The 71376-nt window shown below is 46.4% G+C and overlaps 1 protein-coding gene and 2 long non-coding RNA genes across 9 annotated transcripts in view; 2 read left to right on the top strand and 1 right to left on the bottom strand.

Annotated features, from left to right (window-relative positions):
• Positions 1-26780: 26780 nt before the first annotated feature.
• On the top strand, positions 26781-38030 carry LOC307202800. Its single transcript, XR_013833008.1, has 3 exons — positions 26781-29980; positions 37690-37827; positions 37944-38030. It is a non-coding gene; the product is annotated as an uncharacterized lncRNA (long non-coding RNA).
• A 17999-nt stretch (positions 38031-56029) lies between these two features.
• The window catches only part of KIF23 (kinesin family member 23), a 23765-nt gene continuing 8418 nt past the window's right edge, over positions 56030-71376 (bottom strand). For 4 of the 7 annotated variants that reach the window (XM_079953007.1, XM_079953006.1, XM_079953009.1 and 1 more), the window contains 15 exons: positions 70509-70630; positions 70160-70262; positions 68908-68987; positions 68684-68803; positions 68189-68348; positions 67481-67645; positions 65523-65680; positions 64674-64847; positions 63521-63700; positions 62516-62845; positions 60649-60879; positions 59858-59940; positions 59138-59219; positions 57535-57605; positions 56030-56658 (listed from right to left, as the gene is read on the bottom strand). In XM_079953007.1, coding sequence (XP_079809133.1) covers positions 56643-56658; positions 57535-57605; positions 59138-59219; positions 59858-59940; positions 60649-60879; positions 62516-62845; positions 63521-63700; positions 64674-64847; positions 65523-65680; positions 67481-67645; positions 68189-68348; positions 68684-68803; positions 68908-68987; positions 70160-70262; positions 70509-70630 — 2075 coding nt within the window. In that variant the 3' untranslated portion in view covers positions 56030-56642. Of the gene's footprint in view, positions 56659-57211; positions 57314-57534; positions 57606-59137; positions 59220-59857; positions 59941-60648; positions 60880-62515; positions 62846-63520; positions 63701-64673; positions 64848-65522; positions 65681-67480; positions 67646-68188; positions 68349-68683; positions 68804-68907; positions 68988-70159; positions 70263-70508; positions 70631-71376 lie in introns of all 7 variants that reach the window. The other 3 variants (XM_079953011.1, XM_079953010.1, XR_013832993.1) reach the window with 2 other exon arrangements.
• LOC307202795 lies at positions 61627-65816 on the top strand. Its single transcript, XR_013833002.1, has 4 exons — positions 61627-61881; positions 63657-63813; positions 64785-64850; positions 65556-65816. It is a non-coding gene; the product is annotated as an uncharacterized lncRNA (long non-coding RNA).

Genomic DNA, 71376 nt, shown 5'->3' with positions numbered 1-71376 from the left:
CAAGAAGCTTTCCTTCCACCAAGCATCATATTCACCCAAGCTGGGGGGGGGGTATTAACAAGGTCTATGAAGGTAGCATCCTCATCCTTGAGGTGACTCCCAAAGTTATGCTTCCCAAAGGCTAAAAACACTTTGATGGCATCCCTTTGAGGTCAATCCACAGGAGTCGGCCCACCGTGCTAGCAGTTTCGTTGCAGGGGTGCTGCAGTGGAACCCAAGCCAACCTTCATCCTTTTCAGAAATCATGTTCAGTATTGTACATTGCATAAGAATTTGGGGGTCTGGCTCAAGCATAGAATGTCTGTGCCATACCAGTTGTACTCAGCTGTGCTTTAGAATGTACTCTGTAGACAAACACTGGCTCCCTTGGCCTGAAGCGAGATGAATGCTGCATCCCATAGTCACCTTTGACAGGACTTAATCGTCCAGGGGTCCTTTACCTTTACCTTACCCATCAAGGAATGCCCTTCCTCAACCTCCAGATGTTGTGCACTATAACTCCCATTAACCCCAGCATAGGTGTAGCCAGGATTTTTGTTGGGAGGGGCAGACCTTTTGTTGGGGGGGGGCAGAACCTCAGTTTGCTATGTATTTTTATTGATTTTTACTGATTTAGGGGGCAGCTGCCCCCCCTGCCCCCCCCTTGGCTATGCCAATGAACTCTAGGCAGCACAGCTGGAGGGCACTAAGTTGGGGGAGGGGTGACCTAAAACAATGCTAATGTTTCTTGTAATCCTTTCATAGGTAGCCATGGAGATACCCTTCAGAAAGGCCCCTTGCCAGCAGATCTGACCGTCAGTGCACAGCTGGGCTCATCATAAGAGAACAACTGGAATATCAACATTCAAAATGATCAGAAAAGTTTAACATATCATTCCCAAGGAATCCCTGAAATTCTCACTGGGGGCCTTTATCTGCCAGGAGACGAAGGGTGGAGGTGGGGAAATTGCAGTCAAATTCCCCCCACCCACTAGCTTAGGGCTAGTTAATGCACTAGCTTGGGGCTAGTTAAGGGGTTAGGACCACAGATCTGTATTCCTGGACTCAGGCAGGTCTTGCCCCCTCACTTCCAGGGAAGAAGCAAGTGAAGCTTCTTACTTCGTTCCCTTCCACCATGTGATGCTGACCAGGCAACATGTCTGGGCGCTGACTCCTTCAAGCCCAGACCACGCGCTCAGAAATATTTTTCTGTATTTTGTAAACCCAAGATTTCTACCTGTGTTCTTGCTGCTGCATGGAATAATGCACAAATCTGACCTTTGGAGTCTGTAAGTAAAGCATTTAAACTTGCTAATGGTGTGGTCTGTTCATTGTGAGAAAGGTGGCGAGGGGAAGCTCTGTAAGCAGACAAAATGGGGTGTTTAAAAGGTCTAACAGCCTGTATTCCTTTTTGCATCACTGTGCTGCATGATTCTAGGATTTCAATACTCAGCTGGGGGCTCTGTCTTGCTGGAGAGTGTGGTTAGCCCTGTGCTTAGGATCTAGGGATCCAGCCAAGTCTTTTATTAATTCCCCCACACGGGTGAACTATGTTTATTTTTCCCGCCCCACAGGGGGAACATTGTCAGCCATGGGGCTATGCTCCCCCTGTCAGGAGCTGTGTGCGAGGGTTGACAGGGCCACATGCAAAAGTAGGTGGAGGAACAGACTTGACTTTTCCTTTTGTACAGGTTGAGCAAGACTGCTCTCTCTCTCTCTCTCTCTCTCTCTCTCTCTCTCTCTCTCTCTCTCACCCGCCCACAGAGTCTTAATCTGACAAGCCTGTTAGCTCTGTTAGGAAAACGATACCATATTATGAGGCTGGAAGACACAAAGCTACCCCATTGTCTTCAGACAACTTCTGTCTAGCCCTCTGTTATCACACCTACTTCATCCTTTTCAGGTACAACCAGTAATTTAACTCTGGGGGAAGAAACAATCCCAAGGCAAGGAGAGGCGGACAAGAGGGGAGCAAGACATCACCTCCGGCAAACGGAGCCGCTTTGAAAGATGTGCAAAAGCAGGAGAGAGATGACACTTGAACGCCAGCATGGCATCATTAGCGAGATCTTTCCCCCACCTCCCCCCAGGGTTCATCTTCCTACCTGCCTGCCTGTTCCCCAGCTCCACAGCTCTCCCCTCAGAGCTCCTCTCCTGCAACGAACCATAAATTACAGGCTGACAGCTTTAATTTGAGCAAAGTATGCCTGCCTGCTTCTGGCACCAGCAGCCGGCTGCTATAATAAGGTCAATATATATTCATTGTCGCATTGCATGATGTGCCAGGGAACACGGCGAGGGGTGGGGGTGGCGCTGTGGAGAGAAGGGAGCAACAAATGTTGTTTCTTTGGGGTGGCAGACGATGGGGGGCGAGCGGGTGGGATCCTTCCCAGCCAGCAGTTGGCCTCTAACACCTGTGGCAGGATTTGCCAAAACTATAAGAGCGGCTGCTGGATCATCAGCTGGATCATCAGCGGCTGCTGGATCAGGCCAGTCGCCCATCTCCTCCAGCACCCTGTTCCTCACACTGACTGAACTGGTGCCTCTGGCAAAACTGCAAGCAGGATTCAAGCACTAGAGCCCTCTCCCCTCCTGGGTTTCCAGCAACTAGTATTCAGAAGCATTGCTGCCTCCAACTGTAGAGGTAGAGAATAGTGCGATAAGAATTTTAAGGTCTTAGATATGTAATAAATGTTCATAAATGTACCAAGCAAACACGTACATAAATATATAAACCACATGTCTGAAAACCCCACAGAAAAAAAGTCCTGAACAAATTGACCTCAATTATTTCTCTGCAAGGTCAAAGTGGGAAACCTCCCCATTGTCTTTTTCCTTCCCAAATCCTGTCTTAAGGGCACATCTAAGATATGAATTTCTGCCAACCTAGAAGTTCGAAAGCACATCAAAAGTGCAAGTAGATAAATAGGTACTGCTCTGGCGGGAAGGTAAACGGCGTTTCTGTGCACTGCTCTGGTTTGCCAGAAGCGGTTTAGTCATGCTGGCCACATGACCCAGAAGCTGTACGCCGGCTCCCTCGGCCAATAAAGCGAGATGAGCACCGCAACCCCAGAGTTGGCCACGACTGGACCTAATGGTCAGGGGTCCCTTTACCCTAAGATATGAATAGGGTGTGAGCCTGTGACCAGGCTCAGGAACTAAGTATTTATCATTACAAAAGACTGGCCAGGCTCCCCAGGCAATCCAATCAAGTGACCATTAAACAGGTAACCTGTCAGACTAGATAAACAAGTCACTCAGATTTCTGCTATAAACTGCCTTTTCTGTGATGTAGGTATGATGTATCTGGGGGGTGGTCTTAGGTTACACCCCTTCTGTGATGTATGTATGATGTATGGAGGGGTGGTCTTGAGCTCCAGGGCAGGGAATTTAAAATGCATATATAAGGCCTTGTGTGCCATTGTTCTGGGTTCCTCCTCCCTCCTGAGTATGGTGAGTGAGGACCCTGTTGCAACAGATCAATAAAGATCAGGCTTACTAGCTGCTTTGCTTCTCAATATTCTCTGGTTGGCCTCTGTTATTTTCTCTTACCAATAAGGAACCTACGTAAGGACTCTATATGGGCTCTTGGATACCCCATAAGGGAAAAGGGGCAGATTTTTTGTTTACAACAATAGCCATCATGGCTAGCAGCCGTCAAAAGTCCCTTTCTCCATAAATTGGTCAATCTCTTTGAAAGCCACCTAACTTGGTGGTCATCACTGCCTCCTGTGGCAGAGTTCCATAGTTTAACTATGCACATTTGCTATCCATGCCATCAAGGGGCGCTTAGGGCTGCTGTCATTTTGAGAAGCATTTTTCCAGAGTTGATTTCTTCCTCCACCCAAGCCAAGAGAGAGAGAGAGAGAGAGAAACCAACCCCACAAAACAACAACACCTTTTTGCTGTTGTTATTCTTTAAAAAGGAAAAGCCTAATGCATTTTCTTCCAAGCTCAATGCCTCTGATGGATGATGACACCTCCAAACTTTCGCTTGTGGGAGATCCTTGTTTACTGATTGCAGGAAATAAACTGATGGAGAGAACACTGCAGTGGGAGGAATTTCTCATGTTTCTTATTGCAGCCCAGAGGAACACACTTTAGCACCAGCCGAAGGCACTTTGGGGTATCAGGTGAGAAATCCAGGTGCTCCTCTCTCCAGCCCATTTGCCCCCAGATTAATCTAAGCCCTCGCTTCCCCAAACTGGAGCCCACCAGAGTCCCAAAATCAGCGGAAGGGAGGGAGGGGCTCTGAAGATAAGGGAGACTTCTTGATGTTCTGGAGTTCCATGGGACTGTTAGAACGTGGCAGGACAGCTGACAAATACATATTTTACCTCAACGTATGTATTTCTAAATTTATTTTATCCTGAAACACACACTTTGGGTTCATTTTTGAGTCAAAAAGTATATTGCAAATTTCAGTGAAGATTGAAATCTGATGGATGGTTGTGCTTTTTCCCAACAAGGTGGGAATTAGCTCAGTTTGACCTAAGAAAATTATCAATTTCTAGATAGAAGTCTGTTATATACCCTCACTTTTGTACTTTGGAAGGCCCCAACCTCCTGAACACCTAGATGTGCAGACCCTGGGACAGGAAGTGATGAGAGAAAAGCACCCTGCACATGTTCAATAGATATTTCTTCCCACAAGTCTTTTGCACCAGGGTAGGAAACTTTGGGACGCGGGTGGCGCTGTGGGTTAAACCACAGAGCCTAGGGCTTGCCAATCGGAAGGTTGGCGGTTCAAATCCCTGCGACAGGGTGAGCTCCCGTTGCTCGGTCCCTGCTCCTGCCAACCTAGCAGTTTGAAAGCACGTCAAAGTGCAAGTAGATAAATAGGTACCGCTCTGGCGGGAAGGTAAACGGCGTATCCATGCACTGCTCTGGTTCGCCAGAAGCGGCTTAGTCATGCTGGCCACATGACCCGGAAGCTGTACGCCAGCTCCCTCGGCCAATAAAGCGAGATGAGCGCCGCAACCCCAGAGTCAGCCACGACTGGACCTAATGGTCAGGGGTCCCCTTTACCTTTACCCTAGGAAACTTTAGGCCTGGGAGACAAATGTCTGTCCAGACCTCAATCTGGCCCTCAGGATTCTCCCTAGGCCATGAACCCTTCCATGGCCACACCCCTCACCAGCACTGCTCCATCCCATCATCAAGGCCTTTTGTCTTTGCTTGAATAAGTCCCTGGACTTGCTTCTTTGCATTGGAGAACGTTTGAGAATCCGATATTGTGCAGTAAAAGTTTTGGAGAAATTCATATCTTGCTCCACCCACTTGAGGCTCTGGCTCCACCCACTGCTGGCACATGGCTGGCTGAGATGGCTCAGTTGGCAAAACATGAGATTCTTAATCTCAAGGTCATGGGTTCAAGCCCCTGTTGGGCAATAAATTCCTGCATTACAGGGGGTTGGACTAGATGACCCTCAGGGTCCCTTCCATCTCTATGATTCTATGGCTGCCAGAAGCTTGGCCACAAGGCAGTGTGGCCGCTGACCTGAAAAAAATACCATGAACGTTTCGAGTGCAAGTTTTGGCACTCTAAGCACATCACACCTCCCTCCCAACAGAACAACAGAAAACTATTTCAGCAGCAAGAATGGAGTTTGGATTAAATTCTGACACCGGACAGTTTCAAGGTTTCAGTGGAATAAATTGTATAAAGCAAATATTTGCATTTAAACACGCATTGAAAACCTCTGCTGCTGCTACCCCACTCTCACTCTTGCGGACATTTTCATAAGATGCATATTAAAGAGGCAAGATTAGATAGAATTTCTCTGCAATCACCAGTGTTTAAAAAGCAATAACCATTTTTCTCCATAAAGCGCTTGGCGATGATAAATGATCTGTAATTTCATGGGCGGCATTTCAATCTCCAAAAGTATTAGCGCCGTTCCCACAGCGCCTCTTCTGAGATAGATTCCTCTTGGCAGCCCTCCGTAGCAGCTTTGCCTCACTCTCGGTCTCTGAATTTGTTTGGAGAAAATCAGGCATAAATTTATGGGCTTGGCATGAGCTCTGCAGGAGCAGAAGTCGCCAGCCTGGTGCCCTCCAAGTGTTTTTGGAGAACAGGGGCTGATGGGTACTGTAGTCAAAAACGAAGGTTGCCATAGACCCGGATTTTCCCGGACATACCCAGTATACTGCTATCGGAAACCATGTCCGGGTGGAAATCGGCCTCCCAAAAAATATGTCCAGGAAAACCTGGACACATGGCAACCCATGTCGGCAGTGCCATTTTTGGTGATTTAATAATATTCATTCATTCCCCACCCATCTGGCTGGGTTTGCCCAGCCGCTCTGGGCGGTTACCAACAGAATATTAAAAACAGGATAAAACATCAAACATTAAGAACTTCCCTAAACAGGGCTGCCTTCAGATGTCTTCTAAAAGTCAGATACCGTATTTTTCGCACCAGACCATAAGACGCTCCTAGTTTTCGGAGGAGGAAAACAAGAAAAAAAATATTCTGAATCCCAGAAGCCAGAACAGCAAGAGGGATCGTTGCACAGCGAAAGCAACAATCCCTCTTGCTGTTCTGGCTTCTGGGATAGCTGCGCAGCCTGCATTTGCTCCATAAGATATACACACATTTCCTTTTACTTTTTAGGAGGGAAAAAGTGTGTCTTATAGAGCGAAAAATACCGTAGTTGTTTATTGTCTTGACATCTAATGGGAGGGCGTTCCACAGGGCGGGTGCCAGTACCGAGAAGGCCCTCTGCCTGGTTCCCTGTAACCTCACTTCTTGCAGTGAGGGAACCACTAGAAGGCCCTCGGAGCTGGACCTCAGTGTCTGGGCTGAACAATGGGGGTGGAGACGCTCCTTAAGGTATACTGGGCCGAGGCCGTTTAGGGCTCTAAAGGTCAGCACCAGCACTTTTAATTGAACTCATAAAGCCCCAAAACTTCAATTTCTTGCGATTTTGCCCAAAAAAGTTCAACAACTTTTGGCAAAACCCTACAAAGTCATCTCGAGGGTACCAAGCTGGCAAAGGGTGTCCAAAAGAGCTTGGAGTGTCTACACTCTACAGCAGCAGATCCCAGTCAGATAGGTCCAGTTTGAACTGGATTTCAGCAGTGACTTTGCATTTCGCCACTTTGAGGAGCAGGGGCTCTCTGGAACCTCCTTGACAGGTCCCATAAATTCTGATAACCTCCCAGGCCACGCTAGACCTTTTCAGAGAGAGACCCATAACACACAAATTATCTGTGCTTCATGTTCCAGAGGGCTGTGCCTGAAGCCTAAACATTAGGAAGAACTTTCTGGTGTCAGAGCTGTTCAGCTGTGGAAAGGGCGACTTAGGAAGGACTCTCCTTCACTGAAGGTTGGATGGGCAAGGATTGTTTAGTTTTGATTTCTACCATGCAGGAGGTTGGACTAGATGTCCCCAAAGGTCTCTTCCAACTCTACAGTTATAATAATAATAATAATTTATTATTTGTACCCCGCCCATCTGGCTGGGTTTCCCCAGCCACTCTGGGCGGCTTCCATAGAAACCAAAAATACACTAAAATATCACACATTAAAAACTTCCCTGAACAAGGCTGCCTTAAGATGTCTTCTGAATGTCAGGTAGTTGTGTATCGCTTTGACATCTGATGGGAGGGCGTTCCACAGGGCGGGCGCCACTACCGAGAAGGCCCACTGCCTGGTTCCCTGTAGCTTTGCTTCTCGCAATGAGGGAACCACCAGAAGGCCCTCGGCGCTGGACCTCAGCATCCAGGCAGAATGATGGGGGTGGAGATGCTCCTTCAGGTATGCTCCTTCAGTTCCATAACATAGGAGCAGACACAGAAAAGGCCCTCTTTCATGTCACCACCAACCATGCCTCTGATAGTGATGGGACCAAGAGAAGGTGCTCACCTGGGGCTCTTAACACCTGGGCAGGTTCGTATAGGGAGATATGAAATTTCAGGGAGCCTGGGTGCAAGCCATATAGGACTTTATAGGTAATATAGGTCAAAGTTGGTGCACAGGGCAGGGGCAGATAAAGAACTGGCCCCCAGAGCCAAAAGGTCCCCCACCCCTTTATTAAGGGGGCAAAACCATCAGAAAGTCCTCTTGCACAAGTGTCTCTGAAATGAATCAGAGGAGCATTATTTTGGAGAACACTATTCGACTCTGTTCCAGGAGACTCAATTCCAGCCGCTCCCCTAGAAATTAAGCACTGTCTGTCTCTATAATGATGTATTATTGAAAATACATTAAGAGGCCATCCCGTCGGCAGCAGAGGAAGATAATACGCCAAGACGCTTCCATAATATATCAAAGTGCCTTTGTTCTGATGATGCTTTAATGCAATGCATCAAACTGCCATTGTCCCAATAATGCATCATCGCAATACATCAAAGCTTTGTTGAGTTTGTTTGCAGAGGTGCTATTACAGGACTTCAAACCTGTGGCGTCCTTATGATGCACTGCCGGTGTGCCATAACCCCCTCCAGGGAGTCAGACATCAACCCAGAGGAAGGGGTAAAATCATATCGCCCACACAGAGAGAGATACCAATTGCACAAAGTACCTTCTAGCGGATTCCATTCCCCGATACATACCTGTGCAATCACCAAGATAATCCTAGTAGGCTCTGCTGACCTTGCTATGGCATGCAGGCTGTTCCCTGCAGGCAATATGGAAGCAGGGCTTTCTCTGTGGTGGCCCCTATCTCTGGAATGTTCTCTGCTCTGGCATTCAGGAGGTTCTACCTCCAGCATGTTTCAGAAAGTTACTAAACACATCTCCTTCTTGGCCCAGGCATTTCCCAACTGATGATCATTGGACCAAACTGATGATTACTTTTTGAGTATTTGATAGTCTTAAATAATATCCAGTATGATTACAGCTTATGTGCGACTTAATTTGTGTGATTTCAACCATATGTGGTTGAAAGCGGGCTGGTTGAAATTGAGTAAGTTAAATCCAAGCAAGGTGGAGACAAAAGCTCTTCTTGTGCCAGGTCTGCTTGGGGTTACCCTGCATGTAAAGAGCTTTTATGCGACCCCCAAGCCAAGGAGATAAGGAACCACACAAACTTTAGAATAAATCTGAAGGCAGTCCTGTATAGGGAATTTTTAAAATGTTTAATGTTTTGTTATGTTTTATATATGTTGGAAGCTGCCCAGAGTGGCTGGGGCAACCTAGACAGATGGGTGCGGTATAAATAATAAAATTTATTATGATGATTATTATGATTATTATTAAGCAGGATGTCCCTATTTTCATCAGATAAATGTTGGAGGGTATGAGACATTTTCAAATTCTCTGAGAATGAGGAGAAAAAGCAGAAGCTTCTTTCTCAGGGGAGCAAAAATATCGAGAAATGAGAGGTCCTGTTTCAGCACAGCCCCGCTTGAAGGCATTTCCCCCCCAAATGGACCTTTCACTTCACACACAGAAGCCAAACTTTTTGCCAACATTCCGAGCACAGCTCCTTCCTCCATCAAACAATATTCCTTGGCATCACAAGCGGTTTGGTCAACAGCAGGAGATGGCTCATTGGAGGCAGTAGCTGGTTTTTAGGTGATTCCATTTGGAAACATTTGCAGAAAGCCTGCATGATTTGACATTTCACACGGCTGTGAAAGAGAGCAGATACCAGCCAGCTCTGGAGAAACTCGTCCTGTTTACTTGACTGTATCTTTGGGGAAACAGCCATCGGGCAAACCCTTTTTTTTCTGAGAGATGCGCAATCAGTTTTGTGTTTACTCGCAGAGCTGCTGTGCAAACACCCAGCAATGGATGAATTAAACAAACACGCAGCCTCCAAAGTCGACATAATCAGCTTAAATTCAGAGGGTAATTATAGGAGTCAAAAAAAGCTGCGCCACAGCAGAAAGACAGGTCATTGAGGAGCAACTCCAGTGTCGATAGAAATATAAGTCAGCTCTGAAAGATGACCTCGGGAGCTGCAATTAATGCCCCCCAACGGTTAACAGTTACCGAAACCCATAGTGCAAAGCGCTCCCGAGGAAAACAAACAGAAAAGTTGGCACCCGTCGAGGAATTTAAGCTTAAACCTACAAATTAAAAGCACCTCGAGAGCCAGGGCGGGACCCGAGAACATAATGTATTCCAGTCACTGGAAAGTCATTGACACAAAATTCAAAAGCGAAAAGCAAAAGCCATCTGTCAACAGCAGAGGTGATGCGAGAATCCTCAGGGGCAGCTGGGGAAACCAAGCCCTTCTTGTGTCAGCTACAGGGTTGTTGTTCTTTCTCTTTTCTGTTTACTTTTTCCTCGGCTGCGACCTGACAGGAAAGAGCCCGAAGGGGAGAAAAAGGAAGATTTAGAGAGAAGTGAAGAGACAAGTGAACTCCGACAAAGTTGCCAAGGGCAACCGAGGTCTATTACAACCAAACACACACACACACTATTAATTCTCACAAGGAAGAAAAAATAATCCTGGTTAAGATGGAGGAAAGATTAGGGTGTCAAGAGGCTTGGGTGGTCTGGTTAGAGTCATAATTTATTTACTTTCATTTCATTTTATTTTATTGCATTTATTTCTCACCTATGGTATCTTCCAAGAAGCTCAAGGTGGCAGACATAGTCCTCTCCTGCCTCCTTTATCAGACCCTCCCAGTGTCCCTATTTTCCAGGGATGTCCCTGGAAGCTGCCCAGAGTGGCTGTGCTATATGTGTGGGGTATAAATAGTAAAATTATCATGATGGAAGGGGACGTCCCTAGTTTCATCAGAGAAATGTTGGAGGGTATGCTTTATTTTATCTCCACAACAGCTCTGCAAGGTAGGTTAGGCTGCAAGGGGCAGTGACTGGCCCAAAGTCACACAACGAGTTTCCTGGCCAAGTGGGGATTTGAACCCTGGTCTTTTCTAGGCCCTAGTTCAACACTTTAACTCCTACACCGCACCAACTCTGTTTTATTGTTTATGTTACTTTTTTTTTACTCTGAATTTTGTTCTAATCCCATCCCTTACTTTCCATGAGCATCTCGACTGAAGTGGAAAAGGCAGCGTTGAAATTTTAAAACAAACATCTGAGAGACTCTTGGAGCCAGCCAGGCCTGAGGCTCTCTTCTTCAACGTGTGAAGAGCTGCGGGAGGCCCCCAGCCAGTCGAGATGATCCATTTGAACTTTTCCCCAGCAAGCCCATGATCTCAAACCCTCCCCAAACTCAAATCAGTTTTGTTTGCAAGTGCATGGATAAGAAGAGGAGAGGAAACCTGGCTGCAGGATCTAAACGGAACCCCCTTTTAGTCAAGCATCCTAGTCTCACAGTGGCCCCATTCGCACGATACATTTAAAGGACTATGGTACCACTTTGAACAGTCATGGCTTTCCCCCAAAGGATTCTGGGAACTGTCAGGGCTAGTGTGGTGCATACTCCTCAACCATCCTGATTTCCCTGGCACACCCAGGAATTGCAGAAGCCATTCTGGCTTCTGATTGGAGCCCAGAATGTCCCATTCCACCCCCCCCCTCCAGCACCACCTTCACTGCCAAACTTGGGGAAGAGGAGCAGCTGGCACTGGAGTTTGCTGTGGTGCCATGCTCTCACACGAGTCAACGGCCTCCTGTAAGAGTGTGGCACCGAAAGAAGTGCCTCCTGACTTTCAGACTAGGACCTGGGACAGTCGAGGGTTCAAACCCCACTCAAGCATGGAGCTCCCCTTGGGCCAGTCATTTACTCTCAGCCTAGCCTACCTCACAGGGTTGTTGAGGGGATTAAATGAGGGAAAGATTCATGAACATCACCTTGAGCTCCTTGGGGTGTTTGGGGGGGGAGAGAAGTGGGGTGTTAAATAAATAAATAAATAAATAACAAATAAGAGTGCTGAGAGTTGTCAGGAAACCCAATTCCACAGAGTGGTTCAACATTTGATTCCTCTTCACTGGGAACTCTGGGAATTGTAGCACTGGGAGGAAGAATAGGGGGCCTCCTGACAATTTAACAAACTGCAGTTCCCAGAATTCCTTGGTTGGAAGCCATGACTGTTCAAAGTGATGCTTTAAATATGGTGTGAATGTAGCCACAGTGGCCAGCCAGATGCCCACAGGAAGTCTCCACATAATTTTAGACATCTTTATCATGTCCCCTCCTTACTTGACTGGAAGCTGCCTAGACAGGCTGGGGCAACCCAGTCAGATGGCCAGCATATAAATTATTATTAATGTTGTTGTTGTTGCTGCTGCTGCTGCTGCTGCTGCTGTTGACTTCCCCTGCCCAAGCTACAAAGGCCCAAAGGTTGTGGTCTTTCCTCATAGGGGACTTGCTTCAGCCCTTTGACCATTCTGGTGTGAAGAAGAAGGCTTCTTTCCCCACCTTATTTACCGTATTTTTTGCTCTATAAGACTCACTTTTTCCCTCCTAAAAAGTCAAGGGAAATGTGTGTGCGTCTTATGGAGCGAATGCAGGCTGCGCAGCTATGCCAGAAGCCAGAACAGTAAAAGGGATTGCTGCTTTCGCTGTGCAGCGATCCCTCTTGCTGTTCTGGCTTCTGAGATTCAGAATATTTTTTTTCTTGTTTTCCTCCTCCAAAAACTAGGTGCGTCTTGTGGTCTGGTGCGTCTTATAGAGCGAAAAATACGGTATGTATTCATATCCCACCTTTTCCTCCAAGGAGCTCAAGGTAGCACACCTGATTCTCCTCCTCCTCAGTTAATGTTCACAATGGCCCTGTGAAGTAAGTTAGGCTGAGAGAGGAAGGGTCTGGACCAAAGTCACCCAGTGAGCTTCATGTCCAAGTGGGGATTTGAACCTGGCTCTCTCACTTACGACACCAAGACTCTAACCACTACACCACACTGCCTTTCCGTCCTACCCTCATATACCTTTGCAACCCTTTTACCCAAATGAGCCTCAGCTTCCTCACCACCACATCCAATTCTGGCAACCCCTGATTTCAGCCATATTGCCAGAAATCCAACATAGGCAGAAAGGAGCGATCTGTATCTTACTGCAATGCAAGCATGATTAACATGATTGCAGTTTGTTCCGATGGCACTGATATGATAGCGATACACATCTGAAACCGGTTCGTATTTGCAGAGCAGACGTGCCCTGGATCACAGTGTTCTGTTCCACCAAAGGCAACCACTACTGACAATATATAGCGCCCGGAGCAGCGATGGGTATGTTTGTGTGATCCCACACAGGTTACACAACAAAAACTTCAGAGAGAAACACAATTCCCTGGGGAAGAAAACCCCAACAAATGTGAACACCCTTTCAAGCGTAAGCGGTGAGGCCAGCAAACCTAGTATTTCCTCTCAGATATAAATCACGGCAGCCAAATTAAGTAATGGCTCTTTGCAATGAGAGTTCAAAGGGAAGGAAGCAACCTAATTATAAAGCAGCTGAGATTTACTGTTGGTTAATAAGAGTGTGTTCACGGATGCTCTGAGATCAATAGCTTTCACATGTTCTGCCTATCTTCCCCTCCCAAACTTTTCCCACCATGGAGTGTGAGTTGTTTGTCTTGCAAGCCAGGCTGTGACGTCAGAGAGGGCATTTCATAAGCAAAAGCCAGCTTTCATAGAATCATAGATTTCGAAGGGACCCCAATCTAGTCCAACCCCCCCAACAACACAGGAATCACATCTAAAGAATCCCTGACAGATGGGCACCCAACCTCTGTTGGAAAACCTTCAAGGTGACAAAGCCCACCACCTTCTGATGTAGTCCATTCAGCTGTCGAACGGCTCTTGCCTCCAGAAAGTTCCTCCTAAGATTTTGCCGGGATCTCCTTACTTGTCATTTGAGAGAGACAACGGGATGCTTCCTGGCAGCCTCTGCCACTGCTGTCATCGTCGCTTGGGACAAGCGCTGGCTCATCCTCCTCCCTGAGCTCAGCACTTATGGCGCTGGCAGAGGAAACAGGGACATCCCAGGATCAAATCAGAAGTTGGAATGGCTTTCGTAATTCCGGTATTGTCCCTGGAAAATTGGGACACTTGGAGGGTATGCTACCCCTGCCCCCAATACCAATAATCATAATTCTTTCAGGAATTGTGACCAAAACAACCCAAATCTGCATTTTCTCTTTCTTTCTTTCTTTATTTCTTTCTTTCTTTTTTCATGTATGTCATTGAAGCACATTCCCTTTCTAAAATAAATAAATAAATAAATATTTATTTAAAATTTAAATTCATATTCATACTTATATTTAAATTCATTCCATGCCAATCTCAGAAGCCCCACCCTGCTTCCTGTGGATGGGGCCCACATGCAGCCAGACTGCAGATGCAGATTGACAGCTGAGGTGCCTGGATGGCTGATGGCAACTTGGGCTGAGCCATAAGGAAGCTGCCAGCCTTTCACACTCCTCCCTCCCCTTCTGTTTCTCTTTCTCTCTCCGCCCCCCCCCCCCCCCCGCCTCCCGGCACCCTCACTCCTTGAATGATGCTTGTCTCTCATCATCTCCTTCTATAAATAGCTCCAGGAAAGATTGCACATTTGCCGACTTGGGGCTTCTTCACTTTCTCAGGCAGGGAGGCTAAACATACCCGAGAGACGCCACGCAGAAGGCCTCTCGCCCGCTGCCAAGTTTCTCTCTCAGCAGGCTCTCGTGCTGCTCCTGCCCATCAAGTCCCAACTTGGCAGCTGTGGGGTTGGCATCATTGCCAAGCCAGTTCTGCGAGGCGAGATGATGCCAGGGTGAGCTGCGCTTGCAGCCACCATGCCTGGAGTTCAGGTGCTGGAAGATGCGTAGAGATGCACAACTTCCTTCTTAAAATTCTTCTCTTCCTGGTTTCTGATTTTCCAAGTCAGTTTCGCCATTTCGGCATAGTCCATCATCTTCATCAGCCATTCCTCTCTGGGTGGAACTTTGTCTTCTTTTTCAAAAGATTCCTGCATTGCATGAGACAGGACAAGATGACCCTAGTGGACCCTAGTGATTTTATGATTCTACCCTATGGGACTTCTCTGAGTAGAACTTGGTTGGTTGTCTACAAGCCCAAACCAGAGAACCTCCAAAATCATTCCTTAACCTCCTGAGATCACGCTGACATGAAAACAATGGCAAGGCCAGCCATCTTGTGAGCCTGGAGAATCAATATTTGTCTTTCCCTCTGCCAGACCAGGCAGATTAAGAGTTTGTTGACATGTAAGCTGAGTGCAAACATCTTCACAAAAGGCTGACACTTCTTGATGGGGGAGAGAGCGCCCTTTGTCGATTTTTTACCCCATTTCCTTCTTCAGAAAGCAAACAGATGCTGGGCAGATGGCACCTCCTAATTGGCCTAAGAGAAGGGAGGCCACAGAGGGATGTCTGGAAGTTGCAAAACCTTTGTTTGCAAGCAACAGAAGTTCCTTGCTGGTGGTTGTTGTTTTTTTAAAAAAGCATCTTCAGGAAAAGTGAAACTTCATATGCATGATTTGTTTATTAAATAACAATGATAACTTTAACCTCAAAGCAGTTTAAAAACCTCAAGGCTGATTTTATCTTGTTTTTAATTTCTAACTTTTATCTATAGGTTTCGGGTGTATTTTATGTCAACTGCTCAGAGGTTTTTACAATTAAGCAGCATGCAAATTCTGTTAGATAAAATGAATGAATAAATGTGAAAGAAGCATTTCTTTTTATGACGATGAATGTGGTGAAGGAAATCCCCACCACCCCATGATGTTATTTCAGGCTTCTAGTGCATTCCCATGTTGTTGGACTCTAATTCCCATCAGCCTCAGCCAGCATGGCCAGTCTCCATGGATGATGGGAGTTGTAGTCCAGCAACACCTGGATGGGGGAGAAATTCACAAGTTTGCTTGTGAAGAGGAAACTATCTAATTTGCATGTATGCAATATTAAAATGGAAACACAGCTATCCTTTAACAGCCCCAGTGCTCTGTGTTTTGCAATGCATTTCTCTAGTCAAGTAATGCGTGCGAAAATGCATACTCATACTTAAAGTGTGCATAAAAATACATATAATTGTGAAGATAATATACAAAAATGCATTATTTTAGGAGAAATTGGGAGATATTCAACTAAGCTTTACTTAGCATAGACTCAATTAAGGTCTTAAATAAGTTAGGTCCATTAATTTCAACGAGTCTGCTCTGAGTAAAACTGAGTTGAATTTCACCCAATATGCTTTGCAAAATAAAAATAAAAAATGTATCTATTAGGCAGAATAGCATGTACATTCAGATAAATATTGCAGGGGTTGGTCTAGATGACCCCTGAGGTCCCTTCCAACTCTACAACTTTATGATTTTATGAAATTTGCACTAAAACACTGGTTTTTAATGGGGATCTTTTTTTAAAAAAAAAAAAATTAACTATTTGATAATGTGAGGACCTGAATTTGAAGTCAGAAAAATGAGAAATGGAGAAAACTCAAATTGGACAGATTCAGGCATCCCTAATCCATAGGGATTAGACATTTGAAGGCAGCCCTGTATCGGGAAGTTTTTAATGTTTGATGTTTTAGTATGTAACATCTATATATTCTGTGAGCCGCCCAGAGTGGCGGGGAAACCCAGCCAGATGGGCGGTGTAAATAATAATAATAATAATAATAATAATAATAGAAGCGTGTCAATTGAATGCAGGGCAGTGCTTTAGCTGCCCAGAGCCATCAGCCCCTCCTTCTGCTTAGGGAACCCAGAAATGGCCAGTCACTCACTGGAAGCACAGTGGGAATTCACTGGGCTTGTCAGAGCAGTGTGCCAGGCCTGCTATTTGCCTTCTTCAACTGAATGAGAGGAATTAAACAGTTACATGTTTTGATTAGACCACACCTGCCTGGAAAAAAGAAAAGAATCGTCATCTTCCTGGCTTGTTTTCAGGGCGTTGACGGGCGCCCTTTCTATCCGAAAAGGAAGCTACAGCCATCTTATGCATCTGAAGGTGGCAAAAGCGCCAACATTGACTCAGGCTGTTTGTTGAATGGGTAAGAGGAGGAGAGAGCCCAAGGAGCCTTGTTTGTTTTATAGCTGCATCAAAGAAGGTTTTGGCACCCAAAGGAAGATTTTGACTTCCTTAGAAGCACAGCCACTGTTTGCAGGAGCAGCTCCAGATATAGAGAGCATCAGTCAAATGAGCACATGCTCCTTTGGAATGCTAACTGGAGAGGCGAGTGTGAATTCAGACGCAGCAACTGGTGCTGTCCTTCCCCAAGTCAAGTTGTATCGGGTCCTTGAATAGGCATGGGACTGGCTTTGGAAAATGGGAGTTTCAGTTCCAGAAATGGGAGCAGAAATTGTCAATATTCGCTTATTCGTCCCCCATCCAGAAAAGAAATCAGCCCAGTAAAGACTGGATGGTTGTTGCTTCTAATCCACAAATAGTGGCCTGATTTTGCTACAACGAATAATGAGATAAATGGCCAGTCACTCTCAGCCTAGCCTCAGCCTAGCCTACCTCGCAAGGTTGTTGTGATGATAAAATGGGGCAAGGGAGAACCATGCAACCACCTTGAGCTACTTGAAGGAAAGGTGGGATATTAATACAGTGGTACCTCGGGTTACAGACGAGACACCTCAGGTTACAGACTCCGCTAACCCAGAAATAGCACCTCGGGTTAAGAACTTTGCTTCAGGATGAGAGCACAAATCGTGCTCTGGCGGCGCGGCAGCAGCAGGAGGCCCCATTAGCTAAAGTGGTGCTTCAGGTTAAGAACAGTTTCAGGTTAAGAACGGACCTCCAGAACGAATTAAGTTCTTAACCCGAGGTATCACTGTATAGCAAATGAAATAAATGAAATGAAAAAAAAAATGCCTGCAACTGCTCTCGATCTGGCACCCCATGGTTCTGGCCCAATGTAGGGTATGCACCTAGGTATTCCTCTTTATCCCAATAGGTCACAGCAAACTAGGTGATACCCCTTGACCCCTATCCAACAGCTCCCATGCAAGGAAATGAGCTACCCCTGAACAAGTAGAAGGTGTGCACTTCCTAGCCGTAGACTCTGCCTCACCTCGCCCTGATCCTGCATCCTCCATCCCCGACGTTTGGATGGAAAGCGGAAGCTCACCGCAGCTCTGCAAGCATCTCCTGACTGCCTGTCACCCCACCAGGCAGCATTATCATCATCCTTAAATTTATTACTCACCCTTCACCAGCAGGTCCCAGGACAGGTTAAAATTTAAAATTCGGAATGAAAAGCCGTAGAAACATAGGTTACACAAACCATTTCCATCCCAGCTGCTTCTAAGAAGAACTGTAACTTTTAAGAACCAGTGCCTAAGCTTGCATTTTCCCCCTTCTCCCTCCCCATCCCTTTTTCCTTATGTGTCGTGCCTGTTTGGGGCACTGTGGGTTAAACCATGGAGCCTAGGACTTGCCAATCAGAAGGTCGACGGTTCGAATCCCCATGACGGGGTGAGCTCCCATTCCTCGGTCCCTGCTCCTGCCAACCTAGCAGTTTGAAAGCACAAAGTGCAAGTAGATAAATAGGTACCGCTCCAGCAGGAAGGTAAATGGCGTTTCCGTGCGCTGCTCTGGTTCGCCAGAAGCGGCTTAGTCATGCTGGCCACATGACCCGGAAGCTGTACGCTGGCTCCCTCTGCCAATAAACCCCAGAGTAGGCCACAACTGGACCTAATGGTCAGGGGTCCCTTTACCTTTAACTACACACAGCCGCCCTGTACCTGCCATCCTGCTGGGCCCAGGAGCAAGCCCAATTTCACAGCACATTTGTCTGTCCCTCTCCTGGAAACTGACCCCAATGTGCTCGCAGCCTCTCTTTCCTCTTTCCCACCCCACGACTCATTTCTGCCTCTCGAAATGGTGTTCAGAAATTCATACGGTAATTTACAATGAAGACATTGGCACGGTGACATTTACAGCAGACCTTGCACTCATTAAGACAACCTCATTGCCTCATTAATTCCATTTTTCAGAAATTATGTTCCTATTTATGCACCGCGGCTGTGCCTCCTGCATTTCATATCGCGCTCCTCTCTGCCGGGGAAAGCAGCGCCTCTGAGATCCCTCCCGATAAGCAATCCCAGTGACCTAGAAGCAAAACAATTATTTTTCTGCCTCTGCCACTCGTTCCCACTCACCCACTCGAGATAAATAAAATTAATGCAACGGCGTCTGCCACGGGGGCTTCGTTATTCCAAACAGCCTCCGACTCCTGCCATAATTGCACCGTAAATGAGCTTCCTTGGTGACAAGGCCACCGCGCTGGAATTCTGAAGCTGAAATGTGCACATTTGTAGAGCTGCTGATTCACACACATGTGTGTAAGACTGAATATCGGGAAGCTTGACAGCCCTTCTGCCACCCATATGGGGACCCAGGGAACAATGTGTCAGATGGGCATAGAATCATAGACATGTGGAGTTGGAAGGGACTCCCAAAGGACATCTAGTCTAACCCCCTGCAATGCAGGAATCACAGCTCAAGAATCCCCATCTACAGTAAACTCTGTTTAAAAACTTCCAACGAAGAGGTGACTCCACTGTCAAACAGCTCTTCCTAATGCTTAGTCGGAATCTCCTTTCTTGTCATTTGTTTCTGTTGGTACTGGCCATGACGCCCAGGCTCTTCCTCCACAGTTGGAATCATGCAATCATAGATTTTTCGAGTTGGAAGGGACCATGAAGGTCATCTAGTCCAACCCCCTGAAATGCAGGAATCTTTTGCCCGATGTGGGGCTCGAACCCACAACCCTGAGATTCAGAGTCTCATGTTCTACCAAGCAAGTGATGCTCCTGATTAACAGTTGCTGGAAACCGCAACAGGGGAGAGGGTTCTTGTGTTCGAATCCTGGTTTCGGGTTTCCCACAGGCATCTGGTTGACCACTGTGAGAACAGGATGCTGGACAAGATGCCCGTTGGCCTGATCCTGCAGGCTCTTATGAAAGCATGGGAACCAGTCTTGATCTTAAATATACTTGCTTAGCAAGAACAAAAAACACAGCCTGTTTTTAACCCTGACAGAGAGCATTTGCTGAGCAAGAGAATTCTGAGCTTCCCTTTTCACGAAATTTCCAAGTGGCCTGTCTGGTGACAAAAGCACACAGCTCCTCATAGCTACGCAAATAGCAACTCTTTGTTTGCGCTGTTTGCTCAGCTAATATTGACTCTCCAGCCAGGACACGGCTGCCATTGAGTTGGGCTATTCACCATGATGTTTGACTAGCATTAGAACAGGGCTGCGATAACACAGAGCACAACAGGGAAACCAATCCATCAGGCCCATGTAGGATATGGTGCCATAATGGTCCTTAGGATGGGGGGGGGGGCGGTGAGAGCGGTGCAGCATGGGGGTGGGACTTGCTCAAGTATAGCTGTTGGGTTTCATGCTGGCATGGATGCTCCCCGCTAGTTCAAACAACCACAGGTTGTGGTGGCACCCTGCTTACCCATGCAACACAAACAGCCAGAAATCGACGCACACTATTAGCCACAACCAATATCTATCCTCAGGGCTGATGATGGGGAGGGTGTGGGTGGGGAGACAGACAGTACAGATTACTGGGAACAAGCAGTCCAGAAGGAGGCTTTGAACCCCAAGACATTCTGTATGTTTTCAGACCTTCCAAGTGTCCCTATTTTCCAGGGACAGTCCCAGATTTACAGAAGCCATCCCAGTTTTTGATTTGATCCAGGAATGTCTCACATTACCTTACTGCATCCTATTTTCATCGGAGAAATGTTGGAGGGTATAGAGTTATCTGACTCCTGAGCCATCTGAAGGCAGCCCTATACAGTGGTACCTTGGGTTAAGAACTTTAATTCGTTCCGGAGGTCCATTCTTAACCTGAAACTGTTCTTAACCTGAAGCACCACTTTAGCTAATGGGGCCTCCTGCTGCCACTGTGCCGCCGGAGCACAATTTCTGTTCTCATCCTGAAGCAAAGTTCTTAACCCAAGGTACTATTTCTGGGTTAGCGGAGTCTGTAACCTGAAGTGTCTGTAACCTGAAGCGTCTGTAACCCGAGGTACCAATGTATAGGGAAGGTTCTTTTAACATTTAATGTTTTATTATGTTTTTGTACATGTTGGAAGCCACCCAGAGTGGCTGGGCCAATCCAGTCACATGGGGGGTATAAATAGTATCATCATCACCATCATCATCAACATCTCTATTTTCATCAGAGAAATATTGGAGGGTATGTTATGTAATTCTTAACAAAATATATACAGTTCCAAAGGCTCGCTCCTCCGCTGTCTCCTGAGACAGATGAATGTCAACCAACAATGTTGACACCAGCTGGGAGTGGCTTTCCAGGATTTCCAGTGGAAGCTTTTCCCAGCCACTTTCCCTGGAGATGCCAGGAACCAAATCTGGGACGTTCTCCATGCAAAGCAGAGGATCCATGGACGGAGCGAAGAGAATCTCCCTTCCCAAGCACTGTAGATTAGAGACCACATATTTGTAGGTTCATTTGACGGCACTGGGCCTGTCAATAATGTTTGTGCACTTCAATATTTCATGGCTGAAAGCCCCGCTGATTTAAACAGGGTTCACTTCTGAATAAATAAGCAATACATTTGGACTGCCATAAAACCTAGTAAGATTTTGGGAGCCTCTGGGCTTCTTTATTTATTTGGATCGCCCAGCAGTGGCAACATTTCCTGGCTTCAGGGGGAATGAGGGACATTGCTAAGAAATAGGTCGAGTAAACAGATAGCCGGGATTCCTGTGTTGCAGGGGGCTGGACTAAATGGCCCTCGGGGCGCCTCTCAACTCTACAATTCTAATAAATAAATGCGCTTGCCAGCATTTGGAAAGGGTAAGGCTGGAATAAATAATGGCCCACCACTCTAAGTTGGTGGATGGGGAGATGTTCACTGTACACATATTCTTCTTCCTACCACTGCAGATCCCTAACCCCCTCTAGGTGAACCATTCTGATGCTATCAGAAGTACAACAATCTTTGCTTCCAATAAAGAAGGAGCATGAAGCTGGGGGTGGGGAGGGCAAAAAGCCATCATTTTTCATCTAGCGCCACCTTCTGTTTGAATTTAAGTATTGGCTTTTTGGGGGACCAAGAAAATCTCCACAGTTTTACCAGTGAGGTGTGAGCGCCTGCTGGTCCCCTCCTGGCCAAATTCTGGTCGCAGCGGCAAAACTGAGTCCCATTCTAATAGAATATTGAACTATCATGTCTCGTCAACACAAGAATTTGCAAATATTCTTCCAGCCCCTCCTCCCATGCACCGACTAAATTTATTCTAGGGGTCCCCCCAAATGTCCAGAGAAAATCTGGGGAGGGCACAGGGGGAGGAGAAGGGGAAGTTCCATTGCACAAGCGGAAATTCTTGAGATGATGAGATACACTAGCTGGATACTGCCCATTGTGTTCTAAAATGGTTATAACCCCCACCCTGGGACAATTGAATGAGCTGTGTAGTGCATTGTGTGAGCTTGGGCGAATTGCTGTCTCTTAGTCTAACCTACCTCACATGGCTGTTGTAAGGATAAAATGAGGAGGAAGTTATGTTTGCCACCTTGGGCTCTTTGAGGAGAAGGTTGAATATAAATGTAATACAGTGGTACCTCGGGTTAAGAACTTAATTCGTTCTGGAGGTCCGTTCTTAACCTGAAACTGTTCTTAACCTGAAGCACCACTTTAGCTAATGGGGCCTCCTGCTGCCATAGTGCCGCTGCTGTTCTCATCCTGAAGCAAAGTTCTTAACCCAAGGTACTATTTCTGGGTTAGCAGAGTCTGTAATCTGAAGCGTATGTAACCCAAAGTACCACTGTATAATATAGATTTTTTTGGACTACAGTTCCCATCATCCCTGACCACTGGTCCTGTAACTAGGGATGATGGGAGTTGTAGTCCAAAAGTAGCTGGAGACCTAAGTTTAGGAAACACTGGACTAAATAACTTTATGGTGGTAAGAGCTGCTTGACAGTGGCGCGGACTCCCTCAGAAGGTGGTGGACTCTCCTTCATTTGAGGTTTTTAAGCTGGAGGTTGGATAGCTGTTCTGTCATGGATGCTTTAGTTAAAACCCCTGCATTGCGGGGCGTTAGACTAAACAACCCCTGGTGTCTCTGCAGTTCTATGATTCAACCTGTTTGCTTCCTGCTGATTTTACCTTCCCTACAAAATTTAAGAGGGTGATCACAAGGCAGTTCAAGTTCTGGCATTTAGACAAGAGGGGAAGAAAACAGCTGGCTGGGACTGATGAAAGCTACAGCCGCAAACATCTGGCGAGCACCAGTTTGGGGGATGCTGCTGTTCAGGTATCTCTTCTTTCCTCTCTCCATCCTTGTCAGATCCAATTAAGGGATCTTTTCCTTGTGAAAATGACTGTTTGATGCCCCTTTCAGCGAAAGGCTCCTTCCCTGTGAAGAAAAGCTTTTAAAATACTTCTGACATTTATCTCAAAAGGAGATTTATTTGATTACCAAAACGTGATATATTAAACACACGCACGCACACACACACACGCACAGACACACCTCTTGGCAGATCATTATCTGGCCCAGTTCTTCCTGGGTTTTCCTTTTCTTGGCAAAACATAATAAATTAAACATGAACTGAGCTGCTAGAAGCACGCTCTCTCTCTCTCTCTGAACAAACCTCCAGCAAAAATAAAAAATGATATAATAAAGAAATACCTTTACAAGACAAGCAGTATTGTCATCCTTAGGGGGGCTGTGAGATCTAATCGCTTTGACGCAAGCCGAGCTCCAGGAGGGATATTGAAAAGGCACGGAAGAAATGTTAAGAACTTAAAAGGGGGCAAGGAGGAAGAAAGCCGAAGACTGAAGCACAGCCTGTAAACAAGTCATGGAATCATAGAACTGTGGAGTTGAAAGGGACACCCAGGAGTCATCTAGTCCAACCCCCTGCAATGCAGAAATCACAGCTCAAGTATTCCTGACCTCAGCTTAAAACCTCCAATGAATCGTCTTGTGATTGATTATGTAGGGAAAGGCTTACCTGGAACTCCCCCTCCCCCAATATTTTATTCAAGTTGGCACCCCTGGACTCCCAAGGCAGACCATGGAGCACTTTGTCCCTTGCAAGATGTGTGCATGGGTCTTGTAGTGTCGTGCTGTTCCCATTCCACAGTAATGACATCAGTGGGTTTATGGGCCTGCATAAACATCACCTGAAACAAACACCAGTCAAAGGTGAGCCTGTGGGGCTGGGTGCGTACACGGCTGACTCAATGGAGTCCTTTTTCTTGCCCTTTTTCATTATTGCCTATGGTAACAGATAACAAACCCTGTATTTATGCAAATCGCCTCCCCCAGTCCTTTCTTCTCCTCTTTAAAAGGTGGCAATAAAAATGCGGGTTGTTTTTTCCCCTTCTTCTTTTTTTTGCCCCTTCCGTTAACTGAAATCATACATTCTGTTTGCCCAGAGTTAACCATTAAGCGAGGACAATTCTGTGTACAAAACGTCTGCTCAGATGCATTTTACGCTTTAAAAAAAAACAACACCAAACCCAACGACACACAGAGAGTTAGTAAAAGTTGGGCAAATATTGGCTTTGGCAGAGTTTGCTGTTTGTATCAGGAAACTGATTGGTGTTATTGATTGACAGATGGGACCCAATGTTTAGAAAGCCGGCCGCCCCGCCCCCCTCGGATTCTCTGAGGTGTTTGGGCAAACAGGGGCCTAATGCTGGGCAAACAAAGCGATTGCAAGGAGAGCTGCCTGGGGTGTTAGCAGAGCAAACTGGAGGGCTGTGCAAACAGCTCGGAAGGAATGTGGACAACCTTCACGTAACCTTTGATGTAGCCACTGATCCTTCGCAAGGTGGAGGGGGAAAAAGTTTGAACAGGGAGCGGAATTTGAGAGGGATCAGCAAGGCAGCAAACACCCAGAGCATGCAAATGTTATCTGGGTGAGCTGGCAGTGGAGGGCTCCGTGGAATTTATCTTCCTCCAAATCCTTAAATCCACGAAGCAATAAAAATTAACTGAGGCTTCCTGAGAGGCTCCCCACCTCCCTGAGTCATCTCAGTGTTAACATAGCCACATGAGAAGAGCCTGCTGGATCAGGCCAGTGCCCCATCTAATCCATCTAGTCCAGCATCATGTTCTCACATTGGCCAACCAGGTGCCTGTTGTAAACAAAATCTACCCTTATTCCCTTCTGGGGGACACAAGAGCCCTTATAGAGTCCTTTGTAGGTTCTCCATTGGCAGGAGAAAATAACAGAGGCCAACCAGAGAATATTGAGAAGCAAAGCTGCTAGTAAGCCTGATCTTTATTGAACTGTTGCAACAGGGTGCTCCCATCACACGCAGGAGAAAGGAGGACCCAGAACAAAGGTGTGCCTGCCCTTATATAGATATTTTAAATTGCCTTCCCTGGAGCTCAAGACCACCCCTCCAACATCACACATACATCACAGAAGACCACCCCCCCACAAACATCATACCTACATCACAGAAAAGGCGGTCTACAACAGAAATTTGAATGTTGTTTTTCCTATCTGCTAGGTTATCTGATAATGCCTTATCTGATTGCCTTTCCTGGTAGTCTGGCCATTCCTTTGAGATAGTGATTACCCAATTCCTGAGACAATGGGAATGTTCCCTCACCCCCTCACTCCTTGCAGAGAAAACATTTGGTTTTTTTATATATATAAAATATTTATTATGATTTTACCAAAAAAAAAAAAACATAGATACATACCACCAAGAAAAAGAAACAAACATAGCCAAAAATACAAAAAAGATACACAGAAAAGGTCAACAAAAAATCATCAAAAAACAATAATAAAACACATAAAGAAGAAAAAATCCAACTTTTGGTCAGTCGAAACGGTTTCAGGACGGTCTTCCTGTGCTGCTCCAGACATGTGGTCCACATATCTATGTACGTGCTTGGTTGGTACATTTATGAACATTTATTATATATATTAGACCTTAAATTTTTTATTACATGCCTCGGGAAACCCAGAAGCAGAACCTGACCACAAGGGCCCTCTCACTCCCTGTGCTTTCCAGCAACTGGTATTCAGAGGCATTACTGCCTCAAATTGTGGGGGAAGAGCATAGCCACTGGATGTCCTTATTTTCATCAGAGAAATGTTGGCGGGTATGCCATCCCGGCTAGTTGCCACTGATAGCCCTCTCTTCCATGAATTTGTGCAACGTTTGTTATCGACGTCCACCATGTCACCTCTTACTTGCCTTTGGGACTCTTTCAAGGCCAAGCCAAGCTCTTTGCTAGGCCAAGAGAGGGCTGAATGAGGCTAAGTTGCAAGGGAATAAGGAATGCTCCTGGAAAGGGGGGCAGTGCTAAAACTTGGGACCTCTTCCTTCAAGAGGGCAGGGGTTCATCTCTAGTATGGGAGTTTGGTGAAAGCAACACATGAAAGGCTTGCTGTCACCTTGAACAATTTTGGGGGTTGCTCATAAATTCTGGGGACATGGGTGGCGCTGTGGTGTAAACCACTGAGCCGGGGGCTTGCAGATTGGAAGGTCGGTGGTTCGAATCCCCGCAACGGGGTGAGCTCCTGTTGTTCAGTCTCAGCTCCTGCCAACCTAGCAGTTCAAAAGCATGTCAAAGTGCAAGTAGATAAATAGGTACCACTCTGGCAGGAAGGTAAACGCCGTTTCCATGCACTACTCTGGTTTCGCCAGAAGCGGCTTAGTCATGCAGGCCACATGACCCAGAAAAACTGTCTGTGGACTAACGTCGGCTCCCTCGGCCAGTAAAGCGAGATGAGTGCCGCAACTCCAGTGTCGTTTGTAACTGGACTTAACTGTCAGGGGTCTTTTACCTTTAATAAATTCTGGGGGTTGGCTGAAAGGACACAGCACCCAAGCACCTCCACTCACCAAAGGAGCAACTCTTCCCCATCACTGCAAGGTGTTACATGAAATTGCTGCCATCCATGGTTGGAGGCAGGAATTCTTCTGAATACCAGTTGCTGGAAATGGCAAGAGGGGAGGGTGGTCTTGTGCTCAGGCCCTGCTTAAGGGCTTCCCAGCCCAGTCTTCTGGCTGGCCACGGTGAGAACAGGAGGCTGGCCTGGCCTGACCCAGCAGGTGGTTCTTACATCCTTAAGAAAAGCTACTTTCCAAATGCCACGCACTCAAATTTGAGCAGACCCTGCAGACCTGCTCCATCGGTCCCAACCCAAGGGAAGCGAGTCCAGCATGGGATGCAGCACACCAGTGGTGACAGTGAGCAGGGGGTGCACTACAGACATTAGGATTAGCTCACGTGTGCAGGAAAATTGCCAGGGGCTGTAAGCTTACAGTCCCATTTTCTGGGAAGAGAATGGCTCAGGGGTAGAGCATCTATCTGCCCTGAATGCGGAAGGCTGCAGTTTCAATCGCTGGCATCTCCATTCTCAGAAGACCTCTTAAGGCATCATACATTCTCGGTCTTCATCCTGAGCTTACAGATAGGCTGCGTTTTAAATGGAAGGGTTGCATTTTGCGCTCATGATAGCTTGCTCTTGCTAATAGCCGTATTTGCAGTGCAGAGATTAGCCGGGCCTTGTTGTGTGGATAGCAAAGTTAATCATTGTGAGGGAGGAAGAGAGGAGAGCGGGCAAAGAGCAGCTTGAGGCCAGCGCCTGGATTACCTGAAATGTCAGGGTTGCGTTTAACTAGGAAAAGCTTGATGGTCCTCTTATCCTTTCAGAAATTGCAGGGGATAAACATTGCAATGCAGATAGCGAAAGAGGTCTCCAGTGAGAATGAGGCAGATTAGTCAAGAGGTTAATATTTAAATGAATAATCGTTGAGATAGTGGATAGGTCTCCTTTTTTTTCAGGGCTAGGAGCCAGTACAAAAAGAGCCTGCTGGATCAGGCCAATGGCCCATCTAGTGGGGGGGGGAGGCTGTGACCAGATGCCTGTGGGAAGCCTGCAAGCGGGATCTGTGCACAAGAACCCTCTCCCCTCCTGTGATTCAGGAGCATTGCTGCCTCCTACTGTAGAGGCTGAGCATAGCCATTGTGGCGAGTAGCCATCAATAGCCCTCTCTTCCATGAATTTGTCTAATCCTCCTTTAAAGCCATCTAAGTTGGTGACCATCACTGCCTCCTGTGGCAGTGAGTTCCATAGTTTAATTGTGTGCTCTTCACCTCTCAAAGAGTTACTGAAATGAGGAGGGGAGGAAGGAAGGTGGTCCCTTATTGAAATCTACTAAACTAATTTCAGATTTCAGCCAAATCCCACCCTTCAAACAACAACAACAATAACGACATTACACAAATTCAATAGCTTGCAGGAGTGTTGTTAGGAAAGTGGTGCGGGATCCCTGGAGGTGGAAAATAGATCTGACCCACATGTGTGTAATTAACATAAGAAAATGTGGGTACCTGGATTCAAAAGGCAGGGCTCTGCACACTCTCTAGGGTGAGAGAGCCTCCAGCAGAGTAAAAAATCACTTTCAGAGTGGAAAATAGGTTTGCATATTCCACTTAGTCTGCTTTAAAGCTCTTGTCTCCCTCCCTTTACCCCTCTCGTAATGACCAGACCACACACTGTTAAGTAAGCTTTAAATGCTTAACTTACTAAATCCAAAGGTCTGGTTCATGAGAACACAGGTAGATTGCTCTTCTTTTGGTGCTAAAACAAGGACAGATTACAACGGGTCAAGATAATGTTTGAAGAACCAAGAATGCGATAATGGCATTGGAGGATTTTAAACAAATGTTGGACAGTTATCTGCCAAGGATTCTTTAGCTGCAATTCATTGCATTGTAGAGGAGATTGGACTGGATGAGCCTTGGGGTTCCTTCCAACTCAACTACGGTTCTCGGCTCTTAAAGACTGACAAACGTATTGTGCCGTGTGGTCTCATGTGCCAGCAGCCACTCCAGAGTGTTTTTTGGGGATGGGGCGAGATCTTTCTTAACCAACCCCTCCCACGCTGCCCCGAAGCTCCTCCTACTTAGGAGGCACAAGCCAGACAGGTTCAGGTGCCGTCGCAGCCAGTCGAGGTGGATGAGGGCATACAATATCATCACATGGCCCCATTGTCCAAATAGCATTCAAATCGAAATCATCTGATCGTAATCTGAGGGATCTGTTTATGAAACATGCCGTGGGAGATGTGTGTGCAGAGTGTGTGTGTGTGTAAGTGTAATCTGTGGAAACAGAGGCTCCATGGTAGCAGGATGCCCCCTAGACAATGAACATGGGAAAAGCGCGGTCTGCATTGTCACAGTGGATTAATAAGTGACTTATATGTACGTTGAACCATTCATCAAACCCGCCGGCCAGCCATTGTATTGACTCCAAAGCAAACAGACAGTTTACTCAACAGAACACCGTTACTCCTGTTAAGAGGGATAATGACATTTTAAGCACATAGTGTCCAGCCTTGGGCACTTTACCTTTTGACTACAGCTACTGTGGAAAGGAGCCTTTGGATTTTGCTCATATGGCTGGCAAAGACTCCCTCCCCTCTCCTGCAACGCTCTTTGGTTTGTTTGTTTATCTGCACGATATTCCTTTTTAATCCCAGTGTGGAAAAAATGGGAAACTGGTTGAAACTGAAATTCACAGATGCCAAGAACAGAAAAACAAACAAATTCAGGCACTGATTCTTAATAAGCTACATAATATATCCTATGAATCTTTTTAAGGCTGTGGTAACTGATGAAGACCCTCAAGGAACAACGGTGTAAAAACTCATTCCCTAGCCCTTAAATGTTATCAGAATTCATTATAATTCCAGATTTGAGATCACTTTCACTCATTTTTAAGGAACATTTAAATCTTGGAATTCATCCCCCTGTGCCTGCAGTTTATCCCAAGATTTGGGGATTGGGTGTCTTTGAACCCTTTTTGTCCTCAGGGCTATTATGGGAGTGATGGATGGGGGAGAAACCCAAGCCCTCCTGGATCAAGAGGGCAGCCTGTTTGCTCTCTGTCAGCAGCATGTTAAAAGCCACAGCCCCCCCCCCCCCGGAAGGCCCGTCTTGCTGATACGATGTTAAGCCAACATCCTGTCCACATATAGAATTACAGGGCACTTTATATTGGAGCAACAGAGTTCACCCTGTGTTCCCCGAGCTCAGTTTCCCAGCCGCCCATCTCCTTTTCAAAGGCACAGAGATAAATGCAGGATGCAACAGGGACTGGGAGCATTCACGCAAAAGAGGACTACGCTTGAGAAATTCTCATCGGTGAGGTACCTCACGCTTACCTTGCTTTTGAGGTGACCAAGGAAGGAGTTGTGAGGATGGGTGGGACCAAAGTTTGATGAAGTCTGCATTTAAATGAGAGGTGATCTAATCTGCCTAATTATGCAAATCAAAACACCTTCCTTCCTTCCAAGTCACAATGCTTTGAATTTTGCAACGCAGTTCTTCAGCCAAACAATGCGTAGGGAAATGCATCTACCAGAATAAAACGCATATACATATTAGTGAAAATATCAGCATGCACTATACCAGGAGAAATTGTTTTGCAAAAAATGCACGCAGTAAACAAAATTGCATACAAATCAGGAGAAATTCGTGCTAAAACGATGAATAACTTCCATGAGAACTTACCGTCTATTGGCCTGATCCAGCAGGCTATGCTTATGGAATTATGATGGGGAAGCACCAGGCATAGGGCTTGATATGTACCATTTTCCAAATGCCCAATAATAACACAATGGTACCTCGGGTTACATAGACTTCAGGTTACAGACTCCACTAACCCAGAAATATTACCTCAGGTTAAGAACTTTGCTTCAGGATGGGAACAGAAATTGCGCAGTAGGCGCATGGCGCAGCGGCAGCGGGAGGCTCCATTAGATAAAGTGGTGCTTCAGGTTAAGAACAGTTTCAGGTTAAGAACAGACCTCCGGAACGAATTAAGTACTTAACCCGAGGTACCACTTTACAGAGGTAATCTCCACTGTGATAGCAGGGCCAGGGTGGGAGAGTTCTAGAGCTCTGTCAGTTAAAGGTTCATTCTGTGCTCAGATGCATAAACTCAAAGAATTCTGCTATAAATCTGCTTAAAGATAATGTATTCGTGAGACAAGAGATGTGTGTTTGCGTGTGTGCATGAGAGAGAGAGAGAGAGAGTGGAGCTCTGAGTAGCTCTTGCCATCCCTAACCCATACAGAACAGTCCCTAACACCCAGCTGGCTGGCTGTGGACAGTGATTTCCTGATGACAGACCCTTGCCTTTGATCACTTTCCAAAATGGCCATCACAGCCTCAGAAGAAGGCCTGACTGTGGCCTTTCCCAACCCAGGTCCTTGATAATCCTCTCCATTAGGCCCTCCAATCTCCCTCGTCCTGGGTTACCCATTAGCTGCTTGTATTTCAGAGTGCTCGAGCAGGTCGGCCATTGCTCCCGGCACCTGCTGCCCAAAGAGTATTTGCAACCAATCCCTCAGGCCTCTCTCTGGTGCCATTAGCAGCGGCTTTCATGACAGCTGCGGGGAACAGGTGCTTGGCTATTATATTTAGCTGCCAAACCCAATTATGTCTGTGAAGAGAGTGGCAGCACCCTGAACACCAAAGAGGCAGGGAATAAAGACTCCCACTGCCCTGCAGAGAATCATGGAAACTGTAGTTTAAGGGTGCTGGGAATTGTAGCTCTGTGAGGGGTAAAGTACAGTCCCCAGGATCCTTGGGTGTGTGGACTTTAGACATATGGTGTGTGCACAGCCTGGGATCCTTGCAAGAAATGGTTGCTCAGTTCATACATATGGCTATTGATCAGCTATGTTTTGAGCACCAGGCAGCGTATTCTCACCTCTGCTTCTGAGATAATGTTGGCATATGCTTTCCAAGTGGCAAGGGGCCTGAGTGAAGAAGGCCCTGCCTGTCTGCAGACATGTACATGTTGTGACTCAATCCTCATCACTACTTAGCATCATCGAATTGTAGAGCTGAAGGGGGCTCAAAGGGTCATCTACTTCGCCCCCTACAATACTTGGGGGGAGAGTGCCAGCGAGCAAGCCAACAGTGAAGGGGTGAAAAGATGCCCTTCAATGAAGTCTAAGACAAGGGACTTCCTGCATTGCAGGGGGTCAGGCTAGATGACCCCTCAGATCTCTTCCAACCCTACCTTTTTACAAGTCCACGATTTCTGCCCTTCCCATCCTGCCCTATGCCACAGTTTCCAGCAAGCAAATGCCCATCTTCTAGCATTTCCTAAGCAGCCATTCCAATATCCATTTAGGGTTCTTCCTGCTGTTGGTATATTCACCCCACTCCCACTCTGTGCCTGACAGGCCAATTCTCTCACACATCATGCCCAAAGCCCCAGGGGAAGGCTAAGTTATTTTTTTCTTTTCTTGGTGGTGCTACTCACAACAGAAGCCGTCAATTGCTCATGCCCAGATCTTCTCCCGGTTTAATCTTTTGAGTGTTTGGGTTCTGCAAAGGAGTCGGAGAATTCAGCACTTAACACCTTAAGAGGAAAGAGAACTGCAGGATGGCTTTCCGCCCCCTCCATTGGAAAGTCTATTTAAGCACTTCTGGTTTAGCATCTGTGTCGGTGTTGACACCCACAGCTGAAAGATGAGATTGAGGCTGGGAAATGGAAACAAGCTGGGAGAGGGGGTCTTATTATGGGCTACCAAGCCAGACATCTTAACAGCTACTCTCTAAGAAAACATTTGCCCACCTGGCATCTTACAGATGTTTTGGACTTCATTTCCCATCAGCCCCCTTCTGTTGACATCACCGTCATAATCATTTTTAGCATTTCTATCCCACCTTCTCCTCCAAACACCTCAAGGTGGCCTCCACAGTTCAACTCTCCTCATTTAATCCCCACAACAACCCTGTGAAGTAGATCAGGCTGAGGGCCCAAGCTCACCCAGAGAGCTACATGGCCCAGTGGGAAGATTTGAACCCTGGTCTCCAACACTCTAGACACACTGCCTCTCTTTTTCAAGACCTTCCTGATGCAGCACAGTTTCGTGAGGGAGTTGAGGAAACAGTCGGCCCAATTCGGCTCAGGATGAGACGCCAGCCCGCCCACGGCACTCTATAGAAGGCACAAGGTTTGTTTTATTTATTACAGTGGTACCTCGGGTTAAGTACTTAATTCGTTCTGGAGGTCTGTTCTTAACCTGAAACTGTTCTTCACCTGAGGTACCACTTTGGCTAATGGGGCCTCCCGCTGCTGCCGCCGCGCCGCCGCCGCACGATTTCTGTTCTCATCCTGAAGCAAAGTTCTTAACCCGAGGTACTATTTCTGGGTTAGTGGAGTCTGTAACCTGAAGCGTATGTAACCTGAAGCGTATGCAACCTGAGGTACCACTGTATTATATTTATATCCCACCGTTTCTCCAAGGAGCTCAAGGCAGCGTGTACACACTTCAACCATTTATCTGCACAACAACTTTGTGAGGTAAATTAGGCACAGAATAGAATCATAGAAGCATCGATTTATAAGGGGCCTTGAGGGTCCATCTAGTCCAACCCTCTGCAGTGCAGGAATGTTTCACCCAATGTGTGGCTCAAACTCATGACACCTGGGATTAAAAGTCTCATACTCTACTGACTGGGCTAGAGACAGCATGAAGCCCAGGGTGGACTTTGTGGCTGCGAGGGGAATTTGAACCCAGGTCTCCCAGGCCCATCACACAGGTTCTCCTGCAGAGCCTGGAGGGTGCTGTATGAAGTCTAAAATGGGCATACAGTGGTACCTCAGGTTAAGTACTTAATTCGTTCCGGAGGTCCGTACTTAACCTGAAACTGTTCTTAACCTGAAGCACCACTTTAGCTAATGGGGCCTCCTGCTGCTGCCGCGCCGCTGGAGCACGATTTCTGTTCTCATCCTGAAGCAAAGTTCTTAACCTGAGGTAATATTTCTGAGTTAGCGGAGGCTGTAACCTGAAGCGTATGTAACCTGAAGCGTATGTAACCCGAGGTACCACTGTATATAGGAAGCTGCTGAGTCCTCCAGAGTCAGGCCTATCTAGCTTAGTATTGCCTGCACTGACTGGCAGAGGCTCTCCAGGGTTTCAGACGAGGGATCTCTGCCAACCCCACCTAGAAATGGCATCAGGGATTGAACCTTCTTCATACCAAGCAGATGCTCTCCCACCAAACTGCAGCCCTTCCCCGTGCTTGGCACTCAAGAACAGGGTTGTGTTGCCGATGATTTTTGTCATATTGGGAGGGAGGCTTAGGAAAGGAAGAAGAATTCCTTTTGGTTTGGTTTTGTCACTGTCTGAAATGGTTCAAATATTTCTGGGGCGCATATTCCCGCCTTCGGGAAGAGTATTTATATAAGAATGCATATTTATGAGACTGTCATAGATCAAGAATACTTTTTTTTTTTTATAGGGAGATGCAATTATCTTCTAAAAGTTTAGCTTTATTTTCATGCTAATGAACACGTCGGGTTTTCTTCTTCTTCTTTTTCTTTTCCAAGACAGCTAATTGGCTTTGTGCTTTATCCGCCAGCCTTGGCTGCCTCATTAAGGGCGCCTCAATTTGCACGTAAGCAAATTCAAAAGGAAGCTTCTTTGCTTCAGGTGGATGTGTGTGTGCTCACTTCCAAGGGACGGGGGCACACACACACACACACACACACACACACACACCAGTAAAAATATAATGCTTCCCAAGCACTTCCCACCCCTCTGAAAAGCAAATTATTTTTGAAGGAGCTCACAGGAACCTCTCACTGCCAACCAGAAGATGTAAGTGAAGCAGACTCATTAACACACACTAGAAACCCAACCAGAGGCCATAGGAGAGCCAGTGGTGGTGTAGTGGTTAGATTGGTTAGTATGAAATGGGGGAGAGGCGGACCATTAGAGGTGGTGTCACAACACCTGGGTCCTCTGCAGTTTCAGAACCATCTTCAAAGGCAGCCCTACATATAACGCCTAGAGCCAAGGCCCAACAGTTAATCTGCCAAGACTGAATTCTGCCTAGGCTCTGTGGGTCAGGTCTCCGAAATCTGCCCATCATTCTCGCTGCAGCCTCCTGGCAGAATTGATGAGAGCCAGTGTGGCATAGTGGTTAGAGAGTCGAACGGGGACCTCGGAGACCAGGGTTCAAATCCCCACTTGGCCCTGAAGCTCATTGGGTGACCCTTGGACCAGTCACTGCCTCTCAGCCTAACCTCCCTCGCAGGGTTACTGTGGGGATTGAATGAGGAGGGGAAGAACCAAAGGTGGGGTAGAAATGCGAAGAAGAAGAAGAAGAAGAAGAAGAAGAAGAAGAAGAAGAAGAAGAAGAAGTCTTCATTGCCTTGGAGGATCAAGGTCACATGGAGATATTCCACTGAGCTTTCATCTCCAAAGGTCTCTGCCTGTGCAGAATTTTTCAAAAAGAGACAGGCTTGCTTTGCCATGAACTAGGGTTGCCATATTTCAAAAAGTAAAATTCCTGAACTTTTTTTTAAGAAGCCCCCAAAATTGTTTTGCTTCCTTGGGGAAACCTAACCCCAAAAATAGTGATTTAAAGCTTTTTGAGCTGTTTCCACTGCTTTTTCCATCACTTTGCCATACATCCGGATTTCCCCTGACATTTTGCCGATTCAGCAAAATTCCCAATGCCATTTTTACACCCAAAACCCAGGTCAGGTCAGGAAAAGCCTACATGAACATAATTTCCTACAGAGAAGAAAAAACAAGTGGGTTGTCACAGTCTTTCCTCACTGGCTCTTCAGGAACAAGCTGCCGTATACCGAGCCAGACCATTGGTCAGTACTGTTCCACACTGACTGGGCATTAGCTCTCCAGTGGGTCCTCCCCAGTCCTACCTGGTGATGCCATCAGAGATTCACCTTGGGACCTTCTTATACTGGTACATGCCATCCCAATCTCTGAGTGGTGAGAGAACCCAGGGGTTCCAGGCACTTACCCTGGCTCAGTTTCCTTGGAATGAGGTGACTGTTATGTACTGAAGTTCCCACCCTGAGCCAGCAGGGGGATACTGTAGATAGTTTTCACTCAGGTCCACATATATAAATAAGGGATTGAAAGTGATGTTCAGCGATTGGATAGTTACAGAAAGTGGTTACTGTTGCATTCTAGTGGAGCTCTATATAAGCAGGCTGGCTGAACCCTTCAGTTCAGTTCTGTTCTGGCCTGTGAATAAACAAGAGCTGTTTGAAGAATCGCTGTGTCGTCTGATATGTTCACCCACAACTTAACAGAGACTGTGGTGTCTTTAGGATATATGATTTTACTTACTCATATATACAACTTGAGAAGAAGCTGGAAGGGCTCATAGCACTAACACCCCCCCCCCCCGCAGAACTTGCTTCTCTATTAGTTGCGGCGTAGGAGCACAGAGCAAGCAGGTCTCTACGGCTCCAGCTTCCAAGCCGTCTTCCAGCGCATACGCATCTACTCTGGCTCTTGTTCTTCTACCTAGAAGCTAGGTGAGAGGGGTAGAGGAAAGCCCACCCTTTTGCCTGAAGGGCATCATCACTCAGTTACAGCTCTCACAGCCTAGCTAATTCTTTTGGGATGTTGATGAGGACACTTATATGGCCAGCTCAGGTCACTGCCTTACAAAGAATCTGACTAGTTCAAACAATAGAATCCTCAGTTAAATCCTAACCCTCACTGGGTACAGGACCCCAAGAATTGGAAGGGGGCTTGGGGCATCATCCAGACTGAGCTCTCAAACCCACAACAGTATAAAATGAGATTTTCATCTGCTGAGCTACCTGGGCTTCCCCCCACCTCTTTGCCTCTCATTCCAAGAGCAGTGCAATTTGAAATCTGTCCTGATTCTCGCAGAGGCTCAGCCGGTATTCTGTAGGCAGCCCAGCTAAAAACAAATACAAATCCCAGCAACTTCAATTACATATCAATTTGATTTTCCAGTGGGCCCGTCCGTAGGAAATGTTCTCAATCAAGGAACAAATTCAGATTGTAATAAAATATTATACAAATATTTACCTCAGCTCTGCCTTGACTTTAAAAAGAGGTTTGATTATTATTATCCGTGGCTCTGGCTGCCAAAGTAGTTAGCTGGCAATGCTTGTGAAAACGAGAGAAAGAGAATCACATTTTCCTCTTGCCTCTATTCCTCGCTGAACAATTTGGTTGTTTATTTTTCCCAGGCCTAGCCCAGATTCCGTCATTTCCTCCTGTCTAAAAAATCCCATATGTGCCCTGATTGTTCAGACATAAAGGTGAAGGAGGCAGAGAGAGGGGGGGGGACAAATTTATCAAAATTAAATAAGATCAAGAAAGTAGGATGGAAGCGGGGCGGGGGGGGGAGGGAAAGAAGATTGGTTCGAAGCCACAAGGCCTCGCAAAGAATTTATTAGATGTGTTGGGTGGTAGGGCTTTGTGCCAGCTAAATTTCATATTGCTTTGCATCCAACGAAACCGTCTAGTTACACAGAATGAATATTTAATTGTGCGTGGATCAAGATGCTTTCTCCAAGGTAATTAAAGGCAGGCTTGGCTTATGCCTTGGAATTGCAGCCATCCCCGTGACCTGCTGGGTAAAGTTACCTCCCAGACTTCTTGCAAGCATTACCTGGTCGCACCATGTTATCGGTGAGGATGGAAGCAGATGCACAAACCCTCGGCCTCATATTTTATTTTAAACTGCAAGGAGGACTGCCAGACTCTTACCATGCCTCATACAGCATCGCCCTTTTAAGCCAGTGCAGTGTCATGGTTAGAGTGTTGAACTAGATCGGTGGTTTGCAAACTTATTTTGAGCCCTGCCTCCTGCCTGGGTTCCATAAGCTTATCTCCAGTTCTACCTACCCTATAAAAAGAAGAGAGGCTTTCATGAGGACATTTTGATGGTCATGTAAGATAGCAAAAGCTTTCTGGGGGGAAAATGTTGAAGATAACTTTTGTTTTAACCCCCCCCCCAGAAGCTTTTCTTTTAGGTATAATGGTGGAAAAATACCCAAAGAAAAGAAAATAATAATTTGTGTACGCTACTACAGCTGCTCGAATGATTTATGCCGAGAGATGGAAAGAAGAAACAGTTCCAACGAAGGAGGAGTGGCAATCAAAACTGATGGAGTATGCAGAAATGGCGAAGCTTACTGGAAGAATAAGAAACCAAGGACTCAGATACATTAGTAAGAAAAAAAACCGTGTTTTAAATGTGTTATATGCAATTTTACATAGCATTTTTTTCTTGTGTTATAACGATTTTATTTCTGACTTATTTATAGCATTTTCCCCCTGTTTGTAGATCCACTCCAAGAAGAGATACTTTTTAAAACAGAATGGGGAAAAATTATTGACTATTTGAAGAAGTACTGTACACAACTTAAAACATTAGCGGGAAGTCGAGGGAAATGCAGATTGGTTATGTTAAGACTTTGCTTTTTCGTTAAAATATTTGCAAAATGAGAAAATAAAAATTAAAAAAAAATCATGGGGACGTTTTGAAAAAAGCAAACTAATGGGGAAATGTGGCAACCGGAACGTAATATTGGAAAATGGTGTTGTGGTTGCCCTTCTTCTGATAGGAAATGCTCTGCGGGTGGGAGGGACCAAAAATGGGGGGTCAAGGGGGGGTCAGTTGTGGGGAGTGAGAAATGTCCCTATTTTCGTCTGTGAAATGTTGGAAGGTATGTCCACCTCCTTTTTGCCTCTGGCCTCGCCTAGCTCTGGAATGCAGTCCTTGGGCTGGAAAAAGATTCCCTGCCCCTACTCTCTACCACCAGTGGTTCCCAAAAGGGGTGTTGGGATTACCTAGTGGGCGGGCATCAGCTATAATTAAACTTTTCATTGGGTCCGCCTTGCTACTGCATAGGCTAGCCTTCCTTGACCTGGTGCTCTCCAGATGTTTTGGTCTACATCTCCTTTCTGTGTTCCAACACTGGCAGCAACTCTAGCTCTCCCGGGTTCCAGGCAAGGGGCATTCCTAGCCCCCACTTGGAAATGCCAGGGATGGAGTAAGGGACCTTCCACAGGCAAAGTGCAACTTTAATGAAGTTGCCCTGGCTCTCCTCCCGCCCATTATTCAAAAAACGAGGCTGAGAAAAACATTGCTGTTGTCAGCACTAAGGTCAAACAGATTACAGGGTGCTCAGCGGAAAGCTATGATCTGAAGGCAAAGTCTGTACAGTACCACGGACCCTGTTATCTCCTGGAAGGGTTCGTGTTAACTCCGGTCACATAGTATAATTAAGATATGAATTCTGATTTCTGAGCCATGCAGCCTTTTCAAGGTCAAAAAACAAGTCCAGACGCAAGCATTATCTCGGCACTATACAGCTGATTGCTTCATCTACATATGAAATGAAACATAATTAATATTTGACATGCACAGTCAGTTGCTAAACATCCCCCCCATGCACTCCCCAACTCCTCTCTATTAATCTGTTAGTTGCATCAAGCATGTTTCACCTGATAATAAACTGCCAAAGTCTCAAATCTCCAGTGAGATAAAACTCTCATCAGCAAGACCAGAAGGCAAAAAAGTCTAACTGGGTGTCGGTGCCCCACCTTGCAGCAAGTTTGGGGAAACAATAATTTTCACTTAAACTGAGTGCCGAACGAGCAGCGCTAGGATATGTCACGGAAGAATGCTTGCCAAGAGGACAAGGGATCCAATGTGAGCTCACAGATGCCCCAAACTGAGAAGAAAGCCTCAATAGTGTACAGTGGTACCTCGGGTTACATATGCTTCCAGTTACAGACTCTGCTAACCCAGAAATAGTACTTCAGGTTAAGAACGTTGCTTCAGGATGAGAACAGAAATCACGTAGCAGCAGCATGGCAGCAGCGGGAGGCCCCATTAGCTAAAGTGGTGCTTCAGGTTGAGAACGGTTTCAGGTTAAGAACGGACCTCCGGAACGAATTAAGTTCTTAACCCGAGGTACCACTGTATTGTTTTTAAAAGGGGCAATCTTGGTGCTGATTGGCCTGGCCTCAGAAATCCTAGTTCTGTAAAGGTCTCAGGACCCATGAAACCTCAGGCTCCAGGCCTCTGCCCTTTAGCTGGTCCCTACAATCACAGAGGGACGCGGGTAGCGCTGTGGTCTAAACCACTGAGCCTCTTGGGTTTGCCGATCAGAAGGTTGACAGTTCGAATCCCCATGACAGGGTGAGCTCCCGTTACTCAGTCCCAGCTCCTGCCAACCTAGCAGTTCAAAAGCATGTCAAAGTGCAAGTAGATAAATAGGTACCGCCCTGGTGGGAAGGTAAATGGCGTTTCCGTGCGCTGCTCTGGTTTCGGTTTTCCGTTGTGGCAGAAGCGGCTTAGTCATACTGGCCACATGACCCGGAAAAACTGTCTGCGGAAAAACGCCGGCTCCCTCGGCCTGTAAAGCGAGATGAGCGCCACAACCCCAGAGTTGTCTGTGACTGGACTTAACTGTCAGGGGACCTTTACCTTTACCTTTTTTTTTACAATCACAGAATGATAGAATTGTAGAGATAGAAGGGAACCACAGGGTCATCCAGTCCAACCCCTTGCAATGCAGGAATCACAGCTAAACAAGTCCAACTTGCAGGACTGTAAGTAATGGCAAAGTCACCGTAAGGAGATCTTCATTAGAGGTTTTGCCCGGCAAGTATGCCTGAGTGTTACGGAAGGGGGGGGCATGTCTTCTTCACCTTCTTCGCTACAATATATTTGCTCAATTTCTCTAGGACTCCATCACCCCTCCCCTGTCCTCCATAATCCCTCAAGGTGTCAAGACCCTAATCCTGTCAAATCGCTCTGATCAGCCTTTCCTCCAGGCAATGTCAGGTGGCAGACTGGACCATTGTCTTCTCATCACCGGTACTCAGGAAGTGTTTATCTGCGCATATCTCCGACTCTGCATATTCCCCCCTCCCTCCTCCATATGTTAATCTGTGTAACCCAACCTCCCTTTAATATATTCATGATGTAATCTGTGTAACCAAACCTCTCTTTAATGTATTCATGACGTGTTTTGCACGGTATTCTGGAACATGGAGGGAGTTTCAAAGACTCATGTCACCCCTTTCTCACGGTTCAATCTCGCCTTGAACCTGTTGCGCAATAAACTTGGATCTTCTGCAGTTTGCTCCTGTCTACGGCTGAGCTCATTTTCCTCCGCAGGGACCCACGGACTTAGTCCGATGAGCTGGGTGGCAGAGCAGCCTCACACTCAGATTTTGCCGTAACAGTTGGCGCCCGAACGTGGGGCATGCGGTTCTCCCGCGTTGCTGACCGGGGGCCCCGAAATCTTCAGCCGGCACCAGGCCATTTTGCCTGGGAAGATCCTTTGGACCCCCGGCCATCTTCCGGGCAGTAATCGAAAGCCCCAGGAGTTCAGCCGGGGAGCAAAGAGGGATCCAGCCGGCTTATTCATCGATCCCGGGATCATCATAGAAGACGCGTGAGTATAAGGAAAAGGAAAATCCAGTGCACTGGTGGGAAAGGGGTGGAAATCTCCTGGCAACTGAATTCTCTGCCCTCCTCTCTATCGCTCCTTCTCACCTGTCTCTTGGTCCAATTGGTGAGAGAGACCGTGGACTGCTGCTCGACCCGAAAGGGGGGTTCTGAGCTCTATCTCTTTCTCTAAAACCTCTCCAGCCAGCCGCACCAATTGGGAGTCTGAAAGTAAGACGGAGAGACCCGACTTGAAAAACAGCCGACTCTCCGCAACGGACGTCCCAGTTGAAAGCAAGGGGTTGGAGTTCTTCTTCCGAACTTCCCGAGCGTCCTCACCGAGGGGGCAGGAAGGGGTCTGGCTTTCTATCCAATCCCAGCCGCACTGGTCGGTGCCACGTAACACGTTTATCGTGCGTGAGCCCGCTTCCAAAAGCAAGGGGGATTTTCGGTTCAAAACTCTATCCAGGGATCACCCGATCTGGCACCGCATGGCGCGGGCGTTCAGTAGGGCCCCTTTTCCTGAGATTGTGACGATAGGTAGGAGGTTGCCAGGAGGGATAGCCCATGAGGAATTGGGCAGGATCGGCAGAGTGGAAAAGGACCCCAGGTTATTAAATAGGAAAAAGGAAAGGAATAGAAAAGAAACCGAGTGGGTAGAGCTCGTTAAACTGTTAGGAAGTTGCCAAGCAACAAGGAAAAGGAAAAACCCTAAATAGCCCCCTGTACAAGTTACCCAAATCCTAATCAACCCCTCTCTTTCTCCCTTCTCTATCCCCCCCAAAAGAAAACAACAACAAAAAGCAACAACAACAACGCATGCATATATAAAGGGGTACCCAGTCAACTAAGCTTTGTGAGCCCTGCCAGTTTGATTAACTGGTGGTGTTTGAAGAGGCAAGGAGGCTCTTAAAACCATGTGGGACCTTCCTACTAATTTCACTTAATGAAGCTAAAGGAAGTGCCCAACTCCTTGCAATAACCAACTAAAGGATGAGAATATATATGTTTACATGTTGTCTGTTATGTGTGTTGTGTGTTAATACATATATGAGAATATATGTTAAGGCAAAATCTTATGTCTGTTATGTGTGTTGTCTGTTCCTTCTGTCTCTGACAGACTGCCTTTCTTAAGCGCGCATAGTTTAAACTGCAAGCTTGCTTCAAAATTTAAATCTAAGGAAGCCATGCTGGACCTTATCAGTCCTAAATAAGACAAAATGAGAATGAAGGGTGCAAATGTTTACCCCACCTCTTGCTTTATTTGAGTGGTTATATCAACTGAAATAACCCTATGCTTATAAAATATTCTCTCCCAGATTCTCTTCCTATCTTATCTTAGGAAAACTGTTCTTCCTTTAGAGGGTTCTGTATAAAGCTGGGTACTTTTATTTTCCTCTTCCCTAGTACATGATAGGAGCATTGATTGTGCTCTCTTCCCCAGTAGTGCCTGTGTACATAAGTATGTGTGTGTAGTACAAATCTTGCTGTGAAATCTTGCTGTGAACCCTATATTTTGGAGGGTTGGACTAGATGACCCCAGGGTCCCTTTCAACTCTCCCAATTTGTGGCTGTGTGGAAGGACATGTGTCCGCAAGCATTGCAGGGTAATTCTTAAATTCTGGTGTGGTGATGGAGTTGAAATTCAGCCTAGCTTTGCTCTTTAGTTTTAAAAGGTGAGAGGTGAAGCTGTGATGTTTTGAAGCACAACTGGTAATATCAAGCATTTGAGTGATTACAGTGTTTATCATTTTGTCTACTATTTAAAAATCAAAGTCAATTCAAAGTTTAAACACATACAAATACATATGGGCCTTGACCAATCCTGTAAATAAAGGGGCAGGAAAAATTTTGTCTGCAAATGGTAAGGCCGAAATAACTTAGAATGTTAAAAAAAATCCTATGAATTCTGACTCTCTGGCCATTTTTCCCATATATAAGGGCGTGGCATTGTTCCGCGAATGGCCAGAGGGATATTAGCCCTTTCCTGTACATAAAGGAAGCAGTCGCTTTGCTTGGGCTGAAATTGCTAGCTTTTGTTGGTGAATACTTCAATTGCTGAATTTCTCTTTTTTGTTTTAAATCTAACCCTCTTTTAAAATCTACTCCTGTCTACGGCTGAGCTCATTTTCCTCCGCAGGGACCCACGGACTTAGTCCGATGAGCTGGGTGGCAGAGCAGCCTCGCACTCAGATTTTGCCTTAACACTGAGAGAAAGCAAGGAAGAGAAAAATGTCCAAGCTCCAGAACACATTTGGTTTTCTTAAAAGATTTTTCTGGCTGTGTAACACTCAAACCATGTTGGAGCTGAAAATACAAAATTTCCTTGTATCAGATATTGTGCAGGAATGTACAATATAAAAATTAGTTAATGGATGGATGATAAAAGAAATGACATTTCCACATCAGGAGGTGATCATGCAAATAAAGCTGGAGAAGATCTCAGTGAGATGAGAACAAGGGACAAGGAAGGAAAAAGGGAAACTGAGTAATTATTATTGTTGCCTATTACAATTAATTCTTGCCTGCCTTCAAAGATATGAATCCTTCCAATGTGGCTTGCAATTAACCTAAAGTACATTAAAAACAAACAAACCCACAACAAACTGAAACAGTGTGCGCTGGGTCCTGAGAGACCAGGGTTCAAATCCCCACTTGGCCATGAAGCTCACTGGCTGACCTTGGGCCAGTCACTGCATCTCAGTCTAACCTACCTCACAGGGCTGTTGTGAGGATTAAATGAGGAGAGGTGAACCACGTATACCAGCTTGGGCTCCTTGGAGGAAAAGGTGGAATAGACACACAATGAAATAAATAAACAATAAATATCAGCACATTGCCAGGATCCTTGCAAAGACACGCCAACTTTTGTGCTTGGCCAAATCACAGGCGCTCCCTTGGTGAACTCTGATCTGGAGGCATCAATGCCCTCATTTGCTCCTCCCCTTCAAGGAAGCAGGGCCAAAAGAAACCACTGTGAGAACTATCCACAAACACACATTTGAAAAACCACACTGACATCTTCTGGTGCAGAAGTGTATGAACTGCATGAAGGGAGCTAAAGAGGCAAGATGTGTAAAGCCCTAGATGGCCTTGGCCCAGTTTACCTGAAGGAGTGTCTCCACCCCCATCGTTCAGACTGGACACTGAGGTCCAGCGCCGAGGGCCTTCTGGCAGTTCCTGGTGTTTTTAATATTCTGTTGGGAGCCACCCAGAGTGGCTGGGGAAGCCCAGCCAGATGGGTGGTGTATAAATTATAGATTATTATTAATTATTATTATTGTATATCATCATCATCATCAACATCACAGAGGGGACACCAGGTGTGGATGGATCTGTTAATTCTATTCCCCGTTTTCCAATTTTAAATTCAGGTTGGCACATTCAGTTCGCTTTCCTCCTCCCCAGAATGTCCTCATGAAAGCCTCTCTTCTCCTCACCTGCTGGCACAGACAACATTCAGGGTCCTCCAGGGCAAAGGGGAAGAGTGTGGAATTGGGGTGAGATCCAGCTGCAGGCTATGGGGTTGCTGGGCGGGTGGGGAGGCAAGGAAGGAAGTCTCTTCAACAGGGTCTGGAGTAGCTCTGCAGAATCCATCTACCTCCCCTTCAGATGATGTCCCACCAGAGCCATGGTTGAGGTTGACTGATTAATCTGGTTTTCCCAGTAGTGATGTATGGAAGTGAGAGCTGGACCATAAAGAAGGCTGATCGCCGAAGAATTGATGCTTTTGAATTATGGTGCTGGAGGAGACTCTTGAGAGTCCCATGGACTGCAAGAAGATCAAACCTCTCCATTCTGAAGGAAATCAGCCCTGAGTGCTCACTGGAAGGACAGATTGTGAAGCTGAGGCTCCAGTACTTTGGCCACCTCATGAGAAGAGAAGACTCCCTGGAGAAGACCCTGATGTTGGGAAAGATGGAGGGCACAAGGAGAAGGGGGCGACAGAGGACGAGATGGTTGGATAGTGTTTTCGAGGTTACCAGCATGAGTCTGACCAAGCTGCGGGGGGCAGTGGAGGACAGGAGTGCCTGGCGTTCTCTGGTCCATGGGGTCACGAAGAGTCAGACACGACTAAACGACTAAACAACAACAACAGTGTGCACTGGAAGGTGTTCTCCAAGGCTTCAGGGTTTGCTTGTCCTTTCAATGGACTGACCGCCTCCTGAAGGATATCTGATGGCAACCAGCTTGGATGACTTAGAAAAATTGTACCAATGCACCAAGGACAAGGTTGTCAGTGACTACTAAGCCGTGGTGGTGGTGGAGGCAGCTGAAATTGCAAGTGGGGAGAGTGCTACCACTGGTACATGTAAGAACATAAGGAGAGCCTGCTGGATGAAGCCCAAGGCCCACCTAGTTCTCACAGTGGCCAACCAGAGGCCTGTGGGAAACATGCAAGCAGGATTCAAGCACAAGAACAATCTTCCTTTCTCTGGTTTCCAACAACTGTATTTGGAAGTATTGCTACCTCTGACGGTGGAGGCAGAGCACAGCCATCATGGCTAGTAGCCATTGATAGTCCTCTCCTCCATGGATTCGTCTAATCCTCTTATAAAGCCATCCAGGTTGGTGGTGGTCATCACTGCCTCCTGCAGAAGTGAGTTCCATAGCTAATAATGTTAATAATAATTTTCTTGTACCCTGCCAATCAGACTGGATTGCCCCCAGCCACTCTGGGGGGCTTCCCACAGACTATAAAGGAACTCAACAAAACATCAAACATTGAAAGCTTCCCCAAACTAAGCATTGCTTGCAATGGAAGTGCAGTTGTTTGGAATTGCTAATAATAATAATAATAATAATAATAATAATAATTTATTTATACCCCACCCTTCCCAGTTCAAAAACCAGGCTCAGGGTGGCTAACAACACTTTAAAACACTTAATTATAAAAGCAGCATAAAATACAGTATAAAAACATGAATAACAATAAAATCAGTTTGATAATCCCCAGGGCTAGCTGGCTGAATTGGTCCTACTTGGGCCAGTGAGGAGGCCAGGGGAGAATTAGCTGTGGGGTCTCAGAGCAGGTGATCTTCATAAAAGGGGAGGGGGAGGGAAGAGAAGAGAAGAGAAGAGAAGAGAAGAGAAGAGAAGAGAAGAGAAGGGAAATAAAAGATCAGGCTGAATTCAAATTAAAGGCCAGGTGGAATAGCTCTGTCTTACAGGCCAGACGGAAGGAGGTTAAATCCTGAAGGGCCCTAGTCTCATGGGACAGAGCATTCCACCAGGTCAGAGCCATCACTGAAAAGGCCCTGGCCCTGGTGGAGGATAGTCTGACTTCCTTAGGGCCCGGGACCTCTAAACTATGGTTATTCATGGACCTTAAGGTCCTCTGCGGGGCACACCAGGAGAGGTGGTCCCATAGATAGGGAGGGTGATGCCACCATAATGTCCTGGTGGTTGGCCACGGTGAAAATAAAGTACTGAACTAGATGGGCCCCCTTTGGTATGATCCAGAAGCCAGTGTCTTCTGATGCCCTTGTCCTCTCTGATCCAGTTGAGTTGCTGTAAACTGGGCATATCCTGCCCGGCAAGGGGCTTTAGGCAAAAAGTACTTCTGGATGTGGGTTTAGGAGTCCCCAATGTTGCCGCCCCAGATTCCTTCTTCTTCTCTCTGACCCTTCATGCCAGGAGACGAAGCCAACACTCTTGCCTACACTCAGGCTATTTGACAGGGCGGATAAGTAGATTATTTAATCAAACCAACGAGGCATCGTTTATTTTCACATCACAATGAGCAAAATGACTTTTTTATTCCCATTTTCCGTATCAACACAGCAGACTCGGGCAATAAAAGCTAAGCTCTAATTAACAGCTTGTGTGACTGTTGCTGGCAGGCGTCGCAAGCAACTCGGCAACAAAGCAAACACATTTGCTATAAACGGCTCGGATTGCGGGGAGACCGAGGTGGCGGAGGAAACCCCAAGCACAGCCAAGCGGCCACCCTGCGTCCTTTTGACACTGCTGCAGGAGAGGGAAGGTGGGGGTGGCTGAGCCATTTTGACCATGGGAAGAGGTCCAGTCGTGGCCGACTCTGGGGTTGCAGTTTTCATCTCACGCTACTGGCCGAGGGAGCCGGCGTACAGCTTCTGGGTCATGTGGCCAGCATGACTAAGCCACTTCTGGCAGACCAGAGCAGCTCACGGAAACACCGTTTACCTTCCCGCCAGAGCGGTACCTATTTATCTACTTGCACTTTGATGTGCTTTCAAACTGCTAGGTTGGCAGGAGTAGGGACCGAGCAACGGGAGCTCACCCCGTCGTGGGGATTCGAACCGCCGACCTTCTGATCGGCAAGTCCTAGGCTCTGCAGTTTAACCCACAGCGCCACCCCCATAGCCTCCATCAAACAAGAGCAACGGTTCAGAAGAGTCTCTGCATCTGCACTGAGCCAGAAGCACATTGGTGGATGGCAGGCTAGGGATGAAATGTGGGCTACCAAAATTGTGTTGTGGTGTACAGGGATGGCCACCACAGAGGAGAGCCAATGGCCTGTGCAAGGGGGAGTTAGTAGTGGGCAACAGCCATAGCTCAGTGGAAAAGCATCTACCTTGCAAGCAGAAGATCCCAGGTTCAGTTCCTGGTATTTCCAGGTAGGGATGGGAGGGAACCCAATCTGAAATGCTGGAGAGCTGCTGCCAGTCAGTGTAGACAATACTGAGCTAGATGGACCAGTGTTCCCGGGTAATTCCTGGTCCCCTAGCAGGCAGAAAGGCAAGGTAAAGGACAGCTTTGGGGAAGAAGGTTGAGGTTCAAGACCATGGGTAGAACTCCTGCAGCTGTAGACCAAGTGTCCGAGTTGCTTGGAGAAATGGGCTGAGATTTATATGTTGTTTTAAATTATTTTTAATATTATTTTTAATGCTGTGACCTGCCCTGGGACCTTAGAGTGCAGGGTGGGAAATCAACCAACCAACCAATAAATGTAAGGCTAGGTGGGTGCCATGGAGAGACCCCATCCCTGAGTGCTGCCTCCTGACCAGTGAAAGGGCCAGTGCCTTCTTCTGAAGTCAGCTGCTGGAAATTGTGGGGGGGAGAAGGCTCTTCTGCTCTGACTTTGCTTGAGGGTTTCTCATGAGCACCTGGTTTTATAGCCCTCCGATACAACTCAATCAATTAATTTCTCAAGACTCTGCTGAGACAACTGCAGCTTCTGCTGCAGGCGTGCTATCCATGGTCCTGGATGCTGGTCTAGATGGGCTGTTCTTACGTTCAGTGTAGCAGGGTTGTCAGGTGTGTGGACCCCTCCTCAGGGCTCTTTTGAAGAGTCCGTGGACCATCCATCAGAGTCTGGTGGCAGAGGTGTCTCCTTGGGGCTCAGGGGACATAAGGCAGATTCGTAGTGCTCACAGACCCACACAGAATGATACGAGGTCTGGAAACCAAGCCTTATGAGGAACAGTTGAGGGAATTGGGCATGTTGAGCCTGCAGAAGAGAAGAGTTGAGAGGATATATGGAAGCCACCTTCAAATATTTGAAGGGCTATCATTTGGAGATGGAGCAAGCTTGTGTTTTGCTGCTCCCGTGGGGAGGACTTGACCAAGTGACAAATAAGGAGATTCCAACTAAACAAGAGGAATCACCAGGCAGAGGACCTTATCAGTAGTGGCGCCCACCATGTGGAATGCCCTCCCATCAGATGTTAAGGAGCTGAGTAATTATATAACATTTAGGAAACATCTGAAGACAGCCATGTATAGGGAAGTTCTTTAAGGTTTAATGTTTTACAATGTTTTTATATATGCTGGAAGTTTCCCAGAGTGGCTGGGGCAACCCAGTCAGATGGGCAGGGTACAAATTAATTAATCAATTAATAATAATAATAATTACAACATAATGAATTGGAGGTTCCCATATTACCTAGACAGTGTGAGTATGTTTTCGCTTCTGTAAGAAAGGTGTTAATGGATTTTAAATGCCATCTTAAACAACAAAAATAATATTTATAATTTATTGAACTTTGTATAGAAAGGGACTATCTATGACAACATGTTATTGGATACTTCTTTGCAACATATGTTCATGCAATGTGCAAAGCTTATGAAGCTTTGGGGGAACCTACTAGATTGTATAAATATTACTTTGGGGGAAAGCTAATATTGTCAGAGGATATTATTTTAAATTATCTACCTACAACATGGCATTTGACAACTGGTAAGCATAAATGTATTATTTGCATCCTCACTACAGCTAAAAGTCTGATATTGATCCACTGAAAAGATAAATATATGGCCCCCTTTAATCAATGGATAGAGGACATGGCAACTCTTGCAATTTATGAATGGATAGCTTATAGACTGCGTATGGACAAATATATTTGAAAAACATTTATAAAACGCACTGTAAACTATAAATAATTGCATATGTATTAGAACAATAATTTCATATATATACCATTGTATCAGATACTTCTAGAATTACAGTTGTTTGTTTGTTTCCAATGCACTATTTGTTCCTTTTGATTTGTTCCCCTCTTTATTTTGTTTAACTGAAATATTTTCAATAAAATATTAACAATAAAAAAGGAATAACTTTCTGACGGTGAGAGCAGTAGAACAGACTTTCTCCCCTGGAGGTCTTGAAACAGTGGTTGGATCTGTCTGCGATTCTTTAGCACTGCAGGGGGTTGGACCAGTTGACCCTCTGGTTTAACAATTCTATAATTCCATAATTATATGAGCTGCAGGTTCCAGAAGAACCCACTTCCAAGGAGTCCTGGTCCAGAGCCATGACAAATTACCTGCAATAATTTAACCAGGAGTGAATTTGCCCCTCAAAAAACACCGGTGCAGAAAGAGCCTTGGAAGACAGGCAAGGAAGGCAAAGAAGGCTTTTAACAGGAAATATGGTGTTCCAATCTCCGTGACTTGCTACCACTTCCTCACTTAATAAATTCCAAGGCAGCCAACGAACACACCCCTGGCAGGGCAAACATGAAGGACAAAGTAGAGGAGAGTTACTCTGTTATTGGAAAGTGTTTGATTTCAGGCCTTGTCCAATTCTCCCTACCCCTCTCCGAAACATGCAATCTTTGTTTTCAAAGCACTTAGCTGCTGTCTGCATGAACAAGAGAACAAAACGGAGGTGTTAGCAGAGTCAATATTTTCACAGGCAGGGACAAAGGTCCAGGGAGCTCTGGTGAATGTAAAGCCTCTTCAAGCATCAGTTTACAGAGCTTAGGCCAAGTTTAGAGTTGTTGTTTTCTGGGAAATGACACCCAGCTTTTCGGGTGCACCCAGGCATAAAAGCAAGGGTGGGTGGGTGGGTGGGGGGTGGCCCTCCATTAATTTATATCCTGCCCTTCCTCCCAAAGGAGCAAAGGCAGCATGTTGCTTGACTCCCAACTGCAATCAGCTGCTCCAGCAGCATGACGAATGGTCCATGGTAATGGGAGCTGCCCATTGAAAGAGGACCATGATGATGACATCCAGCAATGGCCTTAGTGAAGACACCCTCATCACTTAAGGAGATGACACTTGGTTTGAGCCCTTCACCCACCAATAAAAGCAAAATTGATTGGAAAGCTCCACTCTCACCACGATGTTCTTGGGAAGCCTTTCCTGGCTAAGCAAGATATAAAGGGGGAGTGGTGAATACCAGGTTGTGTGTAATGTGTAAATTGGGGGGGGGAATAGATACAGTCCATGATTTCCAGATGGGTTTGTCCTTTGTAGCAACAACAACAACAAAGTCTTGTGCCATCTTGAGGACCAAAGGCCTCAGTATACAAGAGAAGGTTCTGGGGATTTGAGGGATCCACTTTGGAATAGATGCTCATCATACTGTAAATACGGCTTTTAAAAAATTGAAGGACACAGGCCTCAAACACATAAAGCAAAAAGAAAAGATAGTCTTGGTACATAAGCAGAGTGTCCTTCCTATTCCACTATAGAAAAATAATTAATAATAATAATAATAATTGTACTCCACCCACCTGGTTGCCCCAGCCACTCTAGGCAGCTTCCAACATATATAAAAGCATAATAAAACCTCAAACATTAAAAACTTCCCTATACATGGCTGCCTTTATGTGTCTTTTAAAGGCTGTAGTTACCATACTTATCTCCTTGACATCTGACAGAAGCGTGTTCCACAGGGTGGGTACCACTACCGAGAAGGCCCTCTGTCTGGTTCCCTGTAGCTTCATTTATCACAGTGAGGGAGCCACCAGAAGGCCCTCAATGCTAGATCTCAGTGTCTGGGCTGAATGATGGGGGTGGAGAAGCTATGTCAGGTATACAGGGCCGTGGCCATTCAGGGCTTTAACAGCCAGTACCAACACTTTGAATTGTGCTCAGAAATGTACCGCATGCAGAAACTTCCAGGTTCAATCCCCTGAAGAGTCATTGCTAGTGGCTGCCAAACTCCCTCCTCAGGGACCACACAAATATTAATTATGTTCTCCCCCCCCCCACAGGCAGGCAGGGGAATCCCCAACTGAAGCAGTTAGACAGAAAAAGCATCCCAACATGCAAAAATACATGAGATCCATCAGATCAACATCAAAAAAAAAAAAAAACATCCTGAAGAAATCTGCCCACCAAGAGAACTCAGTGACTCTGCAAGGCACCAGGTAAGTCGCACTGTCTGCCTAATCTTTCCCATAAAGCAGACCAACGTCTCCTTCTGCCCCAGCCCCGCCTGGCTCTTGTCTCCAGCCCTCCGTTTATGTAAATAGCAACTCCGCCATGTTGGCAGAGCCAGTGTTGACATTGTGTTATAAACAGCCATGTCAACAAGATAAAGTTAATTACTTATATTATTTGGGATCCCGTTTGCTTTGGAGGTTGAAATGATTAATAAGCAGAGATTGCCTAGCCTTCAATGGCGTGTTGGGGTTTTAAAAGCAGAAGCGTTTTAACTGCCTGGGGTGTGGGTGTGGGTGTGTACAGAATATTATACAAAAAAATATTCAATGCAGCAAAGTGGCGGGGTGGCAGGAGCACTCCATGAACTTGTAGCTTTAAGGGGTTTAGGGCAGGGTGGTCCTTTCTGCAGCCCCCATATGGAAGACACCCAGAGCAATGACTTTCATGGGGGGAAAGCATCATGCGTGAATCTGCAGTCTGAGTACTTCTTGGAGAAAGATCACACCACCACCTTGAAACAGCTTGTTGGCTTTGACCACATGGACAAAACAATGAATAGTACCTCCTACACAGCTGCTTTCGGCCATTTATGCTCTCAGCTATTAATAAAAAGATCCCCCCTTGCTTTTCCATTGGTTTCAAGAATACCCAAGGAGTTCCCAAACTTTGCAGCCTGCCCAGGTCCCCGCTTTCCAATGGGGGCGGGGAGGGAAACATCATGCAGTAGCTCAGATCAGGATGAGGGAGTGCCAGCAGGCAGGGAGGCTGCAGGATGTTAGAGCAATGTAATCAAAGGGAATATGACGAGCCCATGGGGGTTTGGCAAAGAATTTTTGCTGTTGCTTCTAGTATTATTTGGTCAGGCATTGACCCCCAAACCCTGATCTGGCCCTTCTGTCACTAGATGCCTTCCTTTACACATAAGAACCCACCTGCCAGGCTGCTTATCTCCCATTGAAAAGACCCATCTGGCTTTTCTGGGCATCTAATGCAACACAGGATTGTTACAGATCAGGCTGAATCACCATCATTTCGACAAGGTCTGGTTCCCATATATCAGCTACTGCAAATTCAGGTGGTATCAGCAAAATTATTTAAAAGTCATTAAGGTCCCTGAGAATCAGACAGAAAAACTGGAAGCCTCTTTTGCAAAGGAAGCAAATTATGGAAAAGTGCAGATTTCCACCCAGCTCCCCTCTAGCCAAGGGAGGTCAGGACATGCAACCGCTTAGCATCACCCCTGAAATACACTACATGCAAAACACACACACACACACACACACACACACACACACACGTGTTGGCTTCCATTTTCCCCACCCTCCAATGTCAGCAGAGACAACAACAAACATCTATTCCCATAACCGATGTGCAGCATTGTTAGCAGAGTAAATTGTGTGTCTTAAGAGGAATCTTTGTTGGGTAAACACTTTTGCTGCTGCTGTTTGCAGGGATGAACAAGACAGGCAAAGGAACAGGCGCCCAGGAGGCTGCTGTGTGATGCAACCAATAGGGGCAGAGGCTGCACTCTGGCCTTTTCAGATAGGGCGCTGAGAGAACGGCTCTTACTTTATCTGCTGTTTTCTAAGTGAGTGGAAGGCACCCTGGCTGGCATCCCTCAAAAAGAAAGAAGCCAGGACATGTTGAGAGTGGGGGCAGGAGAGTTGCTAAGTACAGTGGTACCTCGGGTTACATACACTTCAGGTTACATATGCTTCAGGTTACAGACTCCGCTAACCCAGAAATAGTACCTCAGGTTAAGAACTTTGCTTCAGGATGAGAACAAAAATTGTGCTCTGGCGGCGCGGCAGCAGCAGGAGGCCCCATTAGTGGTGCTTCAGGTTAAGTACAATTTCAGGTTAAGAACAGACCGCCGGAACGAATTAAGTACTTAACCCGAGATACCACTGTACTGACAAGGGCACAGGGAGGTCCAAGACAAATGAGAAGAGCCTGCTGGATCAGGCCAATGACCCATCCAGTTGAGTATCCTGTTCTCAGAGATCACCCAGATGCCTGTGGGAAAACTTCAAGGAGGACTCGAGCACAAGAGCCCTCTCCCTTCCTGTGGTTCCTAGCAGCTGATATTCAGAAGCATAGCCAACGTTGCTAGTAGCCATCAATAGCACCCCTCCTCCATAAATTTACCTGATCCTCTTGTAAAGCCATCCAAGCTGCTGGTCATCAATGGCTCCTGTGGGAGTGAGTTCCATGGTTTTATGTCTTACATGAAGCACTTTCTCTTATTTGGCCTGAATCTTCCAGCATTCAAGCTTCACTGGATGTCTGCAAGCAGTGCTTTTTTCCTGGGGGGGGGTGCAGGAGTATGCACACCCATAAACATTTTGTGAATCTAAGGTTGGCCTCATTGAGGGGCAGTATTTCAATGAGTAGGAAAATGAGAGTACCTCTAAACATTTTTAAAGAAAAAAAGCAGTCTGTAAGTTCTAGTGTTAGGAGGTAGAAATGCCCTTCTCAATCCATTTTCTCCATGCAATGCCTTATTTTATAAACTTCTATCATGTTGCCTCTTACTCGTCTTTTTGCTAAAATAACAAGCCCAAAACACTGCAACCTTTCTTCAAAGGGGACTTGATCCCTCCCCTTAATCATCTTGGTTGCCCTTTTCTGAAACTCTGCAGTATCCTGAGTTAAGAGAGCCTTCAGATGCCGAGATCTGAACAGCACCTTACCTAAACATACATGGGACATACACTACCCAAAGCAGGAAACCAACCCAGCTTTATTCAATTCATTTTTAGGTGGATGCTGTCCTCTAGTGGAATCTACTAGGCAAGCTCATACGGCCTCTTCTGCTCAATTCATTAGGTAGCATCTCCAACCTACTTTAGGATATTATTATTCAGAAGGCGGCAGAGGAACCTAAACTAGGCATGAAGTAAAATATGTTTTTGCAATTTTTTAAAAAATGCAAATAGCACCAGCAAGGGTTGAGAGGTTAGAGGAAGCAGGAAAGGAACATCTCATCATTTCTTCCCCTGCCTTGGTCATGGGGTAAATCCCAAGAGCAGCTCTTGCTGGATCAAACAAAAGCCCAGGATCCTGATGCCCCTGGGAAGCCCAAAAGCTGGACCTGAGCACAACAGCACTCTCTTGCATATATTCAGCTTACTGCCTCCAACACCATAGGAAGAATAACCGCAAACAACACTGATAGTATGCTCAGTGAATTTAATGCCCTTTTAAAGCCATCAGGGTTAGTGACTAGCACTGTATTTTATGGTAGCAAATTTGTTTTACGTAAGGGGCAGGAATGCCTGGTTAGTACCGACTTATGACAGGGCCTTTTCAGTGGTGGCTTCCCAGTTGTGGAATGCCCTCCCCAGTGAGGTGCACCTATCTCATTATTCACTTTCAGGAGGAGTTTGGAAGCATTCCTGTTCACCCAGGATTTGGGCGGCTGAAGAAGACTGCTCCTGGCAAACCCAAGATCACTGAGTGGAAGAATGTTCTTAACTGTAACTGCTTTTAGAATGTCATAACTGTTTTTATTTTCCTTTTCAAACTGTGTATCTATAACGGCTAAAATTGTGTAAATTAAATGCATGCAAGGCAGAGAGCTTAAAAGCTCTTTTTGTGCTGGGTTTTCCCTATGTGGAAAGCGCTTTTAAGCTGTCTGCCTTGCTTACCAGGTAAGTCCTGCTCGGCACACGGGCTCTAGGATGCTCTCACAAGATCTTGCAGGAACTTGGGTGGCCTCAAGAGCATCCTAGAGGCCACGAACTGAGCAGGACTTACCCAGGAAGCAAGGTAGCCCTCTGCCTTACTTGGGGAGGCAAGTACCACTCGGTGCACTGGCCCCAGGAGCATGCTGGCACGGTGGCAGTTACACACCATACCTGGAACAGAACTCCAGCACAAGATCAAATTGTAATGCAATACATGATGTGTGTCTGTCCCCAATCTCCCAACATTCAGCTTCGCGGAATGAGCCCATTGGGAGTCCAAGCATTATGAAAAAGGGAGAACAAAATCTCTCTCTGCTCCACACCACCAGTAATTTTTATACACCTCTAGCATGTACTCGCCTTTTTAAACTAAAACGGCCCAAGTATTTTAATTATTCCTCATCAGGGAATGTTCATTCCCTTGAATGTATTGGTTGTGCTTTTCTGAACCGTTTCCATTCCATCTCTACAAGTTCCTCCGGCAGCTGGGGCCAATCCTGGCTATGTTACAGGGAGAACAAAGTCATGCCACATCAAATGCCCCTTCGTTTTATCAACAAACTTCACCCCAGATGACAGGCTGTGGCCATTTCCGTCTTGATGACATCAATGGGAGGGGAGAAAGCTTTTTTAAAAGTACTGCCAGATATGTTAGAAGTAGACGAGGAAGACCACAGAATGCAAGATGCTGTGAAAATTTATTGGCAAATTCAGCCCTTTAAAATATACATATATATCACACGTGTATATAGTCACCTTCCTACACAGATGTCTACTCATCGTGCCCCGTTACAATCATGCATAGCAAACAAAACAAAGAGAGAAGGTAGCCAGCGCCGAGAGCCCCATCCTTCCCACTGCTCAGAATACATTGGCAGGAGAAGGCCTTCTCCACCGGTATGCAGGGGCACAGATGCTCCCAGTCTAAGGACAAAGCCATTCCCAGCTGAAAGCTTGGGCAGGACTGCCATTCTAAACAGGGGTCAAGATCATTCTAAAGTGCATCAGGACAGCTAAATAAATAGCAGCACATTTTTAATACAGTCTCATAAAAATACCCATAAGAAGACAAAAAAAGGTGGCAAGGAACACAGCTGAGCCCTGTGCAAGGGAGTCTTATATCCAGTCAAGAGGTAACAGAACAAAACAAGGTTGTCTTCTTCAATGCCACAACAGAAGAGAGCCAAAGGAAAAAAATGTACTTTTATTATATTTGGCTCTTTCCTTGCCTAACATATGTAGGCCTGCAAATAATCCCTTTGCCAAAGAAGTCCTAGGAGGAATCTCCAACAGTTCATGGTTTTCTGCGCCTGCAAAGGAAAGAAAGGTTTGTGATCATCCATCACACACACCAAAGTTGGAAGGTCATGATCGATGTAAAATTCTCAGTGTTCAAGCAGAGCCCCTTGTGATGAGGCAGCCCCCAAAACCTCCTTGTGTCCCCACAGCGACTCCTGCAAGAGGCTATTTCCAGCCCTCTGGCTCCCAGGAGCTGCTGTCAGATCCCAACATCTCCCCACCTCTACCCAGCAGACAAAACCTTCAAGGAAAACTTTCTGCAGTTGAGCCAATTGGTCAGGAGGGGCCAATGCAGGAAGCAGCAACTGCCCAAGGCAGGGCAGGATTCGGCACCCCAGAGGACAAAAAGGGATTCTAGCCTGTGCGGCTGTAAACACCCAAGCAAGGAAATCCAGAAGCCACTGAGGGGAGGGGGTGCAGAGTATGAGCAGGCTTCCTTGTCCTATGGAACATCCTGCCTTCTCTGTAACTCAAACACAGCACTACCTTACAGGTTTCTCCAGGTCCTGATGATAACTTTTCCCCCCTCAGAACTTTCAGTAACTTTTTCTTTTCTTTTTTTACCTCTGATGCCCTCTTTCCTGCCTGTTAACATGTCTTGTAAAACTGCCATGTTTTCGTCCCCTGAGCTGAAGAGATCACTTCCACAGCTTGGTCGACACCTATCTGCAAGAGGCCAAACCTCAATAATAAACTCTGCCCCCTCTGTCCCCCACCCCAAAGCCAGCATCTCCCATGCACAGCTCCTGTTCGTCTTCAGGCCCTAAGCAGAAAGCCTGGTTCTGGTTCCAAACCCAGCTTTCTCAAGAAGACAAAGCTGCAAGCTTAGGGAAGCAGAAAGCCTTGTTCAGTATTTAGGAGTTAGGGGTGAGGAGAGAGAAACATACTTGGGCTGAGCGTGGTGCTGGTATCCAGGCCCCAGGTGAGAGCCTGCCTTCATCTCCACTGCGACAGAACACTGGACAGAGAAACACAGAGAGACCACATGGGATCAAGAGGCAACTCAGAAGCAGTCTTTGCTGCTCACCCCCCATCCCCCCACCCTGGGTTACACCAGGCCTAATAATAATAATAATAATAATAATAATAATAATAATAATACCAGGTGGAGAAATCGAAATTGGAAACAGAACTGTTAGAACCTAAGACCAAGGTACTTTCAAGAATGTATAACTTGCTGTTAAAATGGAACACACAAGATGAAATGGTTAAATCGGCTATGATAAAGTGGGCACAGGATATTGGGTATAACATTATGTTTGAGGACTGGGAAAGGTTGTGGACCACTGGGTTGAACTTCACTGCATGTAATGCTTTGAAGGAAAATGTAATGAAAATGATATATAGATGGTACATGACCCCAGTTAAACTTGCCAAAATATACCATTTGTCTGATAATAAATGCTGGAAATGTAAAGGAAATGAAGGAACATTCTTTCACCTCTGGTGGACGTGCCCTAGAGTGAAGGCCTTCTGGGAAATGATATATAATAAGTTGAAGAAGGTATTTAAGTATACTTTCCCTAAGAAACCAGAGGCCTTCCTCCTGGGTATTGTCGGCCAGAGGGTGATAAAGAAGGACAGAACTTTTTTCCTGTATGCAACAACGGCAGCAAGGATACTCATCGCTAAGCATTGGAAAACTCAAGATCTACCCACACTGGAGGAATGGCAGATGCAACTGATAGACTATATGGAATTGGCTGAGATGACCGGCAGAATTCGAGACCTGGGAGAGGAGAGGGTTGAAGAAGACTGGAAGAAATTTAGGATTTATTTACAAAAACACTGTAATTTGGTTGAATGTTAAGAAGGATGCCAGATCATAAACAATTGAGCACCATTAAACTAGATGTAATCTGGATGATAAACGAGATTGAGGAAAATATAAATTTTTTGGAGAATTATTAGATTAAATTAAATGAATGAGATTTAAGAATGTAAACAAGTTGATAAATTGCTGGAAAAACTTTTACAATGATGCAAGTGGGAGCGGGAGGCATGAGGGAGTCCAATGAAGCTTTGAAAATATGTTATGATACATGTTATATTGTTTATTATTTTTTGCATTTTTGTATTTAAAAAATCTTAATAAATATTTATTAATAATAATAATAATAATAATAATAATAATATCACCAACAACAATAACAAAAAATATATATAATTGTATATCGCTCTATACCTGTAGATCTCAGGGCAGTTCACAACATAAAATCACAAAATACATAATAAAAACGACAACCCAATAACTCCCCCTTCCACAGCACATTTTAAAAGGGCACCAGATGGCAATCAGCCAAAAACCTGGTTAAAGAGGAAAAAATTTGCCTGGCACCTAAAGGTGTATAATGAAGGTGCCAGTCGAACTTCCCCAGGGAGAACATTCCACAAACAGGGAGCCACTGCAGAAAAGGCCCGTTCTGGTACTGCCACACTCCGGATCTCTCATGGAGGCAGCACACGAAGAAGGGCCTGCCTGGAACTTACTCTTGTTTCTACATCTGTCCACTCAGACTCTGTACCCTCCTCTGCAGGTGAACGGCTGGAGGGAGACGATCTTCGCTTGCGGCTGGAAGAAGAAAAGGAACATCAGTTGAGGGGAAGCTGTGTCCAGCTGATAGAAGCAAGCCACAATAGGGCGCCTGGCTGATTCACAAGCCAAGGCCTTCGAGGTCCAACCCCCTGTCCAGAGGTTAGGTGAACTAGTCACAGATTAAGGGGGGGAGCAATACCTGCCCCCCACATCAAGACTGCCATCATTTTCTGACAACCATGTTTTTTGTCTGTTTCCTGAGTATTTTTATACCTTGATCTCAAATGGAGCTTTGTTTTAAGGATAGTTCTATATTTGTATTGCATTTTATGGCTACTCATCTGGAAAAAGCAAATGGTTAATTTAAAGGATTGCTCATCAAACCTGATCCTGCCCTGAAAACTTCAAGTCTGATCAAATCCACTGGGAGATGCACTTCTTGGCCTTCCAGCAGGAACTTGCCTCATATTATTTACTAGCCTTGGGTACAGAGTTCTCCAAGTGGCTTACAACGTATTTAAAAAGATAAACATAAATACTTTATGTCATGATACTAAGTTACAGCAGTCTCACTGGGCCCTCCTCCTACTCCCAGGAGCAAGAGAAGCCCCATGAATGGACATCTTGGTTCTGTGTGTTTTAAGAGGGCAAGAAAACTGGGCTAGAAAACTCACCCTGTTGGAGACTCTTGCTTCAGGGTCTCTATCTCTGTGAACTGGACTGCCTGGCCACCTCCTCTGGTCTTGTAAACATCACCCTATAAGACAGGAACAGTGAAGAAGCTCTTTGCATCGTGAGGGGGGCAGCTGAGGTTCCCACTCTTGTATTGTTTTAACTGTGCTCCATTTTTACAGATATATAGATCAGGCCAGACCAGCCTAGGAAGCCTAGCCTGGGTTTGAAGGCAGTGAAAATGTAAATTGATGCAGTAGAATCATGTCTTGTGGGCTGCATTCCAGGAAGGGCACGTATATGCTAAAAACATACCCCTAAACTGCCCCCAGGCAACCATCCCTGCCTTTCTTGCCAAGCTCTGGGATGCTCTCACAAAATCTCGCAGGGCCATCTGAGTTCCCGTGAGATCTCACAAAAGCATCTCCGAGCCCAGTAAGCAAGTCTGAGAGATTAAAAAGCACTTTCAATGCCAGGAAAACTCAGTGCAAAAGGAGCTTTGGAGCTCTCTGCCCTGCATGCAATTAATTTCTGGGATTTCAACCGGCCAGCTTTCAACCGCCTAAGGTTGAAATCATGCCAGTTAATGGTGCGCAATATGCGACTGTCATTTGTATGCTTCTCTCTACACGCCCCTCTGCTCTAAATGTGTAGAATTCTAATGGCCCCAAGAGAGTTCAGCTGCTTTGCAGCCCAACAAGCCTCAAAGTTTGCTTGGAGGACTTTGTTAGAAAGCAGGCACACATTTGGGAAAGCTCCCTTGCCTGCCTGCTTGATTGCTGGCCCCCTTTACCTTGATGAGCTTTGTCTCAATCTCCCCATCGGAAGCCAGCTCCTGGTGGGTCAGCATGTACTTGTCGCACTTGGCTAGGGCCTTCTCGTTGGCAGCCGCCACTGTGATGGAGTGGGGGACGTGGGGCTGCATGACTGTCTCAGTCTGGACATTGGAGGGAGGCTTGTGGTCCACCCATCTCTCCCCGGCTGAACGAGAGCGCCTGTGCCGGATGCGAACTGGCGGAGCATTCTAAGTGGGTCCCAAAAGGAAGAGAGAGATGCAGAGGGGATGAGCAGCAAATTTCACCCAAGCTTATCTTTGGAGAGCCAAGTCAACAAAGCAATTCAAAATCTTTAGTCACTTTATTTTCATCTCCAACATTTAAGATTTCCCTTCAGTGTCATGCATATATCTTATAGGTGCAATCGTAGTATTTTGGGGAGGGTGGAAGAGATGAAAAAGGAAGAGCAATGGATAACAAGTAGTCTTGATTTTAGAGCAACAGTGTTGAACGCAGGCACATTACCAGGCTGGGGGCAAGGAGGGTGGAGTCAGTCCATGAGCAAAACTCTGCAAATCCAATAGGCCAAATCAAGTATGCACACAAAAGACAAGACAAATGCAACACCCCCACCTGCAAAGATTTCCTAAGTTGGCTGAGCATCAAACGTTCCTGCCTCTTTGCCTTTTGCCCTGCTGATGGACACTCTGAGATTAAATGCTCCAGAGGTAAAATGCTTTCACAGCCACACAGGGAGTGGAGAGGAGAAATGTTGGGACAAGGTAACCTTTGCTCTCAAGTAGGCCTGATCACCATTATAAGGTCCAAGTATCCAATGCTTGTCCTACTCAGAGTAGACTCATTAAAGTTATTGGGCATGACTCACTGAAGCTCATTAATGCCAATGGGCTACTCTGAGTTGGAGTAGCATCACCTACAGCCCATGAACTTTGCCTTCCATAGTTACCTATGCTTAGCCTACAACAATGCATTGGCCACTGTCCCATTTCATGGAACTGGCCTGTTAGTTATACTGGTCCACACAGCACCCCAGGGCTCTAGAAGAACCTTTCCCAACTTGGTGCCCCCTACCCTTCTGGACTACAACTCTCATCAGCACGGCTAATGGGAAAGACGGGCGCAGATTCACACAGTGTGACACAAACACCACTGCAGCCTGTCAGAGGCACTTTCCAAAGTTTTGCCCTTGATTGACACAGAGAAAGAAAATCAAGAACTCTTGATTGGAGGCATGTACAGTATAAGTTTTCTGATTTACAGCTAATTTGTATCAACAGGCTGATCTCACTATTTGAAGAAGTTTAAGCAAGCTGACATGTGTTTGGGACTGGCTGGCAACAGATTTAAGTGTGTGCTTTAAACAATCCCAACTGAAAGAGATTTCAACTATTTGGGAAGCTACCTCATAGCAATTTAAAGCAAAAAAGATGCAGGTTTTACATGTTGAGAAGTCTAGCATAAAACATATTTCAGATCTTTATAATGGAGAGTCAATTAAAAGTAGTGACCCAGCCCCAGATGCGGGAAAGCCATGCAACAAGCAGAGTCTGGCTAGAATCCACCTCCTAGAAAGGTTTTGTTTCGGCTCCAAAATTAAGTCCCAAACTGGTCCGCGAGCTTAATTCAGGTGGTCCACAGTGTATCTGTGGTGCAGCTGAAGGTGGGAGACAGCAAATTAACTATGCATGTTGATTTTTAAATTTTTATTTTTACTGCTTCTTTTAATTCTTATATATTGTATTCTCATGATTTTGCTTTTGCTGCGCTCTCCATGGCTTTCGGGGGATGGGGAAAGGCAACCTTTGAGCCACTATGCCAGGCTCACCCCAGCGTCAAGCCCCAGCTAGGAGGAGCAGCACTAACCCTGCAGCACAGGTCCTCTTCTACCTCTAGAGCCTCTCTACCGCTGGGGACCTCGAGGGCGCCGGTCCAGCACATGCCTCGCCTTCTGTCTGACATGGCACAGTGCCTAGCTTGCTGGAGCTCCTGAGGTCTACTCCTGCCTTTGGGCACGCCACTGCCACCACCGCCGGGGTGCTTGCTGCTCTGAGTAGGCGTCCTCTGCTCCCATTCCGAGATGCAGGAGGCCACCGAAATGCTGCTGCAGGAGTTAGAACGCCTGTGCAGCTGTGGCTGGCTTGCGGCAGGCAAGTTGGTGGTGTTAGGGAGCTGAGTGACACAGGGACTAGAAAACTGAAGAGAGGTGCAATTAGCAAACAAGGAGAGGGCAGAGAGAGTCAGTCAGCCCCCAGATTCCGGCACAGGCAGACACCCACCGTGGCCCCCAGATCTACTGGTCTGGATTAAGCAGATTTACAGAGGGTCTGGGGGAAAGAACAAAAGCAGGGAACAGAGGCAAGGACTCGGCACACTTGCAGCCAAATTCCCTTAAAGGTAAAGGTAAAGGTACCCCTGCCCGTACGGGCCAGTCTTGACAGACTCTGGGGTTGTGCGCCCATCTCACTTAAGAGGCCAGGGGCCAGCGCTGTCCGGAGACACTTCCGGGTCACGTGGCCAGCGTGACATCGCTGCTCTGGCCAGAGCCAGAGCCAGAGCCGCACACGGAAACGCCGTTTACCTTCCCGCTAGTAAGCGGTCCCTATTTATCTACTTGCACCCGGGGGTGCTTTCGAACTGCTAGGTTGGCAGGCGCTGGGACCGAGCAGCGGGAGCTCACCCCGCCGCAGGGATTCGAACCGCCGACCTTTCGATCGGCAAGCCCTAGGCGCTGAGGCTTTAACCCACAGCGCCACCTGCGTCCTACAAAACCCCCTAGCCCCAGAAAGCCACCCAGGCTGAACAGTTCAGCTTCTCTGATGCTTCTGCCTGACGCACAAACACACTTTAAGTGTCCCATAGACAACTTACAGGGACTGGGGGAGGCGACAGGGACCTCTGCAGGGGCTTCTCCCGATCCTTCTCCCGAGCAGGCCGCTCTGGTTTGCTGCCCTTGGGTTCCGTGACAATGGCTTTCAGCTGCTTCAGTTTTTCATCTTTCACCCAGAGCTTGTTCTGCATCTCCAGCTGCTTGGCTGCCACCCGCCGCTCCTGCGAGAGAGAGCCAAGTGGTGCTAAGAAGGGCTCCAGACAGGACCACAGGAAGAGAAGGTGCTATGGGCCCGTGGAAGAGGACATGTTACACCCCTCCAAGAGCCTTGCAAGTATTGAGCAGCAGCACAAAGACTGTCTTTCCTGTGGGATGGACACCACGATCACACAGATGAATGATTCCCTGGGCCCTTGGTGGAGATAGGTAGGACCCCCTTTTGCTTGGACAAGAGAGTTCAAGTCATCAAAGCTTTTGGGACATACAGACATGCAGACTTCCTCTTATCCCTTTCATATTGTCCCAGAGAAGAGACTGTGGGCTGCTGGGCATGGTACAGGCACCCAAGGATGCCTTTGCAGCCATGGTAGAGAGGAAGAGAATGAACCAACAAAAGTCCTCAACATGCCATGGGCACTCAAAGAAGTACCTTTCTCCTGGTCAGGCTTGAGGGGGAAAACACACACAAACACAAAAACCAGTAACAAAAATCAATATATCTCATGCACACAAATAAGCAGAGGACCACATAGATCAGCAGGGGTTTCCTGAATTAGCCAGGAGTCCAACAGCTCAATTCCTTCTGTATAGGAGACAGAGCAGGGAACTAGGAAGACTGCATTAACCCTTTCCTGCCAGCTCTCATACAACTGCGTGAGTAGCAGGAAACGGCTCAAATGATCTCCAGCACTGCCTCATGGTAAAACGACAGGGAGCAGGAAGTAGCATAGCATCTGCCTTGCATACAAAAGGTCATGGCTTCCACCCCGGCATGTCCAGGTAGGGCTGGGAAAGACTGAAACCCTGGAGAGCTGCTGGCAGTCAATGTAGACAGTACTTAGTTAGATGAACCGATGGTCTGACTCTATATGAAGTGTCCTAGGAACTTCTGCCTGTAAGCATTCAGATTGAGCCTCAAGCAGCTTGCCTCCAAAACAGTATCTACCCCAGTGTGTGGGCACACACAACACTTACGCATTCCTTCTCCCACTTCATTGTTGTCTCCGTCACCATGCCTTGCAACCGTGCTTCAAGGCGGCGCTTGTCAGAAACTTGTCTCTGTAGCTTCTGGCTCTTGCTTTCCAGCTCCTGCTGCAAGTTGCGCTTCTCCTCTTCGTAAATTGTTGTCGTTTTCTCCAATATCTCGATCTGGTAAGATAAAGTCCACTTTCTGTTCTGAAAACTTCATTTTCACACCGCCATGCTTCCATATCCACACCCACCCTTACATCCAAAATAGAGGGGAGGTTTTGGGGCAAAGAAAGAACCTGCACTGCAAATGAATGTCAAAACATGCATAATTTGCAACTGTCAGGCAGGTGCAAAGAGGACACACCCCTGTTTCAAGAAGACAGCCTCAAAAATGATCGCCGCTGGACAGCAAGTCAAAAAAGCTATCATACTTGCAACTTCTAGGTTAGCATAGTGCTCAGCAAGTTACAAGAGTTCCACTTGCACTGGGGTGGGGAGAGGAGAACAGGGATCCTTTTGCACTCCATCCTGTGGGGAGCAGGGCAGCAGTCAGTGGTGGGCAGAACCATAGAGACTCTTTCGCACAGGCCACACTCCAGCCATACAAAAACCAGAGAGTTCTCTCTCTCTCCATGCACACACACATGGCATTCTCAAGTTTTAAGGACACATTCCAGCCAGGCAAACACCCTCAAGCAGCAGAGTTAACAGGGTTGTCCTGGGTAGCATCCTAGGGGCCAGATGGGGAATGCTGGAGGGCTGCATTTGGCCTCTGGGCCTGAGATGCTGCACTCCTAGACTTATGCGAAATAGGCCACATGCTTAAAGAACATAAAGGCACAGAACCCAAACCTTGTATTCCAGAGTTTTTGCTTTCTTTTCTAGGCGTTCGATCTCAGTTTTCTGGGCTGCTATAAATTTGTCTCTCTCGGCCATTTTAACTTGTGCATAGTTCTCCTTGGAGACGATACTAGAGTCAAGCTCCTGAAGCATCCCCTTGACAGAATGCACTGCAACAAAAGAAAAAGCCATCTGCGTTACTGACTGGATTAGGCCAACTCACCAGGGAAGTCTGGGTCATCCCATGGGAGCAACGTCATGGGAGGTCTGTTTCTAAGACCAGAGTAAAAGCGTAAGGCTCCCTTACCATTTTTGCCCTTAGAGGATAGATGTTGTTTATATAATCTTCTTATATTTATATATATTTTGTATGTTATATATGGCACTGTCGTATTTTGCCATGTTATTATGAAATGCAGTGTTTGCTTCAAAATGCCCCCCTGTTTCCTTTATTGTAAACTGCTTTGAGAATGATTTCTTTGTGGAAAAGCTAATGCTAATAAAATGAAGGAATCTCTCCAAGGATGTGGAAGCACATTTGTAAAATGGGAATTATGTGGAAACCCTCATGTGACAGAAACCAGAGGAGAAGAAAATATCAAAGTGCTTCAGGTGGTAGATACTAGGATAATTCACTACCAGTTGCATCTTCTGATCAGAAAATAAGGCATTCCTGCTTAGAATGTGATGCATTAAAACTACAGTCATACCTTGGTAGTCAAATGTCTTAGTTGTCAAACAAATCGGTTCCTGAATGTCGCAAACCTGGAAGTGAATGTTCCGGTTTGAGAACTTTTTTGGAAGCCAAACGTCCAATACGGCTTCCAATTGGCTGCAGGAAGCCACGCCTTGGTTTTCGAACAGTTTTGTGAGTTGAATGGACTCCCAGAACTGATTAAATTCAAGAACCAAGGTACAACTGTATAAGCAAGAAGACTACAATGCCTAGATATCCAGTGATGCTGAGTGTTGGATGATTCAGGAAAGATAAAATAAAGTGTTTCAACGCAGTTAAACCACGGAACTCACTCAGACAGGAGGCAGTGATGGCCACCAACCTACATGACTTTAAAAGAAGATTAGACAAATTCATGGAGGAGACTATGAATGGGAATAAAACATGGTGGCTATGCTCTGCCACCACAGTTGGAGGCAGCAATGCTTCTGAATACTAGTTGTTGGAAACCAGAGAAGGGGAGAGTGCTGTTGGGCTCAGATCTTCCTGTGTGTTTCCCACACTCATCTGGTTGGGCCACTGTGAGAAAAGGATACTGGACTTGGTGAGCAATTGGCCTGATCCAGCAGGCCCTTTCTTGTGTTCATAAGATGAATTTTTTAAAAAATGGAATAGCTGAGGCATGGTGCCCCCCAGCTATTATTGGACTCCAACTCCCTTCAACCCCAGCCAGCGGCCAGGGAGGATAAGAAGTGGACTTCAGCAGCAACAGGAGGGCACCAGGTCAGTTACCTCCAAGGCAGAGTCGCCCAAGCTGCTGTTATGATATGAGTACTACGCAGCTGCGAACAGGCAGTTCGATGTTTACATCACATGATGGGTCTAAGCGTGGGACAGGATGTTCCAGGCGATTCTCGGGGTTAGGTTCTTTGTGTAACATGAGACCTTCCTGTTGTTTGTGTCCGGGAGGACTGAGTCAGTTGCTCGGAGGATTCTGAGTGAGCAGACATGCTTTTGTACAGTGTACAGTCAGGAATAAAGTAGAAATGAAATAGACTACTTTCTGACTGTTTACTTTCTCCTGCTGCTATGCAAGGGGGAAGGGGGTGTGCACCTTTCACCAGGGAGGTGTCGCCTATTCAAGATCTCCCTGGTCTGCCGGGATGCCAGCCAGGGTAGATCACCAGCAACAGGCCCCTAGAGCCTGGGAAGAGGAGTCAGCCTTTCCCGAGGGGGCAAGTTTCCAACAGCTGCCTGCATAACTACTTTTGGCCAGGAGAGTCATACAGCTCACCATTTTTGGTGAACTCTTCCGACAGCATCTGCCGGATGCGATGCCGTTTCTCAAGCACTTCGATCAGTCGAGGAAGGGTCTGGTCATCATGGATGTCCAGAAGTTCGCAGGAAGACATTGGGGGGAAATTCTGCAGCAGCACCTCTGTGATAGACCGCTCCCGATCTGCAAGAGACAAAGAAGCAGCTGTTTCAAGAACATGTCTTGGCCAGGGCTCTGCCAAGCTCCCAACAGGAGGAACAGCTGCCAGGATGTCTGCACAGAGCCTGGATCCCAGGTGCATGGAGGGTTGCTAGAACAGGACACTCTGTTAATTCAAATGCATGCCTATCAAGATAACCACAAAAAAGACCTTAAGGGTTAATACACACACACACACGTACATTCTAGGCCAAACCTCATATTATACAGTGGCTGAAGTGCAACAATACCCTGATGCCTTCTGTGAGAAGGGACTGGCTCTGCAGCAGAGGAGGGGGAGAAAACGGTGGTGGGTCTTTTCCTTCCAACACACCTCCTGCTGCTCTTACCCAGCTAACATTGAACGTGAGAACACAGGTCCAGAACACCATGTTCAGGCAGTTCTGTGTATGTGTGTACAAAGCAGGAAGGCTTAAGACAGGTGAATAAGCTAGAATGAGAAGTCTATGTTGCTGGTTGCTTGATAAGTGCCGCTTTGGGCACTCTAAGTAGCCTCCTGTGATTTACCTCCATCAATCGGTCCACCTCGGATTTCCAGCTGCCGTGAGAGCTCCTCCCGAAAGGCCTGGTTCTTAAACCGTCGACCAGGGATTAAGCCACAGACTGGCTTCTCGGCAGGCCTCGCAACCTCTACTTCTTGGGTGAGCTCTGCGAATCGCAGGACTTGCTACAAAATAATGATATATGGGAGTATGTAGGATCTGGTACTTTACAACACAATTAAACAGGAAATGGAGACATTAGTCAAGCCTAATTACACACCAACAGATTTGCGTATGCAAGATCTAAGGATTTCACATTATTTTCTCTCCCTCCCACCTACACCCTATAACACACAGCACAAGTTAATTCTGCTCTAAAAGGCAGTTCCACTACAGAACAGGTTTGTGTTTCATTGTTTGGGTCGATCAGATGTAAAGATCTTATAATAAAGGTAGCCCTCCCCTCCATCCCAGTTTCAGCAAGATGAGAGCAAGGAATCTCAAAGAAGATTTAGATTACCAAACTCTCATCGTAGTCTTCAGCCTTTGGGTTCACACAGACTATCATGCGCACTTTGCCTTCTCCATCAAAGTAGTTCTTGAAGAGATGGGTTAGTTTAGAGTCTCGGTAAGGGACCATCTAAAGAAGAAAAAAGTCCTTAAGTTCTAAAGAATAAAAAATTATCTGGAAGAAAGACTGCCAGGGGAGAGGGAGACCCACAGAAATGGGGAGCACCCACACACCTTGTTGGTCCCATAAGTTTGGTTCTCCCGCAGAGCTTCAATACAGGTCCTCAGCGTCATTAGGGACTGGTTAATATTACCTGGAGGGGAGAGGGAAAGGTGTAGCCCATTATTCACCCCAAACCATGCCTTGGTCACAAGACATGGTTTGAAGAAACAGGGACATTTTCGTACTGTAAATTTCCTGCTCTCGGGAGAGTAAAGGGCACTTTCTATGTATTTTGCCCACCAGGAGGCCCTCTCAGACTGGACTGCAGTGGAGGCTAGCCAGTTTGGGCAAATGTGGCACTGCCCCACAATCTGTCTGCCCTCAACCAGCCCCCACTGTCTTCTTAAATACATCCAAGTCCAGGGATTGAACTGTCAGCTTCCTCTTTCTGAAACTCAGAAGAGAACCTTTTGTTCAGCATTAATCAGCCAATATATCAAAGCCCAGTTTCATTTATTTCAGTCCATTGTTATTGTCCAAGGGTTTCCCCTCAGAGGCTGTGTGATCTCAAGTTCACTGGAAAACCTTTTATCAGCTCCTTCTCCAAGACAGAAAATCTATCACAGGCTGCTATTGTGACAAGCCATTATTCTGGTTAAACTGCATTTAAGAAAGGCATAAGGAAAAATGTCCCTGATGGCCTTAACCTGCCCATCATTGCCACCTGCCAATCATCCAAGAGGACAAAGCAGAATCAGAGGTTAGCAGGGTGAGTCAAATGCTCTGCTCACTCTCCTAAGCAGAGTAAGAAAAGCCTGATTTCTCTGGCAGAGTAAGGAGGACATTTATTGGGGATTTAGAAGCGCTGTCAGTGGGGTTGGCACACACAAGCTGCACTCTAGTTGTTGCTTGGGACATCTGAAGAGACACAGCCCACCAGCACTAGAGACAGGCTGGCAGTGCTCATGGCTTAAATCTATTGCAGCAGAGGTTGCCGTTTCTCTTCTTGATAAGCTGGAGGGCGGGAAACAATCCCTACCCTCTGATTGTGAAAATGACCCAAGTCCCTGCTAAGGGAGGGGGTCTAGAGAAAAGGTGGGGGGAAGAGAGACTCTCCTTTGTAGTCACAAGGCAGGCCAAGTTAGCCCCGCCTACTCCTGGTGGAAGGGGAAACCCCAAAGGAACTGAAATGTCCTCCTTGCTCTATCAGAGAATACAGTTTCCCACCAGGCTTCAATGGAAAGCTTTCATGAATGGGGCTAGATTTCGTTTTCATGCCCGAAAAGAGTGGCAAAGCTTGGCCAAGGAAGTCACAACCCCTACCTGCTTCCCGTAGTCTGTTCCCTTCTGCTTTGGTTCTGTTTGTTCTCTCACTCCCTGCTAAGTCAACCAAAGATAACTGGCTGAAGGTTATCAGCTCTCTGTCCTGCAAGAGAAGGGAAGGAGTCATAGTTTTAATAAAGAAACAACCACAATGAGAGAAAAGAATCTTCCTCCACAAGTTGGAAAGAGCAGTAGCTCTTTCAAGGCCTTGGGTTGGGAGACCTGTAACCAGCTCTACATCCCATACCTTGGCTATCAGATGGGAGTCATTTAATGGATCTACCTTTTGGGAATGGGTTGGGGGAGAGAAAAGACAAGCTGTGCTCTCCTTGGCCCCTCTTGATTTTACCTGTAGAACATTATCCCCACTGGCATCAAGTGGCGCCTGGGCCAGTTTGATCAGGAACACACTATGGGAACGGCTGGATTCACGATTGAGTTGAGTGTTTGCAATGCGCCTCTTCTTTTGGCCTGTTTGATAGAAAGCAGGAAAAAGTCCTGTAATCTAGCAGAGACTGAACACATAGCAATCAATAGCATTCCAGGTGTTGGTGCATTGTGGTATACACACAGTTCTGGGGACCATAGCTGAAGGTGGTCCAAGCTAGAAAAACATACAGGAAGAGGAACCCAAAAGGGGCAAGGCTTGGAGCACCCTTTTTCCCCAGGAGAAAAAGTCAATATATTTGGGGAGGGATGTTTTGTTTGTGTGAGTGACAGCTTAAGGATGATGTAGGGGATTTATCAAGTTGCAAATGACACAGAAAAGATTTTCTCCCTCTCCTGTACCTGGAAGTTGGGGTTAATCAATGAATTTCAATGGCAGTCAATACAGAACAGAAAAAAGGAAGTGCTAGACACAATGTGTGACTTATGGAATATGCATGAACACAAAACAGGACAATTAGCTCAAGTGGTTTTTAAAAGGTGTGAGACAAATTCATGGGATAATGCAATCAATGGCAATTAGTTATGCCAACTGTGCTTTCACAAGGACTGGGTATTGTCCCCCACCCTCAGCAACTGATTTTCAGGGTGAGGCTTGTCCTGTTGCATTTGTGACCTGCTGCTTGGGCTTCCTATAGGCACCTGCCTGGCTGCTGTTAGAAGACAAAGAACTGGACATTATGAACCCTCTATCCTATCAGGGCTCAAACAGACAGGTACAGGAAGCTCTGTGCCAGATGTTTTCCCCTGTGGCAGTCCTCTGCCACAAG

The sequence above is a fragment of the Podarcis cretensis genome (assembly GCF_951804945.1).
Source record: "Podarcis cretensis genome assembly, chromosome: 14".
Classification (NCBI taxonomy): Eukaryota; Metazoa; Chordata; class Lepidosauria; order Squamata; family Lacertidae; genus Podarcis; species Podarcis cretensis.
Note: the sequence above shows the minus strand (reverse complement) of the source record. Positions and strands in the feature narration are given on the sequence as shown.